General features: G+C 38.9%; 2 protein-coding genes across 3 annotated transcripts in view; both read left to right on the forward strand.

Annotated features, from left to right (window-relative positions):
* The first annotated feature begins 2,675 nt into the window (after positions 1 to 2,675).
* Positions 2,676 to 54,814, forward strand: ME2 (malic enzyme 2). 2 transcript variants are annotated; one of them, XM_053205682.1, is made up of 17 exons: positions 2,680 to 2,809; positions 5,989 to 6,200; positions 9,927 to 10,046; positions 19,502 to 19,635; positions 23,604 to 23,753; positions 26,199 to 26,274; positions 27,366 to 27,527; positions 27,842 to 27,945; positions 30,820 to 30,929; positions 31,031 to 31,128; positions 31,426 to 31,539; positions 34,164 to 34,278; positions 36,494 to 36,636; positions 39,907 to 40,009; positions 48,491 to 48,561; positions 49,339 to 49,437; positions 53,942 to 54,814. In XM_053205682.1, the coding sequence occupies exons 3-17, from the start codon at positions 9,939 to 9,941 to the stop codon at positions 54,107 to 54,109; spliced, it is 1,755 nt and encodes a 584-aa protein (XP_053061657.1). In that variant the 5' UTR covers positions 2,680 to 2,809; positions 5,989 to 6,200; positions 9,927 to 9,938; the 3' UTR covers positions 54,110 to 54,814. The 2 variants fall into 2 exon arrangements, with proteins under 2 accessions (XP_026924778.1, XP_053061657.1); XM_027068977.2 differs by lacking the exon at positions 5,989 to 6,200 and having other exon boundaries at positions 2,676 to 2,809.
* A 15,321-nt stretch (positions 54,815 to 70,135) lies between these two features.
* The window catches only part of ELAC1 (elaC ribonuclease Z 1), a 13,500-nt gene continuing 11,546 nt past the window's right edge, over positions 70,136 to 72,089 (forward strand). The window contains exon 1 of the mRNA XM_027068984.2: positions 70,136 to 70,479. The gene's annotated coding sequence lies outside the window, so the exon portion shown is untranslated. The remainder of the gene's footprint in view (positions 70,480 to 72,089) is intronic.

Below are 72,089 nucleotides of genomic sequence, written 5' to 3' on the forward strand. Positions count from 1 at the left end.
TCTGGATTTGAGAAGACATTAAAGGAACATATCCTATAAGTTATATATTACCTTCAGTGAGATCTGGGGCACTCAGTCCATATGACTGAAAACAGATATGTGGAAAATCTATTATTATCATTACTACTACTACTGCTCCTACTACTACTTTAGATTTGATATCCTCAATTTGAGTTATGAGCTATTTTTTTTTGAGTTATGAACTATTCTAAAGAAAGAAGTATATAACTAAGATACTATGGCAAGGAACACGATTTTCATGCATGTTAATGGTAATTGTTAGTAATTATTTTTAGCTCCAAACAACAGAAAACCCTATTTGAGTTGATTTATACAAACAGAGGCTTATTTTTCACAAAGTAAGAAATATGGGGCTAGGAACCATGGTGGAATGTGGCTCAATAATACTATCAGGGATCCAAGTTCTTTAATCCTGCCAATGCCCTTAGAGGGTAAGCCTTCATCCATTCGTTTGTCATCTCATGGTGCAATGATGGCTGCCACGCCTCCAAACATTTCTGGTAAGAAGTGGAATGAAGCAAAAAAGCCAAAGGCATATAACAGTTGAGCTTATTTTTTAAATGGTTTTCCAGAAGTCCCACCCAGCAGCTTCCATGTATGTGACTCTAACAGGGTCCTCTTGGACTAGTACTATACAACGGAAATATATGCAGGCCACAAATGGGACCTACATATATAATTTTACATTTTCTAGTAGTCACACGAAAAAGGTAAAAAGAGAGGAAAGTAATTTTAATAATAAATTCATTTAACCAAAATTCTCCAAAGATTTTGACGTGTGATCAATATTTTAAAAAATCAAGAGGGGTGCCTGGGTGGCTCAGTCAGTTAAGCGTCTGACTCTTGGTTTCAGCTCATGTCATGATCTCGTGGTTCATGGGTTCCAGGCCCATGTGCTGTCAGCACAGAGTCTGCTTGGGATTCTCTCTCACACCCTCTCTTTCTCTCTATCCCTCATCTCCCTCAGAAGAAATAAACATTAAAAAAAATCAACATACATGGTTTACATTCTTTTTTGTACTGTTTTCATACTCAGTGTGTATCTCAATTTAGACTAGCCACATTTCAGGTACTCAATAGCCATACGCTGTCTTGAATAAGAAGCCTCAGACCCGTCACCAAAGGGACTCGGGAGGAAAAATGTATTGGGGTGGGCCACCAAACAGTAGTGTATGCCTCATTGACATTAACAAGTATTTCATTTAAGGAATGAAATGACCTCAATTTAACAAAAATAAGTCCCATCCATGGGTTATTCTAATGTAGGACGAACTGTCTTTCAAAGACAAAACAATTTTACCTCTATTAATGGAGCATTTATGACTTTTGTAATTTTTGAAGTTTCTCTCATTCCGATTGATATTCTTGACAATTCCTTGCGAGCAGGGTTGTTTTTAGGTGATGGTTACTTATAGTCCTTCTTTTACTGAGGTGGTTACTATAGCAGCCATATCTATCATTTATCAACTAACTTCGGTGTTTCCAAGCATGCCCCACCCTTCCATCTCGTGGCCGGCTGCTCCAGATTTCACGTAATTGTAAGTTTAAGAATGGATAACTCACTTTTCTCAACTTCCGCTCAATTTTCTCTACCTTACATTTCCATCACTCAGTTTTCTTATTCCATCTTCCTTGACTTTTTTTACCCTTCACACTCTCACTTTAAAATTACCATTACCATACTTCAAAAGTAAACTCAGTTACAGCCAAGAAGTTTTGGTTATAAGACTTTCTGAAAAAAAGTGAAGAAATAGCCTCCAATGTCATAACCGTGAGTGAGTGAACATGTATTAAGGTGCAGTCCCTGCCGCTTTCAAGATGACAATGTAGGGTTCCAGTGCTCTTCTGAGAGAACATTGAACTATTTATGGTGACTGTGACGGTAGGGATTGGTAAATTCCTCGCGGGCCAGTAACTGTGCTAACAGGCGTGGAGAGCAGCAAAGAATTCTGCAAAAGAGCGAGGAGACACAAAAATAGCTCAGAAACAGAAGTCGCCCCTAAAGTGCGGAGGCCTCGCATTTCCTGGGTTCCCCTTCTTCTGCTTCTCTAGTCTCCTTAATCTCTCCTTCATCCTCTGCCTGCCTCCATGGGCTGTTCAGGATGGACCCAAACTCCCAGCCTTTCTCTCGCCTCCTGGGGACTGGGAAGACTGGTACCCGCCGACATCCCCCGGCCCGCCCGCGCCTGCGCAAAGCCTCTTCTCGCGCGAACGCGCAGCCATCAACTCGAGTATGCGCGCAGCCATCAACTCGAGTATCCCCGCAGCCCCGGGGATGCGAGGTCCGCTGTAAACCAGCCTCCGTTCCTTTCGTGGAACGACGGGCGTCGCCTGTATCTCCGGACTCCTACTCCACACCGCCCCTCTCGCATTCCTCGGGATCGAGTGCACACGGGTGCGCGCCCGGCCTCAAAACAGAAACCTCAAAGACACAGACCGAAGAAAGCGCCCAGGGGAAGGAACCCCAGCGCGCGGGCCGCGAAGCCTCAGCCACAGCTCCGCCCTCCGGGGCCGGCTTTCTGCCTCCGCATTGGTCCGCGCGCCCGTCAGTTTCCGCCCCAGGCCGCGCCAGCCGGCCACCCGACTCCCTTGCTCATTACGCCGCCGTACTTAGGCTGCCTTGCCGGCTGTTGGCCGCCCATGCCAGTCCGAGCCTGAGCTAGCGCCGGCTCCGCGAAGCTCGGGAAGGGGAGGGCCGGACTCGGCCGCAGCTGAGCATCGCCTGGGTGGGCGGCAGGGCCGCGGCCTCTCCGCCGGCAGCACCACCTGTCGCGGGGCGAGACTTGGGGTAAGGCTTCGCGTGGCGCGCCGTCGCGGGAGGCTTGGCACTGCGGGGCTAGGGCGGGAGTTCCTAGAGGGGAGCGGGCGCCGGCGTCCTCCTGTCCGGCCAGTGAAGCCGTTTGCGGACCTGCGGCCGGCTTCCGTGTGTGCGGCCGGCATGGACCCGTTTAGCGGATGGGCGGGGCGAGGCAATGGGAAGGGGTTCTTGGGGTCGGGGCTGAGGGCGGGGGAGTGGTCACGTTGAAGCGGTCCCCAGTTCCAGCGTCCGCGGCTCTTTCCCGGACACGGTTTTGGGGCGCGACTTCCCCGTTTCTAGACTCGCTGGTCCCAGGGTGGCCCCCTTCCCGCCCCGGAGTGAGATCCTGTGGCCTCCAGAACCCGAGCATCGCTCCCTTCCGCGCCCTTTGAACACCCGATTTTGTGGCTAGACACCTATTACCAATGTCTTTCTGCAGGGATGAATTAATGACAGGAGTTAGGCGCTGTGTGTGTGTGTGTGTGTGTGTGTGTGTGTGTGCGCGCGCGCGCTCGTTCGTGTGTGTGTGTGTGTGTGTGTGTGTGTGTGTGTGTGTGTGTTAGTTCGTTCCTCGCTTTAAAGGAAGTTTGTTAGGAGCTAGAAAGTTCTAAGATTGGAACAATTCTGTCAGGCAAAATGTCATAAGTAGACCAGGACTGGCAGGTGTTCCTTTGACGCTGGTGGTAACCACTTCTGCTTGTGTGGTGGTGTTACATTTTCGATCCTGGAATTGACTTTCTTTCTTACGAAAATAATTCCAGACAGCTTGTTGCCTTTTAACGAGAAGCATAATCAAAACAATACATTTTTTTTTTCAAAATAAAAATCTTAACAGTAGTGCTTCCTTACAAAACGTAGTGTTACCTCCTATCAGATTTACCTTCCTGATGCTTGTGGCAATCACTTCTGGCAAAATAATAGCATTGTTGTTTCTTTTAGTGTTGCTATTGGTAGCAATGGAAGCACTATTGATTGTCAGTTACGGTCTGGACACTACTCTCTACGTGAGTCATTTCAAAATAACTTTGAGGTTGGTACTGTTATTTCCCCTTTACAAATGAATAAACTCAGGCTTAAGAAGGTTAAGTAACTTGCTCAAGATCCCGGGTTTTAGGTAGCAAAGCCTGGATTTGAACTCAAGCAGAATCAGGCAATTTACCATAACAGCTCCAGCCCCCTCTTAACCTTGCCTTGTATGCTTCTTAAGCATTGTTCATGTTGTTGAGCTAGTTGCAAAGTTGTACTCATGAATTTTAATTTTAAAATTTATTCTTCACTCATAAATTTATTCTTTAGTTTCCAGGCATTCTGGAAGTTAGAGAAGAAATGGTTGCCCACATTTACCCCTCCTCAGCTGCCCTTGTATTGTATGAGTGTGTGTGTGTGTGTGTGTGTGTGTATACTAATTCTAGTAGTTATACAAAATATAGATAAGTATAGAATCTACTGTGTAATTACTAAAACTAATTGAGTTACATGTTACTATGTTACATGGTTTGCAGAAATATAGAAAAAAGCAGTTTAACTCTTGGCTTCTAATATTGAACCTTTAATTAGGTTTGAACTCTGACTTGTAACCTGTATCTGACTCTTTTATGGTAGTTATAAAGACTTAATGAGAAGTTAGGCATAACGGCCAGATATGCTGCTATAACCTTTATCATAGGTTAATAGGGAATATTGGGCTATGCTTTTGTAGAAGTTCTTCATTCTCTTGAGAATTAAATATACCCTTGCTCAATAGTTATTCCTGAGAAAGAAGCGTTTACAGATTTCACCCTTAGAAGGTGTTTATGTGTAATGTTTTTTCTTTCATACATTTGTTATGAAAACATGTAAAAAATTCATAAAAGAAAAACTCATTTACCATTTGAGAATTTCTTTTGTAAATTAATTTCTATAATGCCATAAACTATATTTAATTTCCTATAAAAATAAGCTCTTCTCAACTATATTAAAATTTATGTTAAGTTAAACTAAAATTCTAATTTATGTTGGTGAATTTTTTGACAAACAATAATATTTTAAAACAAGTAATGTTGAAACCTGTAATAGTTTACTGAGGATTAATTTTAGAGGGAGGACAAAATTCGTACTAAATGTCAAAATCACTCTAACATATGATTTTCTAAAAACCTATTTTATTAAAAGTTAACTTTTATTTTAAAGTCACCATTTTGATTGTATGGCTGCATATCATTTCTGTTGATCAACACGTACAAATTTCAAAAGTAATGAAAAATACTATATTGATTCTGTAGATGTTGTTTAGGATGACATTTGATGTTGCCTGGACCTGTATGCCATCCACATTCTCATTATTGACCTAGAGATTTCATTTGAAGTCGTATAAATAAATGCTAACCATGATCATCCTTACAGCCTCTTAGTAAGGATTTCACACCAGAAGATGTTGATGCAGAAACTCACAGGCATTCAGGAGGCACCTTCTGACCACCTTAGTCTCTTACTACCACTAGTAGTGCTTAGGTAACTAACATTGAAGCACTTGGAGGGCACTGTGATAAGCATCTTACATGGATTACCTAATTTGAATCTTAAAATGGTACTGTTTAGTAGGTCCTGTTGTTTATCATCCCCACTTGAGTGATGAGAAGACTGCAACAGACTTACTCAAAATCACAGAGCTAGCACTGGCCAACCCTGGATTTAAATCTGGTAGTTGAACCCAGAGCTTGTCTTTGACTACTGCTGACCTGCCTGGATATGGATTTTATTGAATAAACCTTCACGTCAAGTAGTCAGGCTCTTAATGATGATGATAAAGCTCTAATTGCTTGACACTTTATAAATACCTGATTACTACACACAGCTCTGCCCAATAGAGTTTGCCCTCCGCTAGTTCATTGATAAGAGAAGTAAGACTTGTAAGGTGGTGGTTCCCAGACTTTGGGACTTCTTGGGCAAGCATGCACAGGGAGACAGTTGGGACCAGACATAGACTGCCAACTTTTAATTCTGTCAAGGTTAAGGACCTTTTTAAAAACTACCACAGTCTGCAATGCCTGTCTTTTCATAAAAGAAAGGACATTTTTTTTTATCACTAAAAAGGTATGAAGATCGTAATTAGAACACAAAAACAAAGACCATAAGTTTTGTTTTATGAATGACTATATTGCATTGTCCCAATTTTTCTCATTTGGCCATAGACCCGTGAAAAACGTGTCCCAGATGAACACCAATTCAGAGACCATTTGGGAATGCCTGGGTGACACCACTGATTGCAAAATGGTCATGAGCCGAGTCCAGATTCAGACTTGGGTCTGACTACAAAACTTGTCCTCGTTGCCCCCAGTCATGACCTCTGTCTAATTTCGGTCTCCTTTGCATTGCTTCCTTTGACCCCAAGTAAGAGGCTAAGGTGAGTAGTCTCCCGCAGCCAGTGACCTAGCAGTTTCTGTCCCAGTCCAGTTTGTAAACAGCAGAGAGTAAGTTCCAGGGCAAGGCCATGTGAATGACACACCAGGGGGAGAAACCACAGGCATATCTCAGTATCCCAGAAACTCACATAAGCAGGCAGCTTGATTTTGCATGTTGATTAAAAATTGGAAGCCCTGCCTTTTGGTTCCTTTTTTTACTTCACTCTCCTTGTATCACATCTGCATAACGTAACATTTTATCTTGTTGCCTTCCCAGATGATATTAAGGCTACCTGTCTCTTAGTCCTTGGTTCTAATTTTGGCAGAATTTTTTCCCCTTAAGTTTGTTTGTTTTTTACTCATGCCTGCTGTTTTAAAGACACTGTTAAAATTACTTTTATATTTTATTTTACTATCACTTACTAATAAAGTAAGTGATATAACATCTATATATTTTTTGGGTATATTCTCTCATTTGATCATCAAAATTATCTGTAAGGTAGATTTGACAGGTGGTATTATCTTTATTAAACAGACTAAATTCAGTGTTTGATAGCAAAACTTTAACCAGGAGTTGAAAGTAGATTTCATGTATTAGAGTGCTGATCTTAACTTCTGAAAGGAAAAACTAATTCTCCTTACTTGCAGACGCAATTCTTCTGGCCACCAAACATGGGATTTTTTCCCCCCACACCCAGCAATTCACCAGTTCTCAGCAGATGCTGACTGGGTGTCCTTTAATTTAACCTCATTCTGACGCTGTCCAAATGCAGATAGCGTCACATCCCACAGGTTAAGAGTTCAGTCGCAAAAGATGTCCCTACTTCAGATGCCAATTGGAAGTCCAGGTTGGGACCTATACTTCTGACCTATAAACTGAGGCTTCCCATAAACCCCTCCTCAAACTGGATGATTTTATAATGGCACATTGAACTCAGAGAGATACTTTACTTGCCTTTACCGGTTTATTATAGAAGGATGCAACTCAGGAACAGATGGAAGAGATTCGTAGAACTGGGTATCGATGGGAGTCGGGGGAGGATGTGGGGCTTCCCTGCCTTCCCTGAGTGTGCCAACCCCCAGCACCTAGGTGTGTTCACCAACCTGAAAGCTTGGCAGATCTCCTTCTTCACGAGTCTCTAGCCCCTGCCCACTTCCCTTTTCTGGAGGTTCCGGAGTGGGGCTGAAAATTCCTGCTCTCTAATCGCTTGGTGTTTCTGGTGACCAGCTCTTCCCTGAGGCTTTGTAGTGGTCCACCCTGGGTCACCTCAAAATGGGTGGCTTATGAATAACAGAAAATACTCCTATCATGCAGGAAATTCCAAAGACTTTTAGGAACTCTGTTCCAGAAACTGGAGACAAAAACCAAATACATTTCTTATTATACAACAAGTGCTGATTACAAAATGCTTTTTTTTTTTTTTTTTTTCAGATTTTCTTTGATTTAAAGTAAAAAGTATTCCGTATTATTTTAGATGTGCCTACCTCACCAATATACTGCAAATACTAGTTCAGTCTTCTGGTACTAAAGTTTTAATCGTGACACATAATGCTGTCTCTCCTGGAAGAGCCACACAAACACATGATCAATGCTACCATTTCAATTTCTGTCTTTTTAAAATTTATTTTGAAATAACTTGAAAGGCTTTGGTTGCATACATCATACTTCTTGGCCCCTTAATAGTTCACTGTGTGTTTTTGAAACACAGGTGTCTCTTACATATGGTTATCAAATTCAGGAAATTTAAAATTTTATAAAACTTTTATGTAAGCTATGGTACATGTTTCAGTTTTGCCAGTTGTCCCAATAAATGTCCTTTATAGCATTTTTTTTTTGATTTAGGTTTTGCATCTAGTTGTCATATATTTAGTCTTCTTTAAATTGCAGTAGTTCCTTAGTGTTTGTCTTTCAGGACGTTAACTTTTTAAAGTGGCCCAATTATTTTGTTGTATATCTCTTGTAATTCTTTATTACTATTATTATTGAAGTATATTTGACATAAAACACTGTATAAAGTTAAGATGTACAACATGTTAATTTGATATATTTATATATTGTAGTATGATTGCCATTGTAGTGATATTTATTGCTTCTAATGTTATATCATTTCTCTTTGGTGGTTGAAACAATTAAGATGTAGTCTCCTAGCAAGTTTGATGATTATAATACAGCATTGTTGTCTATATTCACTATATCATGTATTAGATCTCTAGGAGTTACTATCTCTTAAGGCTCTCACTGCAGGTTTGTACCTTTAAACATCTCTCCTATCCTCCCATCCCCCCATCCCCATCTCTCATGATTTTTGATGTTCTTATAATCATATAGATTTCTTGTTTTTGTGGCCGTACTTATACACTACATTTATATGAAATACTCAGAATAGGTAAATCCATAAAGACAGTAAGCAGATTGGTGGTTTATGGGCACTGGGGGAGGGGAAAAGCTGCTTAATGGGTACAGTGTTTTCTGCTGGGATAGTGATGATATTTTGGAACTAGATGTGGGGTTGCACAACATTATAGCTTTTCTAAATCCCTCCAAATTATTCACTTGAAAATGGCAAGTTTTGTTATGTGAATTTCACTTCACTTAAAAAATAATCCCAATATAAACGGTTTGCTGCACCCCCCATACAAACCCTTGATTTCTCAAAATCTACAAATTCCACTAAGGACTTATTGCGGGATCATTGCAATGATTTGTAATAATTACGATAAATGGGCATTGCAGGTTAATTTTTGGTGGGAGAATTGATATGCAGAAGAATCTATTATATTCCTATCATTTAATGTTTAATGTAGTATGTAGAATTTTCCATTTTGAAAAATTCCTATGTGATGGACAGGAAAGGGTAAAAACATGTTTTCTACCCAATTTGCATGTTTTTCTATGTTAAATAACAGGGTTTTTGAAAACAAAAAAATATTTAGTACATTCCATAATCCATAACACATAATATATAATTATTACATAAAAATAAGTATAGTATTATACTAATATTACTACATTAAAGTCCTACATCTAGGTTAAGAATTTGTTTTTTGGCTTATTTTTTTCGTTTTTTTAAATGTTTATTTTTTAGAGAGACTGTGTGTGAGCAGGGGAGGGGCAGAGAGAAAAGGAGGCACAGAATCCGAAGCAGACTCCAGGCTCTGAGCTGTCAGCACAGAGCCCAAGGAGGGGCTCAAACTCATGTACTGCAAGATCATGACCTGAGCCTAGCAGAAGTAGGCCTCATAACCGACAGAGCCACCCAGGTGCTCCTAGGTTAAGAATTTGAATAGCTTCTCTTCCTCTAAATGTTTACGCTCCAGGCTTTTCTGTTACTTAACTTTTCCACCTTCAGCCTAGACTCCCACACCCATTTACATGGAAGTCATGTTTACTAGATGTTACCTTGTTTCTTAGTCTGTCCATTTTTTTGGTCCCATAAATGGGAGATACATTCCTTGTCACACTTGGGTAGATTAGAAAAAGAATAAGTGTTTAGCACATTTTGTAGTGTGCCATATATACAAAATGGCAATGATGAGTAACCAGGGTCAGTCTTTGTCTTCACCCAACTATTACTCTTTTACAACCGTTGCAACCTGTAGAAACATAAATGTACTTTGAAAAAGCTTTATCAAGTGTGGAAAATTAGGCTTTCTATATCTGCTTTTGAAAACTGATACCTGATGTGCGTGCAGTTCTCTGAAAAGTTTATTTGCTTCTTTTTTCCCAGGTGAAAGGAAAGATGTTGTCCCGGATCAGAGTAGTTGCTGCTCCTTGTACTCTGGCATGTCGTCATTTGCACATAAAAGAGAAAGGCAAGCCACTCATGTTGAACCCAAGAACAAACAAGGCTAGTAACTTTAATACTAACATAACATTTTCTCTCTTCCTGGAAAAGGTTTGATATATTTCAGACTGATAAAGCATGAACTTTTTGTATTTTGTAGCTTTATCCCAAAAGTATTCAGAGGTATTTGCTTTTTCTGCATGACTTTTCCCTTTTCTCCATGTGGCAAGAATCGTGGCTGCATTATGGCTCCCAGTTTCACCCCTTACAACTTCTACCACCAGAAAAAGATTGACTTTATTTCCTAGTTTCAGCTCAAAAAAATCCCTAGAATAGCAGTTAGCCAGGATTTTTAGCCCGGGTGGGATATTTAGATTTACCCAGCTCAAATCAGGTACTTACCCTGGACCAATCTAATTGAGCCCTTGGAAGATGGAGTCAAAATTGTAGAATAAAATTTCATCTACTTTTTTTTTTTTTTTTAACGTTTATTTATTTTTGAGACAGGGAGAGACAGCATGAATGGGGGAGGGTCAGAGAGAGAGGGAGACACAGAATCTGAAACAGGCTCCAGGCTCTGAGCTGTCAGCCCAGAGCCTGACGCAGGGCTTGAACTCACAGACTGTGAGATCATGACCTGAGCCGAAGTCGGATGCTTAACCGACTGAGCCACCCAGGCACCCCTAAAATTTCATCTAATGTCCACCCCTACCGTACCTCCAACCAGCTTTTTGGACACAAATCATTGTGTACAAGTGCTTTTGCCCAGTAATCTCATAGTGCTACTTCAAAGTGGGGAGACTTCTGACCCTCTTTACAACTCTTGGGGCAGAAGTGGCAGGTATTATTGATACCTAGTCTTGCCTTAATTCTGTACCCAAAGTGTGTTCAGTGGGCAAGTCCCTCTCTATTTTTTAGTGGTGATATTAATTAGGAAATACACATAGTTCTGAAAAAAGATTTCTTACAGAAAGCTTGTAAGAGGATACATTGGATTTATTGTAATATGGAGAGTTACCTCTTGGGAAGGGTGCATGCAAGATTAAGTTGTGATTTATTTTAAAACAATGGTCATCAGAAATTTGCCTGTCCCGTTTATTTCCTCTGGTGGGGGTTGGGCATAATTAATTGTACAGTATATGTTTTGAAGGATTTCAGGCCTGCAAGAGGAAATTTGATCAAGGGTCACGCAGAGCGCCTTATCTTTGCATTTTTGGTACCTTGCACAGAAATGAGAATTCTGTAGGCAGTGGTGAATTAAACGAAGCTTAATGAGGGATGTTCTAATTCTCTCTCTTTTTTTTTTTTTTTTTGCCTCACTTCCCCAAATCTTGCTTGCTCTCCAAGATGCAACTCACTCAAATCCAGTTCTCCTGTAGAGCCTTTTCATACCACCATAGACTGGAATAATCTCTCCTTTCTCTGAAACCCTGTAGCGGTTTTTATCTTCCTGTTCCTGTGGCAAGTAATCAATATATGTTGCTGCGTGCTTCCTTTCATGTCTTAAGCTGTCCTTGAAGTAGTTGATGGTAGTTGCGTTTTCATGAATTTATATTCCTAACTATATTTCAGGTTCCTTTGGGGATAGGGACCATTCAAAATTTCTTAAATTTTTTACAATGCCATGAGTACAGTAAACAGTTGCTAAGTATGTTGGTTTTATTTATTTTTATCCTTACAGAAACTATTTAAAATGTACTGTGAGGAGATTATAAGAAATTTATAAAATACATTAAGTGGCAAATTAATTTTAAGGAGGAGGGTAGTCTAAAATGCATTACAGTACTTCTGTACAGAAAATAAAATCTAATGCTCTGGCCCTCTGAAATCTCTAAGGTTGGATAGCATCTGTATGGTTATCTCATTGAAAGATCACTTTTGGAAGCCCTGTAAGCATCAGAAAGAGTTATTTTGTCGTGTGTGTTTAAGAAGGAACATAGACTGTGATTCCCAATTTGAGGGTCATGAAGTCCTTGGGGACTTAAAAGAAATCAGGTATGTGCTTCAAACATTGTAGACTAAATGTCTTAAGAGTATGTTGCTGCTGCGATTAATAAAATAGTAATATAAGGCAGTACTGAATTCTTTTAAGATTGTAATCTTTTAACACATCCCAGCGGGGCGCCTGAGTGACTCAGTTAACCATCAAACTTCAGCTCAGGTCACAAAATCAGGGTTCATGGGTTTGAACCCTGCATTGGGCCCTGCACTAGGTCCAGAGCCTGCTTTGAATTTTCTCTCTCTCTCTCTCTCTCTCTCTCTCTCTGTCTCTATCTCTCTCTCTCTCAAAATAAATAAATAAACTTAAAAAAAAAAAAAACACATCCCAGAAATTGAAAGGATGAATTGGACAATTAAAAAAATAAATCAAAAAAGATTGTAATCTTTTAAGATGTCTGGAATCACTGTCTACTAAAAGCATACCTGTTATTATGTCTGTAAGACTTTTTCATTGTGGTAAATAGTATACAATTTACACTTTTAACCATTTAAAATTGACAGGTCAGTCACATTAAGTACGTTCAGAGTCATGCATCCTTCACCGGAAATGGAAACCCAGAACCCATTCAGCAGTCACTCCCCATTTCCCCTTTCCCCTCCTCAGCCCCTGGCAGACACTAATCTGTTTTCTCTTCCTATAGATTTGCCTATTCTGGTATGAGTATGAAATTCTTTATGAAATTTTTTAAAGTCCTTATACTTAAAAAAATTGTTTTATGTTTTTATTTATTTTTGAGAAGAGAGAGGCAGAGCATGAGCAGGGGAGGGGTAGAGAGAAAGAGGGAGACACAGAATCGGAAGCAGGCTCCAGGCTCTGAGCTGTCAGCACAGAGCCCGACGTGGGGCTTGAACTCACAAGCCGTGAGATCATGACCTGAGCTGAAGTTGGAAGCCCAACCAACTGAGCCACCCGGGCGCCCCAAAGTCCTTATACTTTAAAGGACAGTGAATGTCACTGTGCTAGGTTATAAGCAGGACTTTAGGTGTTAATTTGAATTTGGTAGCCATGAAACTTTGGCTCTTCACTTAACCTCTCCAGACCTGAGTCTTCACCCTTAAATCATTAGGTAATATAGCATTTTGAAATGTTCAGAACGCATTACAAATTTTTTTCACCATGACCAAGTGGGATTTTTACCTGGGATGCAGGGCTGGTTCAATATCCTGAAACGTTCAAAAGGCTGTGCAACTTTAAGATTGGATTTCTCCTTCCGTTCTCATGCTCATTTGGCTATTTATTTACTTATTTATTTTTTAAATTTTACTTGAGAGAGAGAGAGAGAGAGAGAGAGAGAGAGATTCACAAGCAGGGGAGGGGCAGAGGGAGAAGGAGAGAGAATCCCAAGCAGATTCCATGCTGTGAGCTCAGAGCCTGACAGGCGGCTCGTTCCACGGACTGCAAATTCATGATCTGAGCCAAAAGCAAGAGTCAGATGCTTAACTGACTGATTGGCTAACTTTCTAGATAATTTTTTGAAACTCATCTCTGTATCCTTTGTTGTAGGAAGTTTGCACTTCCCAGTTTTGTACCTGGAGCTCTGGCTTTACGGTTATTAGTTCTGTGAGGGTTTTTGTTTGTTTTTATTTTAACTTCCCCTGGCTATATGTCTAATAGGTAAGCTAATTCAAATTTTTATTGTTTGTGTAAATAATAATCATATTATGACTAATGAAAAATTGCATTCCTACTACCCCAGTACATCATCTGTTTTTATTTTGCCAAATCCCCTTAAAAGTATATTTACCTTTAAGATTGTAGTATACAATTTTATATGCCATTTTACTACTGGGAAGAGTATATTATAAATAATCTCCATGATGCTTCGTAAGCCTTTTATATATGACTGCATCATAATTTAGTAGATAGATTTGGAATCATTAAGACTAAAGAGAGACCCCCTTGACTCTTACATGCTGTGTTATCTTCAGTGTAAGGTTATACCTACAGTTTCTTTATCTAGACTGCTGTGGAGAAAAAGGAAAATTCTAAAGCTACTTTAGGCACTGTAAATGCTTTATAAATGTGAGTTACCCCCTCCAGGGGATGTTTTGTAATTTAGTTAGCCATGACCCTATTATTGAATATAATTTTCAATTTTGACATTATGAATCATTAGTTACTAGTTATCAGTTTTATAAGTAGGTATTTGGTAATTTCCTAATCCCTAGCAGATTATTCTGATTGTATTTGGAAGGAAAGATATAGAAGGGGCCTTTTATGTCTCCCCAGTGTTTACTTGCAACACTCAAGTCTAGTTAACAGATTTTTATCAATATTGACTTATGTGAGAAAACTAGGTGTGTCTAAAGGAAAAAGCTCAGGGGATCTTTCAGGATTGGTCAAAGGAGGTGCAATTCTACTGTGTTAATTGGCAGGGTATTGCTGTTGCATAGATGAGAAAAGGGCAGACTTGGTGGAACAGGTGGCATTGAGGAATGGAGAGGGAGAGGCTGACTGTTAAAGAACTAATCAAGGCATTCATTTTAAGCTAATGTCATCTTTGCAGACTTGCTTCACTTATTAATACCAGGCTAGAAAATTTAGGCATTTGATCAACTATTAACGTAAATACTCAACATATAAAAATGTTTTAAATCATTTTAACTTCGACCTTGCATTATAAATAAAATGCTTTTGAGTGTCCCTTAAACCTAGATAGGAGATAGGCAGCGACACCTTATATAGCCAACTCATTTGTCTTTGGCACTAGGATAGGCACTTTTAAGTGAACTCATTAATTCATTTAAATCTAAAGTTTAGGGTCGGCTAAAGTTTAGGGGAGCCGACTAGCTGGCTCAGTCGGTGGAGCATGTGACTCTTGATCTTGGGATCATGAGTTCGAGCTTCACACTGGGTGCAGAGATTACTTACTTAAATAAATAAATAATTTTCAAAATAAAGTTTAGCTTTTCCACTTTTGTCTTATACTAGAGTTGGAAAAGAAAGTAAGAGTGATAGTTTGGGTTTTACATCTTTTATATTTCCCAGCCTTAGGTGAAATCTTATAAGGAGAAACATGAGTTGCAAAGGATTTAGTGATTTAAGTCTTCTCCCTTTTCTCTTTTTCCAATATAGCTGAAGCTTTGTCAGTTTTATAGATCTTTTTAAAGAGCCAACCTTTGGGTTAACTGATTTATTTTTCCAATTGTTTTTTCTGTTTTCTATTTCACTTATTTTTGCTCTAATCTTTAATACTTCCTTCCTCCTTGCTTCAGGTTTAGTTTGCTCTTTCTCTCCCCCCTAGTTTCTTAAGGTAGAAGCTTAGATGATTGATTTGAGATCTTTCTGCCTTTTTAATGTGGGTGTTTACAGCTCTAAATTTCCCTCTAAACATTGCTTTTGCTGCATTCCCTAAGTCCTAAGTTTTGGTGTGTGTGGTTGTTTGGTTTGCTTTGGTATATGTGTTCTAATTCATCTCAGAATATCTTCTAATTTCCTTTGTGATTTCTTCTTTGATCAGTTAGTCATTTATGAGTTTGTTGTTTAAAATCCAAATATTTGTGAATTCCCCAAATTTCCTTTTATTATTGATTTTTAATCTCATTGCATTATGGTTGGAGATCAGACTTTGGATGATTTCATAAATCCTTTAAAATTTATGGAGACTTATAGTTTAACATACAGTTCTGGAGAATATTCCATGTGCACTTGTTTTGAAGAATGTGTATCTTGCTGCTGTTGTGTGGAGGGTTCCATACATGTCTGTCAGGTCTAGTTGCTTTATAGTGTTATTCAGGTCTTATATTTTCTTGGCCGATTTTCTGTGTAGGTGTTTTCTCCATTATTGGAAGCGAGGTATTAAAGTCTCCAACTTGTCTTTCTTCCTTGGATCCTATCAGTTTTTCCTTCAAGTATTCTGGACCTCTTTTACAAATGTATATATGTTTGTAATTGTTATATCTTCTTCATGGATTGACCCTTTTGTCATTATAAAATGTCCTTCTCTAGTAACAGTGTTTATTTCAAAATCTGTTTGGGTTATTGTTTACATGGTATATCGTGTTCCATCTTTTTACTTTCTACCTAATTGTATTTTTGCTATAGACAGCATAAAGTTGCCAATCCCTGCCTTTTTATTGTAGATTTTAATCCATTTACATTATCTAATGGTTGATAAGATACAGTTTAGTCTGCCATTTTGCTATTTGTTTTCTAAATGTCTTTTTTGTTCCTCTATTCTGCCATTGTTCCCTTCCTTTGTGGTAAATTGGTATTTTCAAGTATACCAATTTATTTCCCTTGTCATTTCTTCTACTGCCTTTTCCTGAGTTGTTTTCTTAGTGGTTTGCCCTGGGGATCACAATTATCATTTTTATAACAACTTAGTTCAGTTTGATTCCAACTTAATTTTAATAGTACACAAAAGCTGTTGCTGTATAGTTCTGTCCTTTCCTTCAGTGCTGGTTTGTCATACAAAGCATGTGCTTATGCATTGTGTGATCATCAATACAGATTTATATTCATTTCTTTTTTTAAAACATTTTTAAAATTTTATTTTAGAGAGCACGAGGAAGAGGGGCAGAGAGGGAGAGAGAGAGAGAGTCCTAAGCAGGCTCCAAGTTCAGTGCAGAGCCCAGTGTGGGGCTCAGTCCCACGACCATGAGATCAGGACCTGAACCGAAATCAAGAGTTGGATGGTCAACTGACTGAGCCACCCAGGAGCCCCTATGTTGACTTTTATATTTACCTGTATGATTATCTTACCCATGTTCTTTATTTCTTCAAGTAGATTTAAGTTACTGTCTAGTGTCTTCATTTTAGCTTAAAGGACTGTCTTTGGTATTTCTTGTGAGACAGGCCTGCTAGCAATGAATTCTCTATTTTTATTTGAAAATATCTTAATTTTTCCTTCAGTTTTGGATAATTTTGTAAACACTTAGAAATTCTTGGTTGACACGTTTTTGTTTTGTATTTTTTCTTTCAGCACTTTGAATATGTCATCCTACTGCCTTATGGCCTCTGTGGATTCTGATAAGAAATTAGCTGTTCCTCTTTTTAAGGATCCCCTGTACATGATGAGTCACTTCTCTGTGCTTTCAAGTTTCTTCTTTTGTCCTTGTCTTTCAACAGTTTGAATATGTGTGGCTAGGTATAGATCTCTTTGAGTTTTTTCTGATTGGAGCTGTTGAGTTTCTAGGATATGTGTTTCTTCTAGGGTTCGTGTTTCTCATCAAATTTGAGAAGCTTTTGGCCATTATTTCTTCAAATATCCTTTTGTCCTTTTCTTTCCTTGCCTTCTGGGACTCCTGTTATGCATATGTTGGCACACTTAATAGTGTCCCACCAGTCTCTGAAGCTCTATTCATATTTACTCATTGATTTTTCTTTCTGTTTCTCAACTGGAGAATCTCAATTGACTTATCTTTAAGTTGACTGATTCTTTCTTCCACCTGCTCAAATCTGCTGCTTAACCCCTCTGGACTTTATTTTAGTTACTGTACTTCCAATTCCAGAACTTCTATGTTTGGTTCTTTTTTATAGTTTCTATTTTTTCAGTGATATTCTGTAGTTAGTGAGGTATCATTCTCCTACTTCCCTTTACTTCTTTAGATGTGGTGTCCCTTAGTTCTTTGAATATATTCAAAATAACTAGAGTCTTTGTTTAATTAGTACAATGTTTGAGCTTCCTCAGGGACAGTTTCTATTAGGTACCCTTTTTCCTGTGTATGAGCCAGACTTTGTCTTTGTGTATGCCTTATAATTTTTGTTGAAAACTGGACATATTAAAGAATGTTGCTGCTCTGGAAACCAGATATTCCTCCCAGGGCTTGTTATGTTGCTGTTGTCTATTTAGTGACATTTCTGAACTAATTTTTTTTCTGCGTGTGAAATATAATTGAACTACTTCTTTAAAGTCCTTATTCTTGTTTGTTAGGCCCACTAAAGTCTGCATCATTAGCTAAGTAGTCAACACATGATTAGACAGAGACTTAAATACCTAAGGGTTCAGTGTACATGTTGGAGTGTGTCTTTAGTGTTCAGGCAGGTTACAACTACACATTAGCCTTTATTTCCTGCTTACATGGAGCCTCCAGGTTAGCCAGAGATGGGAGCTAAGGGCCTTCTCAGATCCTTCCTGGACTTGCCTACAGTTTGTGCATGATGACCTTCTAGATTCTTAGGAATATGTCAAGCTTTTCAACCACTGCCCCCACTCCCACCCCATGGACATTTTGTTCTTCAGCTTCTCCTTTTCAGTTTTTTGGTTAGCCTGTTGTTTCCTCAGCTGTTATCTACTGCCTTAGGCAGCCGCCATGTTAAATAATTGCCTCAGATTGTTTTCAGGACACTCTTCTGGAGAAAAAGCTATTCACACTGGGTGAGCTCCATATAAGGTTAAATAAAGACAGATTTGCAAGTGGGGTCTTCCACTGAAATAATGGCAGCTTTCCTGGGGATGGGGCTGTAGAAAAATCTCCAACCGCTAGACTCTGTTTTTCAAAGCGATTATTTCATAGTGATTGCTGTTTTCTAGGCTTCTGTGGAGCTGGGGAGGGAAACATAGGAATAAGGCAAATAAAAATGTCATGAATCCTGCTTTTCTTATGAAAATTCAGCTGCTTCTCTTGAATAAAATGTTCCCTGATTGCTGAGGCCTTTGGTTAGTTTCCAGAATTCTGAAAAAGTTTATTCTGGTCATTTGGCCAGTATTGTTGCTTTTATGGAGGAAAAGATTTTTGGAAGTCCTTACTCTGGTGTTTTTACAGACATCACTTTGATAAAAAGAAGTTAACACACAGCTGAATATCAGAAATTGAAAAAGATTTTCATATGACATAGGTTAATTTTTTCCTAAGTATCATTCCCTGCTTGCTCTTTGTCAACTCAGCCTCACTGCTTTCTAGTAGAAGGAGCTTCTGTTATCAGTTTGGTTTGTGTTCTTTTAAGCTGTATTCTGTTAATTTCATTTCTAATGTATGTATGGATCTGTGTATATGATTTATTTTATGGGGGGTTTCTGAATATAACAGTTAACAGTAAATGTGTTTGATTTGAAATTTGCTTTTTTTTTTTTCTTAACTATGGGTCTGGGAGATACTTGTACTACATAATTGGAGATCTGTGTTTTCCATACCAGGAAATACCATAGGTTCTTTAACTGTTCCATAATTCATGGGCTTTTAGTTAGTTTGTAATAGTCAAGAGAACTAGAAACAGTACTATAACTAATCTTTTTTATATGACTCTTTATGTATGACTATTTCTCTACGATGGCTGTCTAGAAGTAGAATTGCTCTCTTGTAGAGTATGTGCATTAAAATTTAAGAATGTTTTTAAGTTGTCTTCTAAAAAGCTTAAACCTGTTTACATTTCTAGCAATGGTATGTGAGAATAACTCTTTTACCACACCCTCACTGATACTAGAGATGATCAATCTTAAATACTTATGACAGTCTGGGCAAAATGGTATCTTACTTATTTTTTAAAAATTTACATTGAAATTACATTTTGTTGGATAGATAGCACCATTGCAACCTCAGTAAGCAATAATTTTTAATCCTTTTCTCCTTTGTAGGGAATGGCGTTTACATTACAAGAACGACAAATGCTTGGTCTCCAAGGACTTCTACCTCCCAAGATAGAGACACAAGATATTCAAGCTTTACGATTTCATAAAAACGTGAAAAAATTGAATAGTCCTTTGGAAAAGTAAGAGTTGATTAGATGTTTCATTTTTTTTTTTAAAGGAGGTAATTGTTTTAAGTTTATTTTATTATGAGAGAAAGCACAAGCAGGGGAGGGGCAGAAAGCCAGGAGAGAGTGAGAATCCCAAGCAGGTTCCACACCATCAGTGCTGAGCCTGATGCGGGGCTCAAACCCACAAACTGTGAGATCATGACCTGAGCCAAAGTCGGATGCTTAACTGACTGAGCCACCTAGGTGCCTCAGATGTTTGGCTTTTTTATTGATGTCCTGATCAGAAAAATTGGGAGCATTATGGTTATTATTGCATATGGAATATATGTAGTCTCAAGATGAAGTTCGCATTTTAGTCAGTTAACTATTATTTTTATAATGATTATGTTTCCTTTATTTCACTGACTGTTTGTGTTTGCTATTGTAAAATTTAGCAGAAATCTGTTTTTAAGCTTAAAATCACAGAGCATTTCAGACTTGAATGGAATGTTAGAAACAAAAGCTATTATCTGACTTGTATCCTTTCTATCCAACAACTTTTATTAATCATCTACTTTGTGTTTGCCACTGTACTGGCCACTGAGAGTGTAAAGTAGGTAAAAGGTAGGTGACCATATAATATATCATCCAATCCAGAGGAGTAACTGAAACTGTCCCAGGAAAACTAGAATGTATTGTCACCCCAGTAATACACAGCCCTGCCTTCTAGGAGCTCATCAATAGAGATTATACTGTGACGGTCACTGTACTCTATACTACTGTGTGCAGGACAGTGAGAAAAAGGTACATGCAGAGAACATTCTGAAAGCACAGAATAGGGACTCCTAGCCGGATTTGGGGAATCCATTAAAGTTTTCTGGAGGAAGTGATTCCTGAGCTGTGTTTTAAACAGTATATTACACGTGGCAGGCAAAATGAGAAAGAAGGGCAAAATATTATGGGTAGAGGGATCAGTCTGAATGCAGAATTAAAAATATCTTCTGGGTTTGTTAAGTACAGGAGATTATTGTTTGATGACTGGTGAGAGTGGTTTCTCATCAGTAAGTAAAGCAGGACTTGGGGTTAAGGAGGTATATTTCAAGCTAGAAGGAAGTTGAAGGTGCTCACGCTGTGAGGAGTGAGCCCAGAAGAAAGGGTAATTGATAGAACAAGATCCCAGAGAACTGAAAGGGGCATAGAGTCAAGTGCAAAGATGGAGAGCATGGGACTGAGTGCAGAGGTAGAAGGCATAAGGTCGAGGACAGAGGTGGAGGCTGACCTTGCACAAGAAAAGTACAGAGGTAGAGGGAATAGGGTCAAGTACAAAGAGAACAGTGGGTTGAGTGCAGAGGTAGAGGGTGTAGGGTCAAGGGCAGAGGTAGAGGCTGGCCTTGGACAAGAAAAAAGAACAGGTCATTTTCTGGGGCAAGAGCAAAGATAAATACAGGTACAATACGGATAAGCTATGCAGGTGGTAGGGCAGAGGTTGTGAGATCTCATCCTGCCTTGTTGACCTTGATTTTCTCTATGATGTCAAATATGGAGGTGGTGGCTAAGATTTAAAAGGGCCAAGGTTGAATAGAATTGGTGAGGAAAGTGATAAATGTTTAGAATAGCCATTTAGCCAAAGAGTGTAGCTGAACAAGGACAGATTAAAGGGATGGGAAAGCCCTGAAGGCTTAGTGGCTTAATCTTGTTTGTATTGATGTCATTCTGCCCAGCAATGTTATTTTTACATGGAAAAGGTGAAATGTAACTTAATTCAGGTTTGGGGTTTGCTGGGCTGGCAAAGATGCTACATTAATTTATTCAGCTAGTATTCATTCAGGGCTGTTATGTGTCAGGTATTGTTTTAAGCTCTAGGACTACAGGAATGAGAAATTCCACCCTTTCCTTCAGGGAGTCCATGGCTGGAAAAGACAGACGCTGTGGAAGGGGAGTGCAGTGACAAAGGTACAGGGGTGTTCCAAAATGGTGAAGATTTGTTCAGAGTCAGAGGCTTGATCATGGGATCCAGAGTGGGGAAAGAAGAGGAGCCAGGGAGGAGCTAATAGAGCGGGAGAAAACAGAGGGATCCAGGAGCCAGAGATCTCTCAAAGAACTGGGAAGTGGGGGCAATGGATAGCTAGCCACAGGGGAGAGGGTTGCCTTAGTGGTAATCAGAATTTCTGAGCTGTAGTAGTCCTAGGTGAGGACAAGATCCAGCATGGAGCACTCAAGAGGAGGGACCAAACTTAGATGGAGGTGAAAGTGAATCACAAGTGCCTGATAGGTCTCTGCTGTCTGTTTCACAGAGCTACTCAGTCTTGTCTGTTTTCTCCCCTGGACTGAGGAGCAATCTCCTTCTCTTTAACTCCTACCTAATGGTATTATTTCTGCCTGTGGTAGCTGCATAGAAAATACTATTCCTCTTCTAAATAGAATCACTTCTCCCTGATTATTCACCAAATATTTGCACACCAGTTATATTCCACTTACTTTGCTAGTTACTGGAGATACAGAGGTATATAAAGCAATAGTCCCTAACTCATGATACCATCCAGGCTGGAGGGAAGACAGAGTCAGGAAGTAGAGTGAGAGTTGCAGAGGAGGGAGTAGGGTATTAAGGGATCTGAAAAGAGGAAAATCTGTGTCTGTGTGGTGGGGGAGGGGAACGGGCACCAAGGCAGAGAGTGCCACCTGAGCTGCATTCGGGGAGAGTAAGTAGGGACTATGCATGCAGAGGGGGTGTTCAGAAGTTGCGTTGTATGTAGCAACACCAAGGTAAGACATGGGTGTATTTGAGAAACTGAAGTAAGTTCAGTATGAACATGTGGCTGGAAAGTAGGCGCAGGTGTTGCTAACTAGTTTAGAAGCATTAGCCTATTTAATGGGTGTTTGGAAAGCATTCAAAGAGAATAAAAATAATAAGTGTTATTTTTTTAAAGAGAAGACTAGATTGGAGCAGGGGAGCAAAACCGTGTGTATACAGACCAGTTAAGAAAGTTCTTGAGGTAGCCCAGGTGAGAAATGATGCTAGCTTGGATGGGGTGAGGCTGGAGAGGGGGAAATAGATATATTTGAAAATTATTTAGTAGGTGGACTCTGTAGGGCTGTTGCTTTATTAGACTAGGGTAAGGTAGAGTGAGAGAGGGAGAAATCAAGAATGGGATCTTGGATTCGCATTTGGTCAGGTGATAACAGGAAGAGGAACAAGTTTGAGTAAAAAGTAATGCGTCTGTTTTACACATATTTAATTCAGGGTGACCACTGTTTTTTTTTTTTAATAATAAAAGCATCTACGACTTAATATTTTTAAGTTTATTTTTTATAGTAATCTCTACACCCAACATGGGGCTCAAATTCATGACCCCAAGATCAAGAGTTGCATGCTCTTCTGACTGAGCGAGATGCCCCATCGCTGGTTTTTTTTTTTTTTTCAGGCCAACATTTTCCAGTTTCTAAACTTTATTCTTGAAAAGCCATTGTTTATATGTGTATGTGAGTTGAGCATTGCCTTTATGCTACCTCTATGCTTTATATAGACCTGATAATGCCATTAAGCCTATTGGATTATAACTCCACAAGGACAGAGGTCACTTCTTACATCCTGGGAGTCCAAAATAGTGCCTGGCACATAGTATTTAGTAAATATTCGAATGAATGCCATTTTATTTTGCTTCCGTATTTACATGTTAGTCACTTTGAACATTAGTTCCATAAGGATAGTCTTTGCATTTCTAGTTCCTGACTCTCAGTAAGGGTTCAGTAAATGTTAGCTGTTGTTTCTGCTGTTCTCCTCCTCCTCTTCTCCTTTGTCATCATCAGCATCTATAATTTAAGTGCATTTTTACTTTTGTTAATCTTTGTCCTGGGTGTTAAACAGTGATAATTCAGGGTTTTGTTTTCTGGCAGGGAAGGGAGTCCTCAAGTTTTCGATGTTTGCATATGACTTTCAAAGGCCAGAACTCTAAGTATAAATGCTGACTGATGTAGACCTTATTTACTGTGCTTAATTTCAGATACATCTACATAATGGGAATACAGGAAAGAAATGAAAAATTGTTTTATAGAATTCTGCAAGATGATATCGAAAGTCTGATGCCAATTGTATACACACCAACAGTCGGTCTTGCCTGCTCCCAATATGGACACATCTTTAGAAGACCTAAGTAAGACTTATTTTTAAAACTGTATTTGCAAAGATTATTGTATAGGGAAAATTGCACCCCCTAGCCCCTCTTACATTTCTCTTTTATATATACAGTCTTAGGTCAACCACCTTCCCACCTCACAAAAGCTTAATTTGGACAAAAAGGGATTAATAAAAATCCAGCATGTTGATATCTTTTGTTTTTGTAGAAATAGCAACATTCATTCCTAACCTTCTGTAACTTATTTTGGTTGTTAGATCTGTGCATTTCTGTACCAAAAAAGGGGGGATGTAATCTTAATTTTCGTGGCAGATTCTCCAGAATTATCATGAATATCATTTTGATGATCTGCCCAAATTAAGAGATTCTTTCTCTCTCTCTCTCTCTCTCTCTCTCTCTTTTTTTTTTTTTTAATTTCCGTTGTTTGTTTTTTCTTTTAGAATTTGTACGAATTTTAATTTCAAATAGTTCTGGCACCTCAGCTATTTTAAGTAGAAAGAGTACTGGAATGGGCATCTACTTAAGTCTTTCAATAAGTCACTTTCTCCTTCTGAATCTGTTTTCATATGAAATAGGGATCCTAGCACCTCTCAGAGAGCAGCTGAGAAAGTCAGATGAGGAACTGATGGGACAATTCTTTACAAATTTTTGATTAATTTGTGTTTTCTTGTCATGTTCCTCTAACCTGTCCTTTTCTTCAGTCCTCACACCTTTCCCATGTTCTGCTTACACGTTGATACAAATGTACAAATTCAGACAGTGCAGGATAGCATTGACCTTCACTCTCCCCCCATCTAGCCTAGTGGTGTTTAGACCTTAATGTGCATACAGAATACCTGTGGGACTTAAAATGTTGATCCATGCCAACCTTCCTCTCCTTCCCGTTCCCAAGATTCTGCTGACAAAGAGAAAGGTCTGGAGGTCTGGATTTTAATGACCGTGGTTGGTGATGGTGCTGCAGGTATTCCCTGGAAGACCCTTGGAGAACAAACATTGTCTTGTTCTGTCCTATGTGCTGCCATCAGTTAATGAGTCTTAAGCATTTCTTTTTTTCTTTTTCTTTTTACATTTATTATTTTTGAGAGACCGAGAGAGACAGAGCACTAGTCAGGGAGGGATAGAGAGAGAGGGAGACACAAAATCCGAAGCAGGCTCCAGGCTCTGAGCCATCAGCACAGAGCCTGACGCGGGGCTCAAACTCACAAACCGTGAGATCGTGACCCGAGCCGAAGTCAGACGCTTAACTGACTGAGCCATCCAGGCGCCCCAAGTCTTAAGCATTTCTTATGTTAACCCAGCTGTTCAGCTCTTTTACATTTCTTTTTCATTTAGAATAGTGTTTCTCAATCCAGATGAAAGGATTAAGATAAAGTTAAAAAACACTGATGCCTAGGCCCCACCCTAGAGATTCTGATTCATTCAATCTGGAGTTGGGCCTCTGTGTAGGTATTTCATAAAAGCTCTTGCTGTGGTTCTGATGTGTACCCAGCACTCAGAACGGACTCGAAGCATAAAGAGCATGGTTTTTGGGTGAGGACAGGTACTATGTGTCCATTATGCAGTATAGTGCTGCAGGGGTGTTTTTTTGTTTTTTGTTTTTGCATTGAAGATCATCAGTAAATCTTGGTTGTTTAATTGACCTAAACTCCAGGCCAGTTAAATCAGGATCTCTGGAGGTAGGACCCCTGGCATTTTTTTAAAAAGTTGATCAGACAACTCTGTTAAGCAGCTGTAGTTGAGAAACTGTTTAAACTGATTTGAGATGGGATAGTAATGCCAAAGCTGAGATAGGTACCAATGAGAAAGTTAAGTGTAAGAACCAGTTTGAAGGCACTGGGGACCTGTTGACCCTCACATCTGCCAGACTCATTTTCTACAACCTATGTTTCTCCCCCATCCCCTTCTCCCTACCTCTCTTGCTTTTTAAAAATCTGGATTATTTATCTCAATTGGATAACAATACGCTGTGTGTTTAAAATAACTTTTCACTTTTTCCTAATGCTTCAAGGACATCCTCTTTTGTGTGAAGTTATTTACTGTAGTTTTCTTCTCTCCCTTCCTGCTGCTTCATATTTCAAATTTTCAGTTTTAGTGAGTTTGAATCAGAGTGTATGTAGCTTTATTATGCTCTCCTGCATTAGTGGTTTATTTTTGTACTGCCTTTTACTGGAGGTGTCTGGAGTTTATTTGAACATGAGATGTGGAAACATTCCTTCTTGGGTAACACCATCACATGGTGTAATAATCATCTTTGTTGCAGCTACTGTGTGAGCAATGCAATTATAGTTTGAAATAGTTGAAAATGTTTGAAAATAATCCAGTGTGATTTAGCAAAATCTGCTTGGAAATGATACTGTGTCTTGATGTTTTATTACAATATCTAAATATTCCAATTATGAACAAAAACTTAGTAGAAAGCAAAAAACTGTTGTGAAATGCAAAGGTGTTTTTGTTCTGTTGCAGGGGATTATTTATTTCAATCTCAGACAGAGGTCATGTTAGATCAATTGTGGATAACTGGCCAGAAAATCATGTTAAGGTACTAATAGCACAACCTTCCTCTTCACAATGTATTTTCTTTCTTTGTAAGTTATCTGAATTTCCAAGAACAGTTTTCATTGTTGCTCTGATTTACTTTGCATTTACATACATGCAGATTTAGTGCCCTGAGGAGATCTGGATAGTAATACTTACAAAATGGGTGACCAGTACGGAGTTTACCCTGGGAAAGATTTTGAAACTAGTTCACACTGTGAACCTGTCACTACCACTGGTGTTTCTTGCCTTCTTTTTATTCCTTTTCTGTTTCAATTAATGTTATTGCCGGTAGAGAAAATACATTAAATGCCATAAAAAACTTTCATTTTGGTGGGTGGTGAGAGGATTTATTACGCCTTTTTTCTTCTAAATCCCAGGTAGATTTAGATCCGTAGCAAATATAAAACTCTTTGAGTTTCAATTGTAATAGATATAAATTTTCATCAGTCTGGCTGTCTTTCATAGAACAAAATCTGATGACTTATTAAGATCTTTTGGTAGGCTTTAGTGCTTATTATAGGCAGTAACCTTACTTGCCTTTATAACATGTCTTCCTCACCAAAATAATCTTTAATGAATAATTATTAGTTGTAGTAATCTAGAAAAAATTTGGTCAGATAATTACTCACAGTATCATCTTAAAACTTGGTAGGTATATTTTGTATTCTAGATCTCCCCTCAAGCCCCCACACACTGTTGCTAAGGTTTTTCTTGTTTGGCCTACATTATTGTGTGGGAGTAGCATATTCATTTCTAAACTTGATTTTCTCTTCTGGTTAATCTCTGTCCGAAGTTTGCCTGCCTGTCCCTGGTTTAGTCTTTGTGAAGATATATAAGTTGACTCTCCAGTCAGAAGCATTCTGTTCCTAAACCAAAGACAGAGGAAAATCAGACCTAGTTCATTCTCATTTTTATACCTAGATTCTAAAGTCCTACAGTTTTAAGTATGCTTGGTTGGTTTATGTTGGAAGTTAATCAAGAAACAATTTTGTTTTTAAAAGAGTGAAAATATACGAAGAGACTCTTTTTTTCAAATGCTTTAGTACCCCATTTTTGGCAACTTTTAATTTATATGTATTTTTTGTAATTAAGGCCGTTGTGGTGACTGATGGAGAGAGAATTCTGGGTCTTGGAGATCTGGGTGTGTATGGAATGGGGATCCCAGTAGGAAAACTCTGTTTGTATACAGCTTGTGCTGGAATACGGCCTGATAGATGCCTGCCTGTGTGTATTGATGTAGGAACTGATAATCCAGTGAGTAAAATAATTTTTCCCCTTTGATCTTTCTCTCATATTTAAAAAACAAAAGTTTTATTATATTCTTCTTTTGAAGATAATAGAAGATGGGAAAATGTTGTGATTAAAGCTAGTCTCTCTTGAACTGTGCTTTTGATATTTATACAGATAACAGTAAATTAAGCCTATTAAGAGATTCTTGAAGAAAATGTAATGAATTTTTAAAAATTACGATAGTAATTTTTTTATTTTGCAATTTTTGCTTTATAGAGTATGTTTAAACTGGTGACGTAACAAAATGATTTTATTTTTACATTTGGTCTATTTTGTAGGCACTCTTAAAAGATCCGTTTTACATGGGCTTATATCAGAAAAGAGATCGATCACAGCGCTATGATGACCTGATTGATGAGTTTATGAAAGCCATTACCGACAGGTATTTTTTAAAAGGTTGAGTAAATGGAAGAATCTTTAATTAATAAAAGAAAGGAACCACAGTTTTCTTTTCCTTTACCTCTTTTGAAGATGGGTACAAGGAGATTAAATATTTGAGAATTTGGGTTCTGTTCTGCCTGCTTAGATTCTGATGCTGGTGACACCCTTTATACTCTGCCTTGCTTTCCTGAGTTATTGGAGCTGCTGTAGGAAGTCTGTATTCCCTGCTTCTGCCAGACCCTCCTGTCCAGTTCTCCCACCCCTTGGCCTCCGGGCTCACTTGCACCGTTCCTGGGACTCTCGCGCAGCTTTTGGGTTTTAAACTTGCTGATCTGGGGTGCGGGTGGCTCAGCCAGTTGAGCATCAGACTTCAGCTCAGGTCATGATCCTCGTGGTTGACGAGTTTGAGCCCTGGGTCGGGCTCTGTGCTGACAACTCAGAACCTGGAGCCTGCTTCGGATTCTGTGTCTCCCTGTCTCTCTGCCCCAACCCTGCTCATTCTCTCTGTCTCTCAAAAATAAATAAATGTTAAAAAAATTTTAAAAATAATTTGCTGATAATTGGGGCTCCTGGGTGGCTCAGTCCGTTAAGCACTTGACTTCAGCTCAAGTCATGATCTCATGGTTCATGAGTTCGGGCCCAGCATCTGGTTCTCGGCTGTCAGATCTTCTGTCGGCCTCTCTCTCTGCCCCTCCCCTACTTGCGCTCTCTCTCTCCCTCTCTTTCCTTCTCAAATAAATAAACATTGAAAAAGAATAATAAATTTGCTGACCATTGCTCCTCCTGTCTCTCCACCTCTGCAGCATCTGACCAGGTTTTCTACTCCTTCATCTTTGAAATTCTCTCTTCTCTCGATTACTGAAAGGCTTTCCTAACTTGGTCTTTCTCCCACCTTCCTGTCTTTTGTCATCTGTACTGGTTCTTCTTGCTCTCTTCTATTAAGTGGGGATACATTCATAGTTCTTTTCTCTTTGAGTCATGTAAGCCATGACCTTCAGGCATGTGACTCCTGAACTTACCTCTAGTCCCACCTCTCTCTGAGGCCTGCATTTCTAACATCCCATCGAGACATTTTGTTGCTACTTCATATTTGTGTCCAAAACCACTCCTTCCCTTAGCAAGCTGCCTGTTTTCTCTTTAGCCAGCTTCTATTAATGGCAGCAACATTTACCTTCTGGCCAAAACTTTGCTTTTGTTCTTATCTTTGACTCTTCCCTCCTTCTCCATCAGCCCTCTATAGTGTCTCAGTCCTCAGACCCAGGTGGTACTACAACGTAAATGCCTGAGAGATACGTCTCCTCTTTTCCATTGCCACAGCCTTTCTGCACATCCTCATCTCTCTCCGGGGGGCTTCTAAACCTTCCTTCAGTTTCTCTCCTCTCCATTTCATCTCCACCTTATCTCTCTGCTACTCTTTTATTATTTTTTTTTTTAATTTTTTTTTTTTTTTAATTTTTGAGAGAGAGAAAGACAGAGTACAAGGAGGGGAGGGGCAGAGAGAGAGGGAGACACAGAATCTGAAGCAGGCTCCAGGCTCCGAGCTGTCAGCATAGGGCCCAACGTGGGACTCGAACCCACCAGCCTGGAGATCATAACCTGAGCCGAAGTCGGCTGCTTGACTGAGCCACCCAGGCTCCCTCTGCTAATCTTTTAAAAATGTGCACTTCATCATGTCATTCTTTTGCTTGACATCTCTCAGTAGTTTCCTGTTGTTTGGGGTAAAGTTCAAACTCTTTATGATACTAGCCCTGCCCTACCTTTTAAATTGCTAGTACATAGAAGATACTAAAAATTAATGCCTTTCCCTAGTCAAAGTTGACATATCTAAAACTAAACGTTTCATCTTCCCGCAAATTGCCACCTCCTCCCTGTCTCCTCACTTCGCTACCTTGGACAATAAATAGTACCTTCGTAGTCATCCAGATTGCTTTGGCATTTTAATGGCGTTTCCCTGACTTCCCAGGTGGCCCTTATCAAGTTCTTTTTGCTCATTCTAATGTCTTAAAATTGTCCCTTTAACTTCCCGTGGTTTTTCCTTCAGATTCTCTTGTCCTTATACCATAGTAGCCTCCTGGCTGCTTCCTGCTTCTCCACACACCAGTGTGTGTTACACGTCACTGGCAGGTCTGTCCTTCCTAACGGGTCTTCCCTTGCCTGCAGCCTTCAGTGATTTTACCTTGGATCCACAACAAAGTGTCATTCTCTGATTGTGCATTTAGGATTCTCCCTTATCTGGCCCCAGCCTACCTTAACCAACTTCTTATTCTTTCATATAAACCCTGAAATATATAGCCTGATTGTTGACAATTCAGGTTCACCAAAACACACCTTGTTTTCCTTCCTGCTTCTTTACTTTTTGTTCTTTCAGGGCCCAAATGAAGTCTCCTCGCCTCTTCAAGCCTTCCCTTACCCCATCTCACCAAGACGATTGATGTCTTTTTTTTTTTGAATGCCAGTGAACTCGTACAGAAATTATTTTTTAATTTCTTATTTAATATAAACTCTTCCTTAATATACTCTCCTGTGTTGCTGTTTAACTGCTAGTACAGTGAGAATATACATGTCAAATAGATACTTTATGAGACTCAGAGGTAAAATCCCTTTCTTTTTAGGAAGTTATTTCATGCTTGTATGTGCTTGGTAACACTTGGATATAGTTTATGCCAGTGACTATCCCATAGGTCCACCTCATAAATTTTTCTGAATGAGTAGTAGATTTCTACATTTCGACTCCAGTTTTTCACAGGCTCTCTGAAAATTGCCAGGTGCCCATTTAAGGGATACATTATTTTTAAATGGGATGATAAAGACTATTAGAAAAGCTATCTAATGGTGGTATTTTCAACACAGCCATTATGGGTTTTGCTGTTTTTAGATATGGACAGAACACACTTATTCAGTTTGAAGACTTTGGAAATCATAATGCATTCAGATTCTTGAGAAAATATCGAGAAAAGTATTGCACCTTCAATGATGATATTCAAGGTAAAGCAAAAAGAAAACCTTAGGTTTTTGACCCCCTACTTTCTTTAAAGGTTTTTAACATGCCCCTTTTTTATTCTAAGAAATCTTTCTTTTCCGCACAGGGACGGCTGCAGTAGCTTTAGCAGGTCTTCTCGCAGCACAAAAAGTTATTGGGAAGTCGTTCTCAGAACACAAAATCTTATTTCTTGGAGCAGGAGAGGTAAGTTTTTGTAAGCTTTTAGAGTTTAAAATCAACATCGTCCTTTAGAATTGGCAAATGGGGCATAATGAACTTTTCATTTTGTTGAGATCTTGTGTGAATTGAAGATCTCTATTATAAAGTAGATCATTTAAAATATGATTAGAGAGAATATTATAGCAAATCAACTTTTGTGTGGTTTATTAGAGAAGAATAAACCAAATATTCCTCATAACACATAATCCTCATATATAAAGTAACTCAAGCATTGTGCCTTACCTTCATCTTTAATTTTAAAATTTGTATTTTGTTGGACAGGCTGCTCTTGGGATTGCAAATCTCATCGTTATGGCCATGGTAGAAAATGGCCTCTCAGAAGAAGAGGCACAAAAGAAAATTTGGATGGTTGACAAGTTTGGTTTATTATGTAAGGTAAGGTAATTAAATCTTGGAGAAGCAAAAGAATGTTGTTACAATGGTGTTTTTAGTTTGATTTTTAAAATATTACCAATTCTTAAAATACTGTATTGCACTGAACTGTCCAGATTGTACCAATTGGGGACCTTCCAGTATATTCTCAACAGAAATCCTCCCATGTTTTTTTGTTTTTAAGTTTATTTATTTTGAGAGAGGGAAAGAGAGTTCATGCTCGTGAGTGGGGGGAGTACAGAGAGAGAGAGAGAGGGAGAGAATCCCAAGCAGGCTCTACGCTGTCAGCACGGAGCCCAACGTGGGGCTTGATCCCAGGAACTGTGAGATTGTGACCTAAGCTGAAATCAAGATTTGGATGTTTGACTGAGCCACCCAGGTGCCTCCAGTCTACTTTTTGTCTTTTATAAAGACTCTTGCTTTTTATTTAAATCATAATCTCCATGTTGGCATGGACATTTTCTTTCTTGCTTTGTTCTCTGAGTCTTAAGAAAGCAAGTAGCCATACAAATAAGATTGTACTTGACCTTTCTAAACTAGGCTTTATATGGGAACTCAGAAGTTTCTAATTAAATTGTTAGCAGGACATCTGACATTTGAGCAGAAATTCTTTAACCATTTGGAGATCATAATCCCTTGTAGCAGTCTAACAGATGTCCACGGAAGTTTTCTTGAAGCCAGTTCATGGATAATAAGAAGCTTCTATCCCAGATTAATTTAGTATCCTTTGGACCTGCCTGCCTTCCTAGCATTGATTGCCATTTTTAGTAGCTTAAGAAATGCCTTGTATCTTATACTGTGTAACACATTATAATGTAGGTAAACTGTTTCATAGTTGAACCTGTCCAGTACACAATGCTATTGTATTTTTGTTATATATAATGACATACCTCAGTTACTTGAAATACATATCTTTGGAGCAAGTTTATTTCCGTGTGCTTTGTTTCAGTTCTGAAATCTTGCCTTCTTAATTAGTGCTCACAACTATTCGTACAAAAAATAAAATGAAGAAGTGTATGAATGAAAAGTTTTGAGTGCTTAAATTATACATAATTTTAAATAGTAGTTTAAAATGCAGCAGACGTTGTGGTAAGACTCTACAGGTATTATGTCATTTAATCTTCTCAAAAATTCTGTGAAATTTTACAGATGAGGAAACTGCGGTTTGAAAGGGCAGGTGACTTTTCCAAGGTCATCAATTTAAGTTGTGTGTAAGAGTCGCATCCGAGCAGCCTGTGAGGCCTGTGCTCTTAACCATTGGACTGTGCTGCCTCCCAAGTGAGCTGTAGCCACCGTATTTGCTTATATATCAAATACAAGGATTATAAACCTTGTGCTTTTAGAAAGCTGTTGGCAGAATACATATTTTTACTGGTACCCAGTTTGATGCTTCTTTTTGCGGTGTTGGTTTTCACAGATGTTTTGTGATTCTTTTTAATAAACAAGTGAGCTCAAGAATGAATATGGTATTGGTTAGCACCAGTGAGAATCCCTCTATATCCACAAGTTCAAAGTCTATTTTTCTTTTAGGGTGTGTGGATAGCTTGACCTATGTGTAAAACACATAGGTGTCCAGTCTCTCTTGGTGACCCAAACACTGCCCTCCTTATTGAGACTTTGAGAGTTTCCCGTTGAACCCCCATAGTGGAGAGTGAGCACAGGAAGCCACTGTTCTGAAAACCTGGATCTGTTGAGGCTAGATGTCAGTCCTTTAATTAACTTCCCAGCCAACTGATGGCGGTGTGTTGCTTTTCCCAAACCTTGCTAGTTCTTCTCTGGGGCTGTTCTGGAATTCTGATGCAAAGTTTCACCTCTGCGGCAGGGTCTTCTCTTGTGCCAAAATAAGGGTATGGATTTCTCAGCCTGGTTGGTTTTTGCATTCTATGTGTTTTTGCCTGCTTTCGATACTGAGAAATTCTTCAATGTTCTGGTTTGTCAGTGGTACCTCTGGTGGCCTTGTAATACTACTAAGGATTTCATTGTTCTAGTTTTTGGCCTGGGATTCGTGGAGGAAAGCATGTTCTTAATTCAGCCATCCTGAGCCAGAATTCCCTGTTCATCTTGCTTCAGAACTCTTGTTAGCACAACTAGTCCATGATGTCTAGATTCATAAAAGCTCTGAAACCCCAAAGTTTTTTCTGAAATTGGTAACAGATCTGACAGACTTGAACTTACCTGGTAGCAAAACCAGAGAGGGTATTGGTAGTACTGTTCATAAGTGTTGTTCACTTTGGGGTGTCCATGGTGGGAAGATTTGTAATATTTGCTATATTACCATAATACGTTTCTAAAATGTGAAAAATTCTGAATTCCAAAATGCGTCTAACCCGGATAGGGTATTATAAGCCTTTGTGCCATATTGGATTTAGAAGCACTTAACAAAGTAAATGAGTTTTTGAGAGGGACTAGGAAGTTTCTGATTATGACAAGATTGGATTTATGTTTTATATGTGGGTTTTGTGGACACTGCAAAGATAGAATTGCAAGATAGAGGTTGAAGAGGAAAGTAAATGAGAATGAAAAGACATTCGTATTATAGAAACAATATGTGACTCATAATGATGTCTTTTCGATTAATTCTCAGTAAGCATTTACTAAAAAATACTGTATTTTTCCCAAAAATTCAGGGACGAAAAGCTAAAATCGAGAGTCATCAGGAGCCCTTTGCTCACTCAGCCCCGGAGCATATACCTGATACTTTTGAAGATGCAGTAAACATACTCAAGCCTTCAGCTATAATTGGTAAGTGGAGTTGTTGACAAATCATTGTATCACTTAACTCTATGTTGCTGGGCATATCTATCACGCAAGAGCACTAAAAATGAAATGACCCATTTTATTTAGCTTTCAGCATATAATGTTTTTTTTTCTGTGGTAGCCTTTTGGTCATAGTGTGTAAAGTTCAGTTAACAGATGTTGCTTGTACTTTTAAGTGCTCGAAGCTGTGCGATTTATCATGCTTTGCTTTTAGAGTTGGTGTGACTGACCGCTGCACTCAAAACCTGAAAAAAGACCAAGGTCACCTGACAGACTGAACCAAGAAAGTCCTATGCAGAGTCAAAGCTTTGCATTGGCAACAAAGCAGAAAGCTTTGGTACGTTTTGAAAGTCAGGCATTGCATAGCTGACATCCGACTATGCCGGAATGGCACTGAGTTCATAGCAGAAAATGTAAAAGTCTTTTTTTTTTTTAAGTTTATTTATTTATTTTGAGAGAGAGACAGAGAGAGAAAACACGAGGGGTTGGGGCAGAGAGAGAGAGAGATTGACAGTATCCCAAGCAGGCTCCACGCCATCTGTGCAGAGCCTGACTTGGGGCTCAAACTCATGAACTGTGAGATCATGGCCTGAGCCAAGATCAAGAGTCGGATGCTTAACTGACTGAACCACCCAGGTGCCCCGAAAATGTAAAAGTTTTTAAAAGAGGAGCAATTTCATTTTGTATACAGCTGTAAGATTTGAATCTATAATTTTTAAATAATTTTATCACTTTCTTGAAGAGGCCCTGTAGAATTTTGAATAGTAAACCAGTCACAAACAGTAAGTTTCTATGGCCATTAGCTTCTTCATTGATTAGAACTCATAATTGTTTTAGAGCAAGAGGACATCTTGAAGATCATCCAACTTCTCTCAAAACCCTATATGGAAACCTAAGAATCTGTCCATTCAGTCTATCTCTGGAGGGTCAAGAAAACAAAAATTTTAAAGGTTTAATTATTTTAGAACTCACGGACTCCTCAAAATATGTTCACACACCTCCACATGGAGAAACACTGAATATAAATTCCTATTGTACATAGGAAAGACAAGCACGGAGATGTTAAACAACCTGCCCAAGATTTGTGAATATTTCATATATCCAGGAGTGACAGAGCAGGTGCTAAAACTTTGGTATCCAGATCAATATTTCTCTTTATTACATATCAGTTTATAAAACAGAATTGAAAATTAATTATTTTGACTATTGAAGTCTCTTTACTGGATGAACTGGAAGAGTACTCAGCTGAGGCACTGCTTGGTCATCCCCAGCGTCCTGTCATGGGCCGGGTCCTCCTCTGTAACACTGCATACTTGTTGGCACCTGTTACAGGTTTTCTCATTTTCTCTTTACTTGTTTTTTTTCTCAATTATAAGCCGCGTTATACTCATTTTTATATCCCAGAGGCCTAATACAGTATAGGAGCTTAATAAAAAGGCCATTAAATTCCATCAAGAAAATAGATTGCTTTAGTCAAGATGATTTGGTATCCCTTCTGAATTTCTGGTATTTTGTAATGAATACCGGAGTTTGAAAGTTTAACATTTGAGATGCAAGTTTTTATCTTTTTAAAATTCATTTGTAACTGCGGTAAAATACACATAATGTAAAATTTGCCATCATTACCATTTTTAAACGTACAGTTGGATATGTTAGGGGCATTCACGTTGCTGTGCAGCCAGGCTCCAGAACTCTGCATCTTGCAAAACTGAAACTCCATACCCATGTTGGGGGCAACAGATACTTGCCCCCAGCCCCTGGCAATCACCGTTCTACTTTTTGTATTGATGAATTTGACTACTCTAGGTACCTCATGTAAGTGGAATCCTACAGCGTGTGTCCTTTTGTGACTGGCTTATTTTACTTAGCATAATGTCCTCAGGGTTCCTCCATGTTGTAGCAAGTTTTATCTTCTTAATTAGAGTTGGAGGTACTCTCATACTCTTATTTCCTGCAATTCACTATTTTTGGGGCAAACTGAGTATTTCAGTGAAAGCTTTTAGAATTTTATTGTTGTTTTCAGATTCAAGATTTTGTTCCCATGGCATTTTCTCAGCTATACAAAATCTGTCTTTGTGATGGGAGTTTACCTATGCTTTTGTTGTATTAAACCTATTGTAGAAATGATGTTGATAAGAATTGTTTTATTTTAACTATAATGAAATTGCTGCCCGCCCCCCCCCCCCCCCATATGTCATAGGAGTTGCAGGAGCTGGCCGGCTTTTCACCCCTGATGTAATCAAAGCCATGGCTGATATCAACGAAAGGCCTGTAATATTTGCATTGAGCAATCCTACAGCAAAGGCTGAATGCACAGCTGAAGAAGCATATACACTTACAGAGGTACTGATGACAACTGCATGAATTGGTCTTGTCTATTATTTTCCCTCTAGTAGCCTGTTAGTTATACATTCTTGTGTAGTTCTTTTCATGGTTACTCTAGAGATTCCAGTATGCACCCATGGATTGTCAAATTCTGATATTATTGCTTGTTTGAATTCTTGAAAGCAATTACCTTATATTTCCATTTTAATACCCTCATGTCTTGTGGGTCTTGTGTGTTTTATTTATTATTTTTTTAATGTTTATTTATTTATTTTGAGAGAGAGGGAGTAAGAGAATCCCAAGCAGGTGCAGAGCCCAACTGAATGCAGAGCCTGTTGCAGGGCTCAATCTCAAAATGGCGAGTACACAACCTGGGCCGATATTAAGAGTCAGATGCTTAACGAACTGAGCCATTCAGAGGCCCCATTGTTGTGCATTTTAACTCTCTCTATGTTTTAAACCCCAAAAGACATTATGATTCTAAACACAAAATATTCATTTCGATACATTTTGATATCTTCTGTTGCCATTTTGTCCTTCCTGTATGTGTGTGCTTTTATCTTGGATCATTTTCCTTCTACCAGAAGAACTTTCCTTGAGTGTGGGTCTGATGAATTTTCTTGATAATTGCTTTATTTTGCCTTCATTTTGAAGGATATTTTCACTGTGCATAGAAGTAAAAGTTGACAGGGACTTTATTTTAGCACTTTGAAGATATTATTCTCTTGTTTTCTGATTTGTTTTCCTTTTGATATACCATTTTGTCTTGGGTTTTACCACATTGGGCATGGGTGTGTTTTTCTTTGTATTTATTCCCCCTGGGACTGTGAGCTCTTTATCTTGATGCTGCCCTCTCTTGTGGTCTCTTTTGGCAGTATCTCTGATTTGGCTGCCTTCTCTCTCTCTTCTTGTGGGACTCCAGTTGTGTGATTGTCAGACCTTTTCACCATATCTCTTATATCTACTACATTAGTTTATATATACACCATCCTGTCTGCATACTGTGTTTTAATCTGGTGATTTTCTTTGACTTTATCTTCTAGTTGGCATATTCTTTTTTTTAGCTATGCTAATCTGTTGTTAGATTCTTAATTTTATTGTATTTTTCCTTTGTAGAATTTCTATTTGATTATTTTTCTAATTATTTAGTGACACAGACGTACAAAGATATATTATAGAAATAGTCAACTCATAAATAAATTCTGCTTTCTTGCCCTCACGTTTCATAAAACAATTCTTTTTACCCTCTTCAAACGCATCTTCACTGTCAGTGTTTGTCTTTATGAGGGCCATTGTTCTCAGTCATCTGACAGCTGTCGGGAACAAATTTTTACTTTCATCCAAATTGTTTAAGATTTAGTTCTTTTGAATTCTTTAACACTGCCACAGGGTTATATTCCCAGTTACAACTATCTGCTCATATGATCCAAAGGGTCAAATTCTTGAGTGTTAAATCTGAGGATCCACTATACTTCAAAGAATAATCATTACACCATTGGTATAATGGTATAATACACATTTTTAGATCTAGAGAAAAGAAGACAATAGTGTTGTCTAAACGCTTCTTATTCTGCCCAGTGTTCAGGTGCCATGTCAGTTTGTCCATCCTACTGTGTGGAGATAGTTTAGTTTTCTATAAATCTCCTTTTCTTTAATCCAAGTAGCTGATTAAACATGATCTACTTTAGTCATACTTCAAGTGTTCCAAGATAGATTATTGTTGTTTGTTTTGTTTGGGTTTTTTTGCCAAGGAGGAGTGGGGCAGGTAAGATTTGGCACAGGGAAATGATATTTAAAGGATTTACAAATTTACTTTCAGGTGCTCTTCAATTTCATGGGCATCTAATTCTCTCTTAGAAATAGTGAATATTCAGGGTGCCTGGGTGGCCCAGTCAGTTGAGCGTCTGATGTTGGCTCAGGTCATGATCTCACGGTTTGTGGGTTTGAGCCCTGCGTCAGAGTGCTGACAGCTCAGAGCCTGGAGCCTGCTTCAGATTCTGTGTCTACCTTTCGCTCCCTGCCCCTTCTCCTCCCCACCCCCTCAAAAATAAACAAACATTTAAAAAATTTTTTTAAAGAAATATTGAATATGCTAGTAACATTGTATACCATTGTTGAGCATAGTACTAGAAGTGACACAACAAATTTGGAGATTTATTTTTCTTCAACAAGGCAACATGCCATATTTTTCTGGGGTAATAGTGTGGGTATACCATACACCTTTGTGTGAACTGCATAATTCGGGCATTATAGCAGAATGGAAAGACCATGGGCTTTAGAGTTATAAAAAAAAAAAAGTGTGGATTCAAATGTAACTGCTGCAGTTGTGATGCGTGACTTTTTACAAAGCACTTGGACATCTAAGCCATAGTTTTATGAGATTTTTTTTTTATATATCAGTGAGATGGAGATGATAATCCCAGAAGGTTTCTTACACAGGCTATACTGAGTTAACTCATAGAAAGCTCCTGGAACAGAGCCAAAAAACAGCAGATGGACAGTCAGTGGTCACAATTTAATTTTTGATGTGTTCCACTTCATTCACAGGTGTTTACAGCAATCTTTATTATTCAGGATAGCATTTGTTGGCCCATCTACATTTTAAAAGGAAAAAGAAGTGTCAGGATTTTTAGTTTATTAATGGGCAGTTTTCAACTTTATTTGAATGTGTGTGATGCATAAAACCTCATTCTAGGGGTGCCTGGGTGGCTCAGTCGGTTGTGTCTGACTCTCGATTTTGTCTCAGGTCATGATCCCAGAGTCGTGGGATCAAACCCCAATCTCGAGCCTGCTTCAGATTCCCTCTCTCCCTCTGCCCTCTCCCCTACTTGTGCTCTTTCTCTCTCTGCCTCTCTCTAACATTAAAAAAAACAACACACATCATTCTAATAAGAATTTTTTAAATATTTATTTATTTATTTATTTATTTATTTATTTATTTAGAGAGCAAGCAGGAGGAGGGGCAGAGAGAAAGGGAAAGACAATCCCAAGCAGCCTCTGCACTGTCATCACAGACCCCTATGTGGGGCGCGATCCCGTGAACTATGAGGTCATGACCTGAACCAAAATCAAGAGTCAGACGCTTAACCAGCTGAGCCACCCAGGCACCCATCTAATAAGAATTTTAGTGGAAGTATTACGTTATATAATAAATTATGTCTGTTCACAAAGAATATATTGGTCTGTTTTAGTACAGGATTTAACTTTGTTTTGATTCATTGTTTTGATTCACCTCAATATTTTAGTCCAAATGAAGTTACAAATTGAAGTTGTTTCATTTCTTAACAGGGAAGGTGTTTGTTTGCCAGTGGCAGTCCATTTGAGCCAGTGAAACTCAATGACGGGCAAGTATTTACACCAGGCCAAGGAAACAATGTATATATTTTTCCAGGTAAATGCCACCGTTATTTATGTTAAAGATCAATAGTTAATTACATTAACTAGTTCTCCAAATTGCTTAGAATTTAAGAATAAAATGAACAATAGTGTTTATAGAATTTTGGTATGTTTGTACAGGTAAACTCAAGGAATTCAGCACATCCAACTTGCTTTATTTACCCTATAAATGTATTCATATTGTTCATTAAATTTGTTTTTATTACAGAAATAATGTACTACATGGTATATAAAAATGCAGAAGGAACAGAATGTTTTAAAATTATTTAAGCCTCTTTGTCTCCCTTTGGTACTTCCTTTTTTTTTTAAAGTTTTTATCTAAATTGCACTTAACATGCAGTGTAATATTAGTTTCAGGTGTGCAATATAGTGATTGAACACTTCCATACAACACCGGGTACCCATCATGACATGTGCCCTCCCTAATCCCCATCACCTATTTAACCCATCCCTCTACTCACTTCCCTTCTGGTAACCATCAGTTTGTTCTCTATGGTTAAGAGTCTGTTTCTTGGTTTGCCTCTCTCTCTCTTTTTTTCCCCTTTGCTCATTTGTTTTGTTTCTTGAATTCCACAGATGAGTGAAATCATATGGTGTTTGTCTTTCTCTAACTGACTCATTTTGCTTAGCATAATTCTAGTTCCGTCCATGTTGTTGGCAAATGGCAAGATTTCATTTCTTTTTTATGGCTGAGTAATATTCCAGTGTGTGTGTGTGTGTGTGTGTGTGTGTGTGTGTGTGTGTGTGTATCACATCATCTTTATCCATTCATCAGTCAATAGGCAACTTATGGAATAGGAGAAGATATTTGCAAATGACATATCTGATAAAGGGTTAGAATCCAAAATATGTAAACAATGTATAAAACCCAACACCCAAAAAACAACCCAATTTAAAAATGGACATGAATAGATACTTTTCAAAAGAAGATGGCCAATAGATACATGAAAAGATGCTCAACATCACTGATCATCAGGAAAAGACAAGTCAAAACCACAATGAGATATCATCTCACACCTGTCAGAATGGCTAAAATCAACAACACAAGAAACAATAGATGTTGGTGAGAATATGGAGAAAAGGGAACCCCATTGCACTATTGGTAGGAATGCACACTGGTAGAGCCACTCTGGAAAGCACTGTGGAGGTTCCTCAAAAAGTAGAAAATAAAACTACCCTATGGTCCAGCAATTGTACTACTAGTATTTACCCAAAGAATGCAAAAATACTAATTCAAAGGGATTCGTGCACCCCGGTGTTTATAACAGCATTATCAACAACAGCCAAATTATGGAAAGAGCCCATGTGTTCTCTTGGTGCCTCGTTATCATACTTCTCAGCTATAACCACTGTCAGTGGTTTGCTTTGAGTTTTTCTGATGGTTACCATCATCACTGATCCACTTCTCTTCCCTTATCTTGATTCTAGCTATAGACAGTATGTATGAACTTCCCAACTGTAAAATATAATAGTGTCCACATACCTCCTAATACCTTGCTGCTTCTCTATACCTCTGAATTTGTATTACTATTTTTAGTTTTTAGTTACCTTTATTTTTATAGAACATATTTAAAGACCTTTTGATAACAACTTAAGACTGTTTTGTTTTTTTTTTTAATTTTTTAATGTTTATCTTAGAGAGAGAGAGACAGGAGTGTGGGTGGGAGAGGGGCAGGGAGAGAAGGAGACAGAGAATCTGAAGCAGGCTCCAGGCTCTGAGCTGTCAGCACAGAGCCTGACGTGGGGCTTGAACTCAAGAATCACTAGATCATGACCTGAGTCAAAGTCGGACATTTAACTTTAACTGACTGAGCCACCCAGCCACCCCAGGACCGTTTTTATTAGTTTGCCACAGTTGAAAAATCTGGTACTTAGCTTTCTTATCTGTTCTTATTCCATCTCTCAATTTTGGTCAGTTAGTATTTCTACACTGTAGAGAGGGTTTTTGGACATTTACATTATGTTCTGTTGTTTTCTGTGCTTTGTCTATGGATTGATTCTAAAATTACATGATTATAGATCATTTATGTCTAAACAAGTATGATTTGAATACATAATTCTATATTACAAAATGTTTGAAACTCAAAAGTCTTTCAGGTGTCAAGTATAGTGAATCTTTCTTTAATTTCCTGTTAGCTTTCTTCGTTTCTCCTAGATCGTGCTCCACAGTTGACTACTTCTTGTGCCCCATGTTATTGTCCTCTCTCACACGCATGTGTCCTATTTCTGTCTTGGTCTCACTTTTTGGAATGCATTTTTGAGTAAGTGTTTTTATTGAGCATGGATGAAATGTTCCCGAGTTTTTACATGTCTTAAAATGTCTTTATTTTGTCTTCTCACTTGATAGTTTGGTTGGGTAGAGATTTGTAGACTGAAAGCCCATTCTCTCAGATCTTTGAAAATATTTCTCCTTTTAGTGGCCAGTGTTGCTGTTGAGAAATTTGATGTCATTAAGATTCTCATTTCTTCATGCAATACTAGCTTTTTCTTCCTAAAAATATTTAAAATTTTCTCTTTGGATTTCTGAAAGCTTACCAGGATGCATCCAGGTTTAGGCTTAATTTCCATTTATTATGCATGTATGTGTGTGGGCCAGTTCACTATATCTTTTCCAAAGGATTTTTTGTAGCTTTTTGTTTCTTTCTCATTTTTCCCTTCCATTGTTGCTGTTTTCCTCTTACAGAACTTATGTTAGACCGGGGTCAAATCCCTCTATTGTTCTTGAGTTGTAAATTTTATTTCACATATTCACCTCTGCCTTTTTTATTCTGTAATGTGGGGGATTTCTGTGGCATTCATTCATTCATCTGTTTTTAGCACTTTTAGTGTATGTTTCAAGTCTTTTTTTGTGGGGCACCTGGCTGGCTCAATCAGTAGAGCATGCACTTCTTGATCTCAGGGTCGTGAGTCCAAGCCCCACATGGGGTGTGGAGCCTGCTTAAGATAAAATAACACAATAACAATATAAAATAAATATTATATATAACCAAATATGTAACAAAATAAAAATAACCAAATATAAATATAACAAAATAAAAATAACCAAAAAACCCCAAAATCTTTTTTATTATAAGAATTTTCAAACATACACAAAAGCAGAGGGAAGAACAAAGTTCCATGCTCCAGTCTCCCACACTTCAGCAGTTATCAACAGGTAACCATATTCCCACCTGTGCCTTCCTCACTGGGTTATTTTAAAGCAAATCAGAGATGTTATATAATTTTGTTCATAACTACTTCAGTATATATCTCTGAAAAAGTAATTTTTTAATTTAAATATCACCATAGTACTAGTATCATAACCACATGAAATTAACAGTGTTTAATATCACATGTCATCAGTTTAGTAGGTTCAAATACCTTTTTTATTCCCAATACCTTTTTCTTGTCCTAAAATCACCCTTTTTTTTAATATCCACTTTTATTTTTTTTTTTAAAGGTTGCAGTATCCTTTCAAATGTCTCCTAAGGGCTAAGATTCTTTTAAATATCTCTTCTTTTGTGCTGTTCATTTTCTATAAATTTCTGGTGATCCTTAGTTCATTCATTTTAATGAGAGACTATGTTTAGTAAAATAGGGATTTGATCTGAATTTCCCTTGTACGTGTGTCTTTCTCCTTGTGGGCCTCTCCCTGAAGAGCTGAGAGCAGACTCTAAGATTTCATGACAGGTAGATTTTTAGTGTACATGGGCTGGCATCAAGCAAACATGTTACAACTGTTGTCAAAGACTTTTAGCCTGTGAATATCCCAGCGCTTTTCCTCCTTTTCCTTCCATGTGGCAGTTTTATGTCTAGAGGTCTACCCTGCTTATCTCTGGAGACCTAGTATCTGTAGTAGAAACTCTCCCATCACCAGTGATCTCTTTCCCGAACTTGATAATATTCAGAATCAATCTGTTCTATCCAACAATACTTCTGTGGCATAAAAGCATAAGAACATGGAAAAGAATACCTTTCTGTTCATTTTAACAAAGTCATTTTCTGTATCTTATTTAACTAGTAAGGAATTTGGCATTGATTATTTTATACAGCACTACAAAGTCCTAACTTTATTAATAACAATTATTAGCACTATAAATATAGATGTAAAAATAAATTGGTAGTGGTGGTAAAAACGGGCTTTAAAACAAGAAGACGGGAGCCTGGGTGGCTCAGTTGGTTAAGCGTCCGACTGGCTCAGGTCACGATCTCAAGGTTTGTGAGTTCGAGCCCCATGTTGGGCTCTGTGCAGACCACTCAGAGCCTGGAACCTGCTTTGGATTCTCTGTCTCCCTCTCTCTCTGCCCTTCCCATGCTCGTGCTCTATCTCTGTCTCTAAATAATAAACAAACATTAAAAAAAAAAACTTGAAGTGGTGAGGACGGATGAAAAATAAAATGATTTAAAAAAAAAAAAACAAGAAGACAAAAGTCTGTTTATAAAGCACGTAAACATGTAAGGCTCCAATAATATTTGAATTACCTAGTCCAGTAATTATAACTGGATGAAATAACAACAAAAATAAAACCTGAAAATAGTCAAAAGGCTAACAAAATGTTGACTGTAATGTGGGGGATTTCTGTGGCATTCATTCATTCAAAAGTTTTTTGTTTTTTGTTTTTTGTTTTGTGGGGCACCTGGCTAGCTCAGTCAGTAGAACATGCAACTCTTGATCTCAGGGGAATTCTGGGTTAAGATTAGGGAGAGAACTAGAGCTCAGAAAACCAGCATGTGAAGGAGTCTTAACGCCGGAAGCACTGTCTGATCAGCAAGAAGGGGCTGAGCAGTAAAGCAGTACTTTCCACAAAGGGAAGACCAGTGTTCGCATCCGGCACCTGCCAAGGAAGGGATTCTGGTGAACCACTAGTGGGCCGAAACCCTAAAGCTGTACCTTGGAATAGGGGTATATTTGCACTATTACATGGATGATCTAGAAAACCTCAGGCCTTTATTCTGGCCTACCGGCATCCACACGTGCCTGGCAGAAGCAAACAGAAATCTTCTGTGGAACAAGATAACACCACCCTAGTCTTCAAGTTCCTTTCACAAATTTTGAAATACACTTCCAGTTAAAAATTCATGTAAAGAGATAAGACAGCACAAGGCAAAAGGAGCAGAAACAATAGGAAAACTCTGGAATTCTAGATATCAAACAGGTGCTCTGAAGCAAATATGCTTAGTATTAGTTTATGGAGATAAAACCAAACTCGAAAAATTCAGCCAAGTAACACTAAATTCTAGCACTGAAAAATAAATTTTAAGAACTCATTGAATGGGGCTTATAGCAGATTAGAACAAAGAGAATTAAATGGTAAGATAGGCCAGAAGAAATGATCCAGAGACCAAACAAAGAGGAAAATATAGAAAAACAGATGCATATCTTTAATTGATGTGGTTTATTGAAGCCCTAGAAGATGGGCATGAGAATGAATCAGAGGCAATATTGGTAGGCTTCATGGCTGAGAATTCTTCGAACCTGATGAATGATATCAATACACATATTCAGGATGCTCAGTGAAACCCATGTGGGATAAATAAAAAGAAGGCCACATCCGGGAACATCATTGCGAGGCTTTAGCAGACAGCAACAAAGTGAAGACTGAATGCAGCCAGAGGAAAAAGATTTACTTGAAAGGAGCAACAATAATACATAGCTTGTCGGTTAAGTAGAGTTAAACTGTTATGAGGGACTTGCCTTGTGTCAGGAGGGTAAATTAGAGATTGACGTAGAATTTTCATACGGGTGCATGTTATAAATTTTAGGATAATCACTAGAAGACTAGAAAAACTTCGCAGCTATGGTGAGAGAACCTTTGAGGAGGAAATGAAATGATTTTTAAAAATCTGAGGGGAGCCTGGGTGGCTTAGTCGGTTAAGCGTCCAACTTTGGCTCAGGTCATGATCTCGCAGTTCATGAGTTTGAGCTCCGCGTGGGGCTCTGTGCTGACAGCTCAGAGCCTGGAGCCTGCTTCGGATTCTGAGTCTCCCTCTCTCTCTGTTCCTCCCCCGCTTGCACTCTCCCTCTCAAAAATAAATAAAATACTTAAAAAAAATTTTTTTAAAAATCTGAAAGTCAAGAATAAAGAGGAAAAAAAGGAATGTGGAATCGAAAAGAAAAATATAAGAAGACTATAGATCTTGCCCCAGGTATTTAAGTAACAACATTAACTGTAGATAGAACAAATGCTCTACTTTCTAAAATATATATATTATCTAGAGGCTGGATTAAATAAGGAAGCTATTAACCACCTGATTTTCTTCTCATCCTTGGGTAATTAGATAACTGTGCTTCCCCACTCTGGTGAAGACTGTTGGGATACCTTTTGAATAGTGTAAAACTGAGAATTTCTAGACTGGAAGACGCCAGACACAGTTGAGGACAGAGGTGCCAGAAAGTAGGGTGATTAAAAGCCAAGCCACCGCAGTGATTCTCGGAATGGGCAAACCCCATCCTCGCCTCAGAGCTACCATCATTCTAGTGCCTAACGCTCATATGAGAAACACTCAAAGATTACTAATCAGCTGAGGAAAATCTCTTATATGAACAATGTATTTCATAAAAGAGACCAAATAAACAAGAAAAAAAAAAGCCTTTTAGAAAGAAGCAGGGATTAGGTGGGGAGAAGGAAAGTTAAAAAACTATCAATGGAGACAAAAATATTATGTTCCAGAAACAAGACAGAATTTTATTTTTTTTAATTAGAAACAAAAATGAGTGCTTGAAAATGAAAAGTTTGATAGCAGAAGGATTATAAGAAAAAGCTAAGGGGGCTCCTGGGTGGCTCAGTTGGTTAAGCGTTTGACTCTTGATTTCGGCTCAGGTCATGATCTTACAGTTCATGAGTTCAAGCCCCATTTTGGGCTCTGTGCTGATAGGACAGAACCAGCTCAGGATTCTGGGTCTCTGTCTCTCTCTGCCTCTCTCCCACTTGCCCTCAAAAATAAATAAACATTAAAAAAAAGAAAGAAAGAAAAAGCTGAGGAAGTCGCTTAGAAATAGAGCAAAGAACAAGGGGTGGAAAATAAAAGAAGATAATTAGCAGACTAGTCCCGGAAGTACAATATCAGAAAATAGAAATTTTAGAAAGACAACAGATAAATGGAGGGAAGAAAATTATGAAAAACTTCATGAACAGTTCCCCAAACTGAAAGATCCAAGTTTCTAGGTAGGAAGGCCCTCCCACTGAGTGCCAAACGTGGTGTGTGAAAGTCATGAACCTCAAGGCACATCGCTGGGAAATTACAGAGCATTCGGTATGAAAAAAGATCCTAATACTTCCTGAGATGCAGCTAAAAGATAATTACTGAAAAGGATCGAGAATCAAATTGGCACTGATTTCTCAATCAGCTCAATCTAGCTGGCAGCTAGAAGGTGTTGGAATAATGCTTACAATTCTGATAGGAAATTATTTCCAAACTAGAATTGTAAACCCAAAGAAACTATCAAATAAGTAGAAAGTAGTAGAAAAAAGGAGGGGAGAGGAGAGGGAGCATCTTCAGAAAACTACAGGAGAATGTATCCTACCAAAAAGAGAAGTAACAAACAACTAGGAAGAAGTGGGATTTAGGAAGTGAACTCAGAAGCAAAGGGAGTCCCCATGAAAATCGGGGTTTTTTCCAGGATGCCAACTCTGTGTCTGGGATGCATAGCAGCCATACCAGATGGGAGCTTCAGCACAGGTTTCTTCTAGAGGATGAAAGAAGAGACTATGTCCGGGAGCTGAAACACTTCATGATTTAGGCAGTTGAATGAGTGTTTCAGGATGAAGTGATTTTAAGTACAGAAAATCTAAAACAAGGAGAACAGCCGGACAGTAACTTCAGGGAAAACAAAAGGTTATGCAGGAGAGGAGAAATAATCATGACAGGGTGTTAATAATGGCTCAGCTGCAAGTAACACTTATGAAGTCCTAATAACATAAACAATATTGGTTCAGCCAAAGTTGTGCCCTAACCATGTGGGAAGAAGGGAGGAGGCTGGAAATGTGAAGGAAAGCCAACACACTTATTTCCTGCAGGAAGGAATCAGTGATCTCTAAAACTCAGAAGTCAGTCAGGAGAAATTCAAGCAAGCTATTGAAGAGTGAGAGAGAGAAACATTAAAATAATCAACTAAAAGAATGGAAAGTAATTGCCTCTATAGAAGTCCATAGTAACGTCTAAGAAGTGGAAAGGTGTTTAGAGGTGGGCTGGGGATTGATGTTTCTTGTAACAAGTGTTGATGAATTGTATGCGTTGTAATTTTGCTAACTGTTAAATTGAGAAAAGCCATTTGCTATTTCTAAAATTGTTCTGGTAAATAAGAATTGTAACAGTTAACAAAGATCACTTGATTTTTAACTCTCAGATTTCTGTTTTCTCTTGGCTGCTTTGTTTTGGGGGTCCGTCTGGGGGAAGTGGGTTACCATTAATTTGCTTTAAGTGTGGGAATTTATTTGGCTCCTTTTGTAATTTGAAAAGTGACCTTACTAAATAAACTATTTATAATGTTTTCTAGGTGTGGCTTTAGCTGTTATTCTCTGTAATACCCGGCATATTAGTGACCATGTTTTCCTAGAAGCTGCAAAGGTAAATGCTTTAAATAGTGTTTGGCAGTGCTCACTTCGGCAGCACACATACTAAATATTGTTTGGCTGTTTTATAAAGGATGAGTTATAAAGATGAATGGATCCTAATTAAAATCAGAGAGATAGAGAATGGGTCAAATCCGCCTTATGAATGGAAAGGAAGTCCTTCATCTGTTGATTTTGTGACTTGCCCATCTACGTTTGCATAAAATTCATTTTTATCATGATGTTTTAGATGTTTGATTGCAAGTTACGAATCCTTTCATACTTATGACATGTACTGTACCTGTATAGTATATGTATAGTATGTATATGTGTGTGTGTATGTGTGTGTGTGTGTGTGTGTATGTGTAGTGAATATACATATATATGTAGTATATACATCTGAAGGTGATATACTATGGCACCTTCATTTTTTTAATGGACAAATACTGGTTTATTTGGAGTGTGCTGGCCTTTTGGAGCACCAGACTGCAATATGAGTTTTGAAGAACTCGTGTTAATACAAATTTTAATGTCTGTTTTCATAGCAGCTGTTGTAATTATGCCAAACTTTGTATGTGTTAAGAAGAATTTGTCAATAAGCCTTTAAATCTGGTTATTTATTGTTTAGTGGTGAACAGTTTTAATTTCTGCAGTGCTTTAAGCATATTCCTGATAAAAGTAAGGAGAATTATGATACCTGTATGATTTACTGCTCCCCAAACCCCTTCCCCATTTTATTAGATCCTTATTCTGTGTTATTTAAACAAAAGTAAAATGCTGTCTTTCTCTTCAGGCACTGGCAAATCAATTGACAGATAAAGAGCTAGCTCAAGGGAGACTTTACCCACCACTTGCTGATATTCAGGAAGTTTCTATTAACATTGCTATTAAGGTAAGTATTAATTTATACCTCCTCACATAAATTTTAATGGCGTATTCTTATGCAAGTAGCACAAGTTTACAGAGACAAGTTTGAAACATTTCAAGAGTACAAAGAAGAAATTTTAGGTGACCCATATTCTTTCTGCCAGGATGTAACCCACATTATTATTCTGGATTTGTTATCTTCTAGTCTTTCTTCTTCCCAAACACATGCATACATCTGCACACACATGCAGTCACCTGTGACTGTTCTTATAATTGGTTCGTCACTGCACTTTCTCCATTAAGTATATTGTAAACCTTTTCCCATGTAAATCAGTAGTAATTCTCCTGTATGACTGTTAATAATGCTGCATGGTGTTCTCTTTGTTGGTATATCATAATTTGTTTAACCATTTCTGTATTTTTGGACTTTAAGCATTTCTCATTTTGTTAGAAATATTGTAATGAACATCCTTAGATAAATTTTTGCACACATTTGTGATTGTGTAAGATAAATGTCTAATCATAAGAACAAAAAGTATTACTATGCTAAGGCTTCTGATATGAATTACCATCATATATCTTCAGGAAAAAAGTATCAGTTTACATTGTACATATTAGATATGAAATACATCTGTTTTCCCACACTTTTGCCAATACTTAGTGTTTTTTTTAATTGTAGATACTTAATAGGTGGAGAATTATATCTCGTTTTTAAAAATCTTTTTTAACGTTTATTTATTTTTGAGAGAGGGAGGGAGGAAGAGGCAGAGAGAGAGGGAGACACAAAATCCGAAGCAGATTCCACGCTCCAAGCTGTCAGCACAGAGCCTGACACAGGGCTTGAACTCATGAACTGTGAGATCATAACCTGAGCCAAAGTCAGATGCTTAACCAACTCAGCCACCTAGTCACCTCGACTTTTGCTTGTTTTTATATTGTACTGGTTGTTTTCTTTCTAATACTAACTTATAAAGGCTCTGTATATATTAAGTGTCGTGATCCTCCTCTTGGCTGTGGTGCAGGTATTTTCCCGTTTGCCATTTATTTTAACTTGTGGAATGCCATATTTCAAAAGTTTTTTTTATGGAATGATGTGTCTACTCTGTGGATTGTTTCTTCACCCTTTATGGATGTTAATGCCTTCCCCCACTCCCAAAATCATATAAATATCTACCTGCGTGTTTTAATAACATACAACTTTTTAACCCCTCAGAATTATTTTAGAATATGATGTGAGATAGAGAAACATTTTTTTCGGAGTAGTTAACCAGTTGCCCCAGCACCAATTAATGGAGAATGGTCCTTTTATTAACATACAGTCCTCATATCTTGAGAGTCTGTTGCTAACTATATTGGCCTATTACTAGGCACTGTTAAAATTATTGTGGTATGTGGGGTGCCTGGCTGGCTCAGTCGGTAGAGCATGTGACTCCTGATCTGGCGGTTGTGAGTTTGAGCCCCACAGACTCTTGATCTGGCAGTTGTGAGTTGGGCGTAGAGATTACTTAAAAACAGTCTTAAAACCTTAAGAAAAATAATTGTTATTGTGGCATATATAATATGTATTATTTTATACTATATAGTTCCTTCCCATCATTATGTTTTTTTAGGATTTGTTTAAACTGTGCATTTTTTTGGATGAATTTTTCGATCAGTTTTTGAGTTCAAAGAAAACCCTGCAACTACGTATGAAACTATCATACTTATAAATTAAATTGGTACAGTTGTCTTTTAGTATTGACTCTTCTTCCCCATCAGTGTCTCTTTTCACTCACCACAATCTTTTTCTTTTTTTTTAAGTCTTTCAATATCATTTTGTTGTTTTCTTCTATAAATGTGGTACATTGCTGAATACTTATTTTCCTGGATATTTAAAATTTTGTGTTCTTTATAACGAACAAAGTTTTTCTTTCCATATCTGTTTCCTTGCTAGTCATTTCTGCCATATAGGGGAGGTATTAATTTTTATGAATTTACTTGATAACTAGTCGGTTGAACAATCTTAATTCTTTTTTTTTTTTTAAAGTTTATTTATTCTGAGAGAGAGAGTCTGAGTCGGGGAAGGGCAGAGAGAGGAAGAGAGAGAATCCCAAATGGGCCTTGTGCTGCTCCATCTCACGAACTGGAGATCATGACTTGAGCTGAAATCAAGAGTCAGAAGTTTAACCTACCGAGCCACCCAGGCGTCCCCAGTTTTTATTCTTTTAATGGTCTCTTAATTAACTCTTTTGGAATTTTGAGTTTTAAATCAATTGCAAGCAATTGTATTATTAATTTATATGTATTGCTCTTTTTTTTTTTTACCCTTAAGATCAGTTTTAAGCAACTCAGTTGATAAGAACATCCTTATATTTTAATATTGAATGTGATACTAGCTTTTGGTTGAAATAAATATTCTTTCATCTTTTTAAAGAAGTAGGCTTCATTCCCAGATTACTAAAATTTTCTTAAACATCAAGATTAGATGCGGAATTTATCAACCACATTTTTGACTGTATACTGATGATCCTAAGATTTTTACCCCTTTGACTATAAATGTTATTTTTGCATTATTTTAGTACTCATAAACTAAACAAAGGTTGGGAATTAGAGTAAAGGATGATATGTTTAAGAAATAACAGCCAATCCAGGGGCACCTGGCTGGCTCATTCGGTAGAGTGTGCGACTCTTGGTCTCAGAGTCATGAGTTCAAGCCCCATGGTTGTGTGTAGAAATTATCTAAAAATAAAATCCTAAAAAATAAAAACAGCCACTCCAGTTGAGCTGGAATCTAAAGTATAGGTAGGAAAATGGCATAAGACAGGATTTGAAAGTTATCTTAAGGCCAGCTTGTACAGATACATGAATGCCAGGCTAAAGAGTCTGAATACCTTACTGTTGCAAAACAACTGAGGATTTTAGAGCCCAGAACTAGGATGGAAAGAGTTCAGCTTTAGAATTTATAGAATGATATTACACGTGGGAAAGATTTGGGAACGTATCAGTCAGTCAAGAGATTACCGTCGTGCCCAGATGGAAGGTCGTATGAAATAGGAGATACCTGTGTTTAGGAGTTGGCACAGGAGTACAGCCCCCAGATCATGTCTCTTCCCCTTCCCTAGAGTAGAGAATTTTCTCCTTCACTGAGGCTTTCCTTTTTAAGAACAAGGGATCAGGAGACTAGGCAGTGCTTTGTTTCTGTCCCCCACCCCAACCCACAGCCACTGAGCATCTCTTTATAGCTACCAGTCACCTACTGCATGCCTACCTGACCAAGGAGAACTCACTCTGATCTCCTGCCTTGCCCCGGTCTTTTCCGTGGGTACAAATATGTTTCTTACAATAGGCCAGAAAATAATTGAAACATATTTTCATCGCAAAATACAGGAAGGTTGAGCCCCTGGGATGAAAGCTTATTTTTAATAACCTTCCGTTTTTGTTAAGTTTTTTTCTTAGAGAGCTGAAATAAACTTCAATAATGATCACCATTTAGAATGGGAACTAGACTAGGAGGAGAAAGGCATAATTGTTTAAGTATTTTTTTACTCTTTGCCACTACATTGTTTTTTAAGTTAAATTGAAACCGTGACTTGAGAATTGACTATTTCACAGGCACTGTGCTATATCCTGTAAGGAAGCTTTTTGTACTACCTCATTTTACATCAAAATTGAGGCTCAGAGCATTTATCCTCATCACCAGTCATGGTGTGTGACTTGGTTACAAATACCAGAAATCCATTCAAGCCAAGTGACATGGGAGGTAATCTAGCTTAACCGTATAGGGCCTGGGATCTATAATCAGAATGCTTTGGGTTTAAAACTCAGCTCTCTTTTAACTGTCTTGGGCAAGTTACTTAAACTCCTCATACTTCAGTGTCCTCATATGTAAAATGAAAATAATACTATCAGTACTTACCTCATAGGATTCTTGTGAGGATTAAATGAAATGTCCATGTAAAGCACATAGAACATGGTTGGCACTCCATGATGGTGGTAGTGAGTTTCCATGTGTAAGTCCCAGCCCTAACTTTACTTGACCTTACAGTTCAGTGCCCAACACCTGATTTATAATAATTTCTGTGTCTCTTAATCCAGATTCTAGAGCAAAAACTACCTGGCTCATTGTGGGTTAGGTTTTCACCGGAGTCCAGTCACCTGTGGGTAGGAAGTAGAGTCTCCTACACCCCATTTGAAAATAGGGAGAAGGACATGGGCTGGGCAGGCTACCCAAGTAGGTCTACTTGACTGACACAGAGTAGAGCTTAAAATTATTTGTTAGATTGAAGTATGAAGGAAATGCCAATATTTGGGGGGGGGGGTGACTTTAAAACACATCAGACTTACAGTGAGATTGGAGATAATTTTTATTTCATCTTTTAAGCTTTTAATAGTTTCCAAATGTTTGAAATGAGTCAAAGTAATGTTGTTTTGTATTTTGAAAAAAGAAAAACCTCACTCTTCTAAATTCATTTCTCTGTGTTTGAATAGTACCTTTTCTCTCAATCAGGTTGACATTCAGAGCCTACACAGTAATCTTACTTATTTTTCAGGTTACAGAATACCTGTATGCTAACAAAATGGCTTTTCGATACCCAGAACCTGAGGACAAGGCCAAGTACATTAGAGAAAGAATATGGCGAAGTGAATATGATTCGTTGCTGCCAGATGTTTATGATTGGCCAGAATCTGCATTAAGCCCTCCCCTGATAACAGAATAGAAGCATACCCACTGAGAAATACTTTCCATGCTTCAGGGAACCCGTTTTTTTCAGACAAAAAGAGAGAATGTTCTCAAATTTATGGTTTTTTCCTGTGTTTTATTTTCCCCCACTGCTTTGCTTGACTTATTCTTTTCATGAATTTATACTTCTATAGAGGGTAGATGTGTTGGCTGTATTGTTAATGCCCACCAGGACCCTGCAATCAAATAACCATAATGCTTTCATTCTGATTTGTAGCTCATACCACATCAAAGAGATGTTCCAAATGTATTTATCAATGTCTTCACTTGTGCTCTTATTCCTGCTTGCTAAAGTATTCACTATTTACTATTATAGTAATAATCTTCTCTCCCCAGCCCTAGAATCGAAATTTACTTCTGTGGATAGGAGTATAGAATTTTAAGAAGTCAAATTTAACCAAATTCTGAGGACAAACTGTCAGTATCTGCAAGTCTTCTTTTTGTCTGCCTCATTTTATCTTTATGCTCTGAAATCCCTTTTGAGTTGATAAATCTAGAGAAATGTGAAAAATCTACCCTGTTATTTATTTTCTGGACCTAATTTGAAGCTTTAACATCATGAGAGAGAAGTGGGAAGTATTGCTGCCTTTAGACAAATAAACAAAATAGTCATTGTTTTCAATAGTGTATAAAAATCATAGTGTAACTTTTTTATTTAATAAAGGTAATACCCTAAATTTAATTTGCTTCAATGATGCGATTTTATTGCCCACTAGAAATTTAGGTTTGCTTATGATGAAAAATACCTATTTTCATTTTATTTATTTCTAGATGATTGAAAGGAAGGGATATAATGCATAAATTATAAGTGACATCATGTGACCCTTAACAAATTAGTCCTATGTTTCACATCCAAAGAAGCATACTTAACTGGAGAAGCTGTATCCCCTATTCCAGTATGGTGCTTTTTATCACTTAGATAATTTTGGAGTGTTTCTGTGATACATTCCTTTGAATACCATTAGTGACAGCTCTCTCTACTGAAGATGGAATTAATTTTTTAATTAATTTAATTAGTTTAGATCTAAGTGGGGATAAATAAGGTTGGTGTTCTTACCAGGAAATGCCATTTTTAATCCCAATTAAAATGGGTAACAATTGGCTAGTGAAGCCAGTTTTCTTACGTGGCGTATTGGAGAGGTATTTGTTGTTTTTTGGGTTTTTAAATTTGTTTGTTTATTTTGAGAGACAGTGAGCAGGGTAGGGTCAGAGAGGGAGGGAGAAAGAGGGAATTCCAAGCAGACTCCGCTTTGTCAGTGCGGACATGGGACTCGAACTCACGAAGCCTGAGATCATGACCTGAGTGGAAATCAAGAGTTGGACACTTCACCAACTGAGCCACCCAGGTGCCCCTGTATTGGAGAGATCTAAAGCAAAACCCAAAAGCATTTTGAGAATTAGTAGTATTACTTTATGTGTGCCTAACATAGTTGCTTTGAAGGAACTTTTAAATGCTCATTCTAGAATATTAACTACAAGAAGTTATTCATAGCTTCGTATAAGGGTGGACGTTATTTGGTATTTCTCTCCACGGTCCTTGGAAAAAAGGGCTTAATTATTATGCTCATATTTCCTTCTATCTATAGGTAGAGATTGATTGATACTAATTTTGAATATAATTCAACATTTTAAGAATGCTTGAAATGGCATTGCCATTTGGAGTATGGAAAAATGCAATTGATTAATCCATTTAACAGGTGAGTGAAGTCAGAAGTGTTAAATCTGTTTTATAAAATAAGCAACCAGGTCACAATTTGTTTCTGTTAGTTAAAGATGAAAGGTTTATGTTTTTCTTGTTACCTTTGTCAAAACAAAATCACCCCCCAAAATACTATCTTGAGTTTAACATTACAAGCATAATAATTACAAATCCTGTTTTTTGCCTAGTGCTTATTGAAGGCAGGACCATATGCCGAATTAAGGTAATTTTACGAAGCTTAGTAAATATGTCTAGTATAGTCTTTTTTTTTTTCTAGTATAGTCTTCATGGAAATTATACTTCAAGGAAAAAACAAGGCCAACTGGTATATAGCCTGCTTATTTAAAAGAGAAATTATATACATATAACCAGTAAAATAGTGGTTGGTAACACATGAGAACAGGTTGCTTTTAATAAATATACATTGGAATATATATTAAAAGCAACCTATTCTCATGTAGTATTTACCAACAAAGTAACAATTACTGGATGTACTTTGAAGAAAAAATTTTAAGAATCTAGCCAGGAGCTATTAGGATAGTGGAAGGGGGTTGGTGGCATTATGGCATCAAATTGGAAAAGAAACAAACATTCAGACCTTCTATGGAATCTGTTACCTAACAAGAAGGTAATTATTTTTAAAACCTCAGTGGAGAGTCATTTTCATTCTTTTGAATAGAGAAGAAATTCTGTAAGCTTAGTCTGTCAGACACTACCCAGTAGGGAAAGTGAGAACACAGTCTAATCTGGCACCAGCACCCATGGTATGAAACAGCCTGCGTAAATAGTAGGGGTATAATGATGAGCCTGTTCGAGATTTGGTTAAAATCTTTTTAAAGGATGATGTCTTAACCAGGAAGCTGCTTCAGAATCACCCTGAAGCTTTTTTGTTTGTTTGTTTAAGTTTTTATTTAAGTAATCGCTACACCCAACATGGGGCTTGAACTAATGGCCCTGAGATCAAGAGTGGCACACTCCTCCGACCGAGCCAGCCAGGCACCTCCACCCTGAAGCTTCTTTACAATACATATGCCTCTGCCCCTTCCTTCCAGGTCCCCTGGACCACCAGGGACAGCCTTGGCAGGTGTATTTTCAGCAGGTCCCCAGGGGATTCTGGCACACATGTGCCCTGCCTCCCAACCGTTGTCTTCAAGTGTACATCTGAATTATCTGGAGAGCTAACTGATGGCTCCCGCTGATGCAGTGGCTCTGGGGTGGGGCCTGAGAGTCTGTATTTCTTGCCATCTCCCAGGTGATGTCTAGGCTGCTGGCACAGAGAAGGCATTGAGTGGCTTTCTTCCAGAGTTTTGAGTGTGATGTGCAGTTTGTTTAGTGCTCATATAGTACATACTTTATATAAAAAAAGATAACTGGAATTATGTCCTTCCATGTAATTGTTTTCATCCACTTATGTAGAGTTTTTGTGGGATGTTTATAAGGACAGGAATTAATATAGAACTTTTAAACAGATTTTTCTGAAATATATAAGTAGAATACTGTTCAATTCTGAAGTATAGTTTTTTTTATTTTTCTAAGTTTTAGAAAAAGTCCTAATGTTTGTTTATTTTTGAGAGAGAGTGAGAGCGAGCAGGGGAGGGGCAGAGAGAGAGGGAGACAGAAAATGTGAAGCAGGCTCAACGTTGTCACCGCAAAGCCCGAAACAGGGCTTGAACTTACAAACTGTTAGATCATGACCTGAGCTGAAGTCAGACGCTTAACCAACTGACCCGCCCAGGTAACCCTGAAGTATAGTTTTTAAATGCGCTTGTTAAGTAAAACCTAGCAGCCAGTTTTCACTTATGAAAAGATTAGCTATCTGGGGCGCCTAGGTGGCTCAGTCGGGTAAGCATCCAACTTCGGCTCAGGTCATGATCTCACGGTTTGTGAGTTTGAGCCCCACATCGGGCTCTGTGCTGACAGCTCAGAGCCTGGAACCTGCTTCTGATTCTGTGTCTCTCTCTCTCTCTACCCCTCCCCTGCTCACGCTCTGTCTCTCTCACTCTCAAAAATAATAAATGTTAAAAAAAATTTTTTTTAAGATTAGCAATGAAATGGGTAATTGTTTCTTCTCTGTTGGTTGCCTTATGATACGACTTATCCTTTGTCTTTTCTTTCCTTAAATTATCAGCTTCTGCAGAAATAAGATTCTGCATTCTCCTTTTTGCAAAGAAGTTGCTATTGAATTAAGACCAAAGCATAATTATTAAGGGGCACAGAGCATAATATATTTACTGCCCTCAGATAACTGAGAAAACTCAAACAGGTGGTAGAGGAGTGAGAAAAGTCTTGCCTTAGAAAGAACACTTCATCCAAATACTCCTGTAGCTTTTTTCCCCAAGCCACTCAGTAGCTTTCAAAAAGAACTTCATACTCTTGAACAGCTCCAGGGTTCTGTTGAATTCACCAAAATGGAATCCTCTCTGTTGAGTGTAAATAACACCTAAGGACACTGATAGAAATCTCAAAGCTCTCTGCTGGGATTCCATTTAGAGGGACTACCCTAAACAGTGAAATAGCACCAATATCGTGTTTCCATCCAAAACACGACCACACATATTCAGGGACTGGCACATTGCTGACTTTATAGGAGAGAACACAGAATCATTGTCTACGTTGGCTCTCAACTGATTTGTGATTTGTACTTTAATGTGCATCTAAATGTTAAGATGAAATAAATCCTCTACAGCCAAGCTTAAATAAAGTAACATATTTAATATTTAAAATAGCCAAGATAATTTGACTATAGACAACTTCCCCCTCATCTGAAATGAGAATGTTTTAATGGAAGCAGAGTAAAAGCTCAATACTTTGTTTCAAATTTTAATACATTCAGCCGGACCTGATTAGGACATGACTCTTCGTGCATAATTCTTGCCAGGAGTTACTCAGGTAAACTGGTGATTAGATTTTGAAACAATAATCATTTCCCTTCTTGGATAAGGAAAATGGTGCCTCTCAGAAAAGTAACACGATATATTATGATACATGATGAGGAAATGTGTTCATAATTTAGTTGCATAAAACATACAAATTAAGCCAGATGACTTTTGGATGCTTTGTATATTTATGTACAAATATTCCCCAGTACGTTTTAAGTGTACATTTTTCTGATTTTAAGTGTATATCCTAATAAGTCATTGATTCCTACAGAGTCATTGAATGTCACCAACATGTTAGGTAAGTACAGTTAACAAATAATGCTAAAGTCAATTTTATGGATAGTACCTGGTCTCCTTGTAAGCATCTAATAGGCGTCAGCGTACTTCATTCGCAAATCACCTCCTGTCACTGCACCTGTTTTAGAAAGGCCACGGGCACAGGGAGGTTCAATGCCTTGCGCAAGGTCCTAGCTGGTGAGTAGCAGAGTCAGGGCTCTTAACCTCAGCCCCTCTCAAGGAAGAAGGGCCTCTGTGATGGGTGATTTTATCTGGATCTTAAATACGTTGTCTCCAAGAACTGTTATTTCAGATGAAAACTCACGTGTTCTTCTAAGATTAGACTTAGGTCCTTTTAAATGTGTTTTATCAGTTTACTTGATTTTTACTTTGTTCCCGTATATAACTCAAATACAATATAACACTGTTGTGTTAGTCTTCAGCATTTTAAGTACTGGATGTAACCATAAAAGATTTTGTTTTGAATTTGATAACTTATATCAAAGATTCTCAAGAGCTAGTTCACTAACACTTTTGATTTGATAATCTTTCCAGAACCACCAATTGCTATCACTGCTATCCAAACAGTTTCAATAATGCTTATACACTTGGTGCCTCTGCCAATGTGAATTTGAATTGTGAGATACATTTCCATATCTTGAGGCAATGATATTTTGATACACTGATAACTATTGTATTATAGGCATGTATATATGCCTATAATATGCGTAACTTCTTCCATTAAAAACTGAGAACAGTTGGGGTGCTTGGCTGGCTCAGTCAGTAGAGCATGTGACTCTTGATCTTGGGTCATGAGTTCAAGTCCAGAATTGGGTGTGGAGCTTGCTTAAAAAAAAAAAAAAAGTGACGGGGAGAAAAAGCTAAGAGTTAAAAAGTAGAAATATAAAAATGTATGTGTGGAATAAGGAATTTCTTAGACCTATTTTAGCTAAATATTTGACAAAGTAGCATTTCTGCCTAATGTTTTATTATACTTTGCCTAATGACCTTTAAAATTAACTGAAATTAAAACCATATTTTTGCAATTGATACTGTGTTCCCTTTGATAACATCCCAAGTATGAATTACTAATTTCAAGGGAATCATGCATTACAAAAGTGACCGCTTAGCCTTTCTCCCCTGTGCATTTAAGATAAAAGGATGGGATAATCTTGTGGTAATTGCTTAAGGGAATTACCAGTTTAAGGGGAAAGCCTTGTGTAGAGTGTTATACCAGACTGACTTATTACAGATGGTTTCAGGAATCTGTAAACACTCCATAATGATGTGAATTGTTTTTTCTCTTTTGAGGTACATAAATTGTAATGAGATGTGTGTATTTTCTTAGTAAAACTTCCCATGCATAAAAAATGTGTTATGACCTTGTTTTTAGAGGCACTTTCAAAACTCGGTAGTATCTTAAACCTTAAAACACACACACCCCAGAACACCTGCTCCCTTGGGAGTGCCCTGGGCTTAGCTTTAGATTCACACGTGGAGCACTACTCATGCTCACCAACTTTTCCTTTTGTTCAGCTTCCTACTTTATCTCCTTATTTAATCATAGCACTAACAGAATTGTTCCTTATCCCTTCTCCCCCACTACATACACATTGCAAGACCCAAATGTTAGAACGCCAAGTCAGGAAAGATTGTACATTGATTTTGTGATAAAGGGGGGAAATGGCAGAACAGCTAATACGTTCTGAGTGCTTACCTTAAGCCAGGCACTGTTCTAAGTACCTGATATCTATTTACTCATTGAACCTTCACAACAACCTTCTGAGGTGTAGGTACTACTATTTTTCCTGTTTTGCAGATGTAGACTCTCAGGTACAGAGCCCTGCAGGTCACGTAGCTACCAAAATGGCAAAGCTAGGACTCAGACCTCTTGCATCTGACGCTATGTCAACTACTCTTCACCTACTCTGAGCACAGCCCACACAGCAGAACGTGGCTGCAGAAAATTACAGTCGTGCTGGCTGTCTCACTCAGTCATCATCACTAACTTTAAGATGGGCATCCAGTGGCTGACACCTTCCCTGCATCAGACCTCGGACATCTTCCTGCATCCCCACTCGCGGCAGACAGCCTTGCTTCCTGTCTCATAGAAAAACCCAACAGAAGGGAATGTCCCAAGTTCCCCTTCCCCCATCTCCCCAGGTACCTTGAGAAGGTGAGAGAAACAGCAGCTCCTGACATCCAGAAGCTGGCCCCCACCTCGTTGGCTGGCCTCGCTGTGACTAGGAGCTCATGGCTAGGCCTCCGTCTTCTCCTGTTGAATGTTACCCAGCTCACAGGACGTCAGTGTCAGGCAGGGCCACTCTGACCACAATGGTCAGGCCAAGAACTTCTGTTCTTCCTCCCCCAAGCCTTCTCTTCCCCGTCTCCAATTTTACCTAAGTGTCTCAAGCCAAAAGCCCTGGAGTTATCCTGGACTCCCATCTCTTTCTCTCATACCTTAAATCCATCAGCGATTCTTGTTGGCTCTATCCTTAAATATATTCTTTTTCTGTGGTTGTTTTTAATTTTTTTTAAACATTTGTTTATTTTTGAGAGAGAGAGGGAGACAGAGGATCCAAAGCAGACTCCGTGCTGTGAGCACAGAGCCCAATGCGGGGCTCAGACTCATGAACCTTGAGATTATGACCTGAACCGAAATCAAGAGTCGGACGTTCAACCAACTGAGCCACCCAGGCGCCCCCGAGTGACCCTTTTAAACATAAAATGGAGTCACTTCTCTGTTCAAAACCCTAAACGGCAAAGCCGAAGTCCTTATGGTGCCACAAAAGGTCCCTCGTGATCACCCACCACTGCCTCCACCACCACTTCCTACTTCTCTGACCTCACCTGCTACCCTCCCTGGTCTCTTGCTCTAATTCAGCCATACTTGTCTTGAGCACCCAAGCAAACTCCAGACAGAACTTGGCATTTGCTGCATCCTCTGCAAGAACATTCTTGACATCATCTTCTCTACTTGCTGCTTCTTGCTTCTTCTCTACTTGCTCTACTTCTTTAGGTCTTTGCTCAGATGTCACTTCTCAGTGAGGCTTTCTCTACTCACCTTTTTTTTTTCTTTTTAACGTTTATTCATTTTTGAGAGAGACAGAGTGTGGGCGGAGGAGGAGCAGAAGGAGAGGGAGATACAGAATCCGAAGCAGGCTCCAGGCTCCCAGCTGTCAGCACAGAGCCCAACGCAGGGCTCGAACTCATGAGCCACAAGATCGTGACCTGAGCCGAAGTCAGACACTTAACCGACTGAGCCTCCCAGGCACCCCTCTAACTTACCCTTTTAAAAATTGCAGCCCAAACTCCCCAGCATTCTCTCTCCTCCCTATTTTTCTCCACGGAACTTATCACCTCCCCTCTATGTATAGTGTTGCAGGGTAGATAGAATGTGCTTTCTTCCTCTATGGAAGCCAAAGCCGGTGGGGGAAGATCTTCCATTGCCCTACCTCATGGCTGGCAAGAACAGTGGTCAAGTATCAAATGATGGTTGGTCAATGGCAGTGCCCTAAGAGGATACTGACTGAGGCAAGACCTTGCATGTGGTTTCTGCTGCTTGCATTAGTTCATGGTTTCTGTCAATTTTGTGGGCTCTCCACTCTGCTTTCATTCTGTAATTTAAATTAGCCAAAATTGGTTCTATGCTTGTAACCAATAATTCTGATTGACATCCAATTAAGATGTCAACTACTTATAAGTGTGTTCATATTTGCCCATCCAACAATACTTTGAGCAAGTCAAGAGCTGGGTCATGTCTTGTATGTATTTTGCAGTCTCAAAATCTCTTTCTCACCCAGTTCGGGGCTCCTTCTCTATATAGGTTTAAGCAGTGCTTGATTTCAAATAATTGACTGATGAGCAAAAAAGTTTCCAAATATAATTTGAATGATAAAAATAAAGTCACGGAGTCTGCCATGTTATCACTTTGTGGGTTCTGAAACTTGCCCACTGCTTTTACGAATTTGTGATTAGAGTCATTAACCTTCCCCCTTAATTTCAGGTCAGTTACAGTTGTAGATGTAATGATAGGTAGGTTAGTTTACTGATTTGAGAAGACCACTATTATATTACATCAAGGTTACCTCTAACCAGAGAATGAGAGAAAAAAGAGAAGGCACCTTTCTCTTACGTGTATAAATCATATTATTAGATGTGCTAGGTATCACTTTGGAATGACTCACATTTGAATAACACTTTACAAAGCATTTTCAACAAACACCATTTAGCCTTTTTAACAAAGGTTTGAGGCAAGAGCAGACACAAAAAATCCAGGCAGAAACTGTCTTTTGACTCAAAAGTTGATGCTGTTAAGCGATGTAAAAAGACAAATGACAAATTTGGAAAATATTTGCACCATATATCATAGTTAAAAAGTTAGTATCCCTAATATATAGAAAGCACCTAAAAATTCAGAAGAAAAAGACCATTAAAATGAAAAAAAACTGAACAGAAGATATGCACAAAATGTTCACAGAAAAAAATGCAAATGACCCTTAAACTTATGAAAACATACTCAACATAGCTCATGAAAGATAAATGCAAATTTCAACTACACTAAGATGTTAGATTGGCAAAACCCCCAAACTTTGATAACATTAATGGTGGTGAGGCTCTCAGGATAAAGGTACTCTGATACGTTGCTAATGCGAGGCAAATGACACAACATCCAGAGCAGTAATTCTGGCATTGTCTAGCAAAATTATACATGTAGTTACTAGTTGAGCCATCCCACTTGTAGGAATCTATGTCAAAGATACACTTGCAAAAAAAAAAATAATAACTTATACACATATTATAACAAAAGACTAAACAACCCAGAAGACTGACTGGATCAACTATAGTATAATCCATTCAGTATTAGATAACTGTAAAAAGGAATGAGGAAGAAATTTGTATCCTGATACAGGGTTGTGGTAGCCAAGGAGATGTGCTATTTGGAACTTCTTTCCAAAAATAACTTGCTGCAAGGAGTGCATCTTTACTGATGCTTTTTGCTTTTTCACATGTATTTGCTTCAATGTATTTGCTTCTTGAGAGAGAGAGAGAGACAGACAGACAATGTGAGTTGGGGAGGGGCAGAAAGAGAAGGAGACACACACTCTGAAGCAGGCTCCAGGCTCTGAGCTGTCAGCACAGAGCCCATTGCGGGGCTCAAACCCAGGAACCATGAGGTCGTGACCTGAGCCGAAGTCAGATGCTTAACTGACTGAGCCACCCAGATGCCCCCTTTGCTTCTTTAATCATGATTTCTTTTAGTTCTTTGAACATATTTATAACGGCTACTTGGATAGCTTCGTCTGATAAATCTAACACCTGGGTCACTCTCACAGGCAGTTTCTGTTGCCTGCTTTCTATTATACAGGTCATAGTTTCCACTTTCTTTATATTTCCCACATTGTTTTTGTTGTTGTTGGAGAATGCATATTTTAGATAATATATTGTAGCAAGTCTGGGTATTGCCCACCTACCACTTCTGAAACTTGTTATTGTTATTTGCTTGCTTATTTGTTTAATGACTGCTGGATTCTTTTATTGGAGCCTATTTCCCCTAACCCCGTCTGCCTACAGAGTTAAGCCTCTGATATTTGCCCTTAGGAGACACAGTCTTTTTAGGCCCACTGTCATCCTGGGCTGACAGTGTTTTGACAGGGCTCTCTTTGTCTCTTTCCCTAACTATACCAATCTGTTAAGCTTTCTGATTGCCAGCTGATTGCTTTATTATTTTCAACAATATCCAGGGCATAGATTGCCCCACAGACTAAAGCAATCAAATTTGAGTTCCTTTGAAGGGACAGTTTCTCTTACTGTTTGAATTTTGTTGTGACCTCAGGTAGGCTCCTTCCATTGTCTTGTGCCCACTGTCCCTTATTAGGAAAACTAGCTGCTGACAATTTAGCCTGTATGTCTAATGATTCTACCAATCTCCTCCCAGTTCCCTTTCACCATCATTTCCATTCATTTTGTAAGTGCCCTTAAGCTTGAATGTCTCCACACTCTATTGCAAGTGAAACTAACACGGTGGAAGAGATTAAAAGATACATTTTTTAAAAAGTTTATTTTGAGAGAGAATGACTGGGTGAGGGGCACAGAGAGGGGGACAGAGGATGTGAAGTGGGCTCTGTGCTGACAGCAGAGAGCCTGATGTGGGGCTTGAACTCACAAACTGTGAGATCACGACCTGAGCCAAAGTCAGACATTAAACAACTAAGCCACCCAGGTGCCCCAAAATACACGTTTGTTTTTTTTTTTTTCTTACAGCGAGTGTAAGCAGGGGAGGGGCAGAGGGGGGGGGAGAAAGAATCTTAAGCAGGCTCCATGCTGAGCATGGAACCCAACACAGGGCTCCATCCCATGACCATAAGATTCTGACCTGGGCCCATATCAAGAGTTGGACGCTCAAACTATTGAGCCACCTAATGCCCCTAACAGGTAGATTTTAGGTCTGCTTCTCCCCCCAGGCAAAGCATCTTTGCCAAGGCTCTGGAACTGGAGACAATGGCATGCTGCTCACTCAGTGACATCCCCAATTTAGGAACTGGGCCCTTGAGGAGTGGAGTAGAGACCTCAGGTCTTCTTGGTTGGCCTCTCCCTCATGGAACCACCACTTTATGAGCCAGGCCAAGGGCAATCAGGACCCTTGTACTCTCGCTAAGCCACGTCTAAGCCAAAGCCTCCATCCTGCCTCTTCGCTACACTTGCCTAGAATTTAGCTTCACCAACCAGTAGCTGGGGGCAGCATGAGAAACACCAATATACTAGCCCTTCCTGGAAGACAGCCCCCTGACTGTGAGCTGGGAGGACAAGGAGTCTTGTGTTATTGGTTGTGCCAGTCTGGCGCGGAGGTTCAGTCTCACTGATTTGGGAGAGAAAAGGGGGGAAACAGGTCTCAGTTCAAATACTATAAACTCTCACTGTTCTGCTGAATTTTGGTAGAATTTTTGAATAAATGTTTCTTCATTTGCTGAATGTCCTTAGGACAATTTCCAGAGACTTGAAGTGATTTTGTTTTTATCATTTTAACCAGTTTTCCTGGGGAATGGGCCCATAGGCACCTCATGCTGTCATACTGGAAGTTCCTCTAAAACTAATTTTAATAAAGTGTTACCAGGGCACCTGGGTGGCTCAGTTGGTTGAGCATCTGACTCTTGATTTCGGTTCAGGTCATCCCAGGGTTGTGGGATGGAGTCCCGCATTGGGCTCTGCACTGGCCATAGAGCCTGCTTAAGATTCTCTCTCCCTCTCCCTCTGCCCCACCCCCCCCCATTTACAAAAATAAAAAATAAATTTAAAAAAGTAAAGTGTCAAGGCGCTTGGGTGACTCAGTCAGTTGAGTGCCCGACTTAGGCTCAGGTCATGACCTCACAGTTTGTGGGTTCAAGCCCTGTGTTGGGCTCTGTGCTGACAGCTCAGAGCCTGGAGCCTGCTTTGGATTCTGTGTCTCCCTCTGTCTCTGCCCCTCCCATGCTCTCTCTCTCTCCCTCTCTCTCAAAAATGAATAAAATATTAAGAAAATATATTAAAAATATTTTTTTAAAGTAAAGTGTCACCTATGGAAGGAAGGAATATTTTTCTGAATATGATTTTGACTTTGGAACCCATGTAAGTAATTTACATAATTTAAAACAAATTTTAAAAAGCAGTACCTAAAAATGGAAAATAAGTAAAAAATCTAACTGTATATCAGGTTGGTGGCATAACAACATAGAAAAAATAATTCTTTTTTCTTTTTTCTAAATATTTATTTTTGAGAGAGACAGAGGGACAGAGTGTGAGCTGGGGAGGAACAGAGAGAGGGGGAGACACAGAATCTGAAGCAGGTTCCAGGCTCCGATCTGTCAGCATAGAGCCCAACCTGGGGCTTAAACTCACAAACTATGAGACCAAGACCTAAGCCAAAGTCAGAGGCTTAACCAAATGAGCCACCAAGGTGCCCTGAAAAAAATAATTCTTAAGAAACCTAAAAATAGGTTTTTGACTGTATATACCTACTGTGATATATACAGTGGTTTGCTAAAGTTACTCTCCTGGAGCCAAATCAAATAATGTTAATGTCATTAGGAACCAAGATTTTTTTTTTTTTTTTTTGAGAGAGAGCAAGCAAGAGAGAGCGCTCATGTGAGTTGGAGAAAGGCAGAGGAAGAAAGAGAGAGAATCTTAAGCAGGCTCCACATCCAGCTCAGAGCCCCATGCAGGGCTCAATCTCATGACCATGAAATTATGACCTGAGCTGAAATCAAGAGCCGGATGCTCAATTGACTGAGCCACCCAGGGGTCCCAAGGAAACAAGATTTTTTATTTAAGTGACATCAGTATAAAACTAAACAAATTAAGTAAAAACTCTGTAATCTTGTAACTGAATTGAAAAAATCAGTATGAATTCATGATTTATTTTACTTTAAATTTTTTTTTAATGTTTATTTATTTTTGACAGAGAGAGAGACACACAGAGCATCCGAAGCAGGCTCCAGGCTCTGAGCTGTCGGCACAGAGCCTGATGCGGGGCTCGAACTCACAGACCGTGAGGTCATGACCTGAGCTGAAGTCTGATGCTCAACCGACTGAGCCACCCGGGTGCCCCGATTTATTTTACTTTTAAAAATATGTATTTATTAGCTCTGCCCACTCAAAGGCCTAGAACAAGCCTCTAGATCTAACTCCCATGTGATAGGAAATGCATGGGATAGAGAAACATGTTACATGGAGACGGAATCAGCCAAGTCCAGAATTTTGGAAACTAGATCTAGAGTATAAGCGACCCAATTTCTTCACAAATAAATGGCAAGAAAAAAGGAGAGGGAAAAGAAACCATCAAAGTTTAACAGAAACTTTAGAAACTCATACTAAATGCAGTCTAAACATTTTTTTTTGAATCCTGGTTCAAACAAACCAACTACATATGAGACTCTTTGGGAATAATTAGGGAAAATTGAACACTGAACAGTTATTAGATGATATTAATAAATAACTGGGTATTTTAACAAATTAGATGAAGGAATTGCTAACTTTTTCAGGGGAGACAATTACATTAAGAGATTTTTAATGTTTTTATTGTGTATTTTTATTTTCTGATTTGAACAAATGAGCCTCAAAAAGTTATGATCAGGAAAATTTAAACAATGAATGGATATTTGATATTAAGGAATTATTGTCTCTTTATGATAATATTATGATCATATAACAAAAAATTTATCTTTTATATTTATATACTCAACTGCCTATCATTATATAGTGATAAGACTTTACCAAAAAAAGGATTCTTTTTTTTTTTAAGTGTATTTATTTATTTTTGAGAGATACAGAGACAGCATGAGCAGGGAAGGGGCAGAGAGAGAAGGAGAGAGAGAATCCCAAGCAGGCTCCATGCTGTCAGGACAGAGCCTGATGCCAGGCTCAAACTCACCAAACCGTGAGATCATAACCTGAGGGGAAACCAAGAGTCAGGTGCTCAACTGACTGAGCCACCCCAGGCGCCCCCCAACAGAGGATTCTTAAATGCTTATAGAACTATTTATAGATAAAGTAATATTGTGTCTGGAATTTGCTTGAAAATAATCCAGGTTTTTGTTGCTTTTGAAGGGGGAAGGGTTGGTTGTAGGTGAAACAAGATGGACCAGATGTTACTATTGAAGGTGAGTGATCACTATTCATTAAAGTTCATTAGACATTTTCCCAACTTTTCTATATGTTTAAAATTTCCCATAATGGAATGTTTTAAAAATAAGCAAAAAGTTCTACCCATGATTCTCTAATGGGAAGAGAAGAGGAGTTGGGAAGAGGAGTTGTAGGAAGCCTTGATGGGTAGGCAGGAAGTCCTGGGGCAGATAAGTCCATGGAGGGTACTGCTATGGGTAACCCGTAGCTGAGTTGTGACCAAGACCTCGCTGTAGAATGATGTGTGTCTTCCTGGGCCCTCCTGAGCTAAGCAAGTATCAGGATAAATAAAGTTCACGTTCTGGTGTTTAATACTTTGCCAAGGCAGACCCCACATGACCAAATCCAACTTATTTTTTTCCTTTTCCGAAATACCAATCCAAGTCTCAACCATCCTTCTGGACCCAGCTCAAACCCTTCCTTTTCTTAACTAACTGCGTATCTAGTCATCTCTCTTTTTCTATATTTTTTGTCACTCATTTTGTCTTTTTTTTTTTTTAATTTTTTTTTCAACGTTTTTTTTATTTATTTTTGGGACAGAGAGAGACAGAGCATGAACGGGGGAGGGGCAGAGAGAGAGGGAGACACAGAATCGGAAACAGGCTCGGAGCCATCAGCCCAGAGCCTGACGCGGGGCTCGAACTCATGGACCGCGAGATCGTGACCTGGCTGAAGTTGGACGCTTAACCGACTGCGCCACCCAGGTGCCCCTCATTTTGTCTTCTTGTTTGTTCCCTCATATTGTGAGTTGGTGGCTTCCCAAGACATATTTTTCCAGCCTCAGTGTATGCTCCTAAAGCCAGGGACTATGACATACTCAAAAAATTATTTCAGCATCAAAAATAATACCATCCACAGAGCTGGAACTCAATTAATACTTGAATAAAGGCTTTGAAGAAGCCAAAAAGTAAATTATGCCATGGTGTATTGGATAAAACAGTCGGAGTGGGGCAAAAGGGTTCTTGAGTCCTCTCTCCTGGTGATTCCAAAACCCCACAGTCCCAGCACCTCTATTCCTGTTATGAAACTGTTGGATACTTTGACCATCTCAAGTATGTCTAGCAAAACTCAGGGCCATCTGGCACTGCATAGGAGCTTAAGATACCTTTTTTTTTTTTTTTTTTTTTAAGTTGGAATTTAAGCCAAGTTTTTTGCCCTTGTGGTAATCACCACGTGCAGTTTCTGCACAGAGCACGTCTGGGTTTTTCGCTGTCGTGTCCAGCAGGCTATGCTGTGCACAAAGAGAACACACCAGCAATGTTTGTGTGAAAGCAGATATCCTGTGTATCCCTAAATAAAGTGGAATAGAACGGAGTTCTCAGGATCTAGAGTAATGCTGCTATGAACTCTGATTCAAAGGCACATTGCTTTCTCTTAAGGCATCGTAGGCTTAAACGTTTAGATTTAGTGATTAAAAGAAAGATTTATTTCAGCGCAAGACTAGAAATTACACAAACATATGCAGCAACAAAGCATTAGGGACAACACTCATCTGGGAGCACGCTGGAAAACGTTACACGCTTCTCCTTTGGGCGCTGTGGTCCTCACAGGTGACCGCTACCACCTTTACCCAGAGAATTGTGCGGGCGAATGAAGGCCGACGGGTACCCACGCGGACCTAGAGGGCGCCTACCATCGGTGCGGAGCCCACCCACGCGGCCCGGCCAGGCCAGGCCCGGCACCACCGAGCGCGGACCTCCGGCGCATCCTAGAGCGGCCACACGCGGCCACAGCCCGCGGGGCACTTCCGCCCGCGCCGGCGCCGCCCTGTGGACGGCTGGGCCTTGCCGCGGGCCTGCGCCTCCCTCGGCTCCTGCCGCGGGCCTCGGGTAGTGGGTGAGTGGGACGGGGAGCGCCGGAGAGGGGCGGGCCAGGGTCTGCGCCGCCGTCTGTCCGCGTTCGCCTTGTGGGCCGAGCCCGGGCGCTTCCTCCGGACTCGAGGGCTGGGCCGGAATGGAGGACCCAGGCCCGGGGAGCGCCCGGGAACGAGGACGCGCCTAGTCTGTCCTCCACCCCCCCACCCCCACCCCAAGGCGGGAGCCCCCGCCCACCCCTCCTTTGGGAAATTGACATTGACTTGAGGGCGAGCCTGGGCTCGCTGGTGGTCGGAGACCTGGCCTGTGGCCCTGACTCGGCGTTGGCATCTATTTGTCTCCGGGCCACGGTTCTTTCATTTCCAAAATGGAGGAAGGCAGTATGCGCCCTACCTAGATCACAGGGTGATTGCAGGGTTGGCGCTGCCTGTATGGAAACTGGTTCTCAACCCGGCAGCCTTTAGAATCGTTTGGGAAGTCTTCCCAATGCTGAGTCCCCAGAATCACCAGGTGATTGGGATATTCTGCCGGGACGAGAACCACTGGCCGGGAGTGTCAGGTGACAGTACTGTGGTCGTGTGCTGTGTTCTCCACCGGAATGTGCACTTGGTCCAAGGTGGATCATAGCCATGAGAAAGCAAGTGGCTGGTTTTATGTTCAAGAAGACAGGAACCAAATCCGGTCTGGTCACATTGAATTCCTGGTGCATAGAATGGTGCATGCCACAAAACATGAACCATTGTAAATAAAGTAATTTCTGATTACTTTCCGACCTACTGGGTGGGTTTTGATCATTTGGCTCATTTTTTAACTTTTTATTGTGGAAACTTCCACACATTGAAACAAGATACTGTACCGAATTCCCAACTCTGTTGGGTGACTCTTACGCTCACCTCACTAGATTAATTTGAAAGCAAATCTGAATGTTCCGTTTTGTCTATTAAATACTTGTTTGCGTTTATAAAACACAATAATTCCTTTTTAAAATATCAATTTAATAAGCATTTCATGTTACCATCTATCCAGTCAGTGTTTACATTTCCCCAGTTGTCTCTTTTTTCTCCCAGTTCTCTTTTTCAGTCTGCCCAAATCCAGATCCAAACAAGCTACACATGACATTTGGTTGACATCTCTTATATTTCATTTAATCTCCTTATGCCATCCCTCTTTATTTTTTTTTCCTCTGTATTTTACTTGTTGAAGCAACCTATTCATTTGTAACATTTCCTACGTACTGGATTTTGCTTCTTCCATCCCTGTATTGTCCTTTAATAAACTGGTATTTAGATTACAGGCTTTTTCAGATTTCAGGTCCTACTTTTGGCAAGAAAACCTCATAGTGTTATTGTGTACCTCCTATTGCAGCCCACCAGGAGTTATATAAGGTCTTGTTTCTCTTTGTGGTGTTAAGATTGGTCAGTGGGCCTTTTCTGTACAAATCACACTGCAGGGTAACTAAATAATTGGCCAGAGATTTACGGAAGGATGCCAACTAATAACTTCAGAAGGAATGAGAGAATATCACCTTTTGGCAACCTCTAGTGAAATAACCCAGGCAATGATTAGTAGTTGTTAAACATCAGGAAGAGAGACATTCAGACAGCATGTGCTTCCTGATGGGAGTACCCAATA

This window comes from Acinonyx jubatus, chromosome D3 (genome assembly GCF_027475565.1).
Source record: "Acinonyx jubatus isolate Ajub_Pintada_27869175 chromosome D3, VMU_Ajub_asm_v1.0, whole genome shotgun sequence".
NCBI classification, from domain to species: Eukaryota; Metazoa; Chordata; class Mammalia; order Carnivora; family Felidae; genus Acinonyx; species Acinonyx jubatus.

Bases quoted from the DNA above. Each gene is read 5' to 3' on its own strand.
- ME2 (XM_027068977.2), top strand. From the start codon at position 9,939: ATGTTGTCCCGGATCAGAGTAGTTGCTGCTCCTTGTACTCTGGCATGT. The intron at 26,275-27,365 runs GTACTAATAGCA...TTTGTAATTAAG, and splicing joins GGCCAGAAAATCATGTTAAG to GCCGTTGTGGTGACTGATGG. The intron at 31,129-31,425 runs GTAAGTTTTTGT...TTTGTTGGACAG, and splicing joins TATTTCTTGGAGCAGGAGAG to GCTGCTCTTGGGATTGCAAA.